We start from the raw sequence: 72,089 nt of genomic DNA, 5'->3' as shown, positions 1-72,089 counted from the left end.
AAATAGTTTAATTTTTTCCTTATTTTTAATAAGCTTTGCATTATACATGGTCTCCTAGGATTGTTCTTGCTGATATATGCTATCAGGGCCAAATACACATCTACATAGTGCTATTTATCTGCCCTCAGTGGATTACTTTGTCCTTTCCCATATTCTCCAACAATCTTCAACAGGCCATATTCAGTGTTCTTTGACACGCCATGTCCAAACAGGGTAGCTTGACACACCGAGTGTCAGAGGTAGCTTTTAGAAAACGAGTCGAACATGGCTACTCATTAAAGGGACATTTTAATCCAGTGCAAATTGGTGTGGCTGTGCAATTAAACATCATGATGATTTAGGGTCATTGAAAGATCACAAATACGTTGGTGATATATGCCACCTGGTGGGTGACGAGGCTAAATCATCCATTAGGATGATGGTGCCCACACCCTGTATTAATGAAGGCCCTAGTTCTAGATTGCCCAAATTTACGGCCTCAGACACAGTCTAGTCCTTGATTTCAGAACGGGAGGAAGAAGCAATTAACTTGCAGGTAATAGGCAATATAATGCATCTAATTAATGAACAGGCTTTATTTTATTGTTAGTCTTACCCTTATTATATTATATCATTAAAGATGCAATTTGAAATATAAATGAATGATGTCGGCATCTGCTCTTGGCATGTATTGCTTAAATACAAAATAAAAAAAGCAGTTGAAGGTTTTTCATCAATGTAATGGTTTGTGTTTGAGCTTGCTTTTAATTAAGGATTACAATTTTGAACAAAGACAAAGTCAAATAACCCCAAAATGTATTTCAAAAAATACACGGGCCGGACTTTTGACTTCTAAATAAATCCCCTGTCCACTGTTCTGCATATTTTCAATTGGAAACCTGTGCTTCCCCCCTCCTCCCTGGTCGAACCACCACAGACCACTCTGTGGTTGATGAGGATAACATCCAATACGTATCCGGTGTATGTGAGAAACAAGGTCTTTCAGAGAACAGCTCTGTAAGTGGTCCTGAACTGGTCCTCTCTTCTTTGTCGTTAGCAAGATGATGGAGTATAAAGGCCTTTCTACTGTTCTCTTCCTTCAGCACTCAGGCTCACCCGCCGAAGTGGCCATACATCTCCCCCTGTCCTCGATCCGGGACTTCCGTCCTAAAGGAAAACCACACGCACTGTGGGAGCCAGCCCACTATCACAATGTAAAAATGCCTTCTGGACTTTGGTTTTATGTAAGCACAGGGCTATATATCAGTTAAGGCTTTCTGCACTCCAACTTTTATAACTACAAACCCAGGGGAGTTGGGTTTGTAGTTATAATATTTTAAAACATTACCTGGTGACCCAAAAGCGTAACCTATAGGGGTCAATTTGAGTCCTTATTTACATCCAATCCCCAATTCTTTAATCTGTGTGTGTTATGTTTTGATTTGAGCAATGATCAATCCATAGCTCCAATATGTAACCCTCTCAACCTGGTCTCACAGGAATCCGTGAAATGACTACGGACGAATAACTCGAAATCCGTGGCCACATCACGGAAACACGCCGATTTCCGTGATGTGGCCACGGAATTCGCTCCAATGCAAGTTAATGACGCTGATGTTCCGTGGCTCACACACGGATCCCCGTTTCAACAAGCGAGTCGACCACGGGGGCTTAACTCAAAACCCGGGGTGGTCTCACTGAAACACTTGAATTGTCCTTGTTGTGTCCACGGAAGTTGCTCCAATGCAAGTAAATGACAATGATATTCCGTGGCACACACACAGATTCCCGTTTCAATCTGTGTGTGTGCCACATTTGACCACAGCGGGGGCTTAACTCAAAATCCTTAGTGGTCTGACGGAATCACTTCAATTGTCCGTGATGTGGCCACGGAATTTGCTCCAATGCAAGTAAATGACACTGTTATTCCGTGTCTCACACACGGATATCGGCGTGTTTCCGTGATGTGGCCACGGATTTCGAGTTAAGCGTCCGACCGTAGTCTTTTCACGGATTCCAGTGAGACCATGTTGAACCCTCTGCATAACTTGTCATCAAACAAAGTTAGTTGTTTTAGGGATGGCTTTCCATTGAAATGTGCACATGGCGCCTTAAACCCATCTGCTACTACCGCCTCTCCCCCAAAGGTGTTTATTTAACCCAGGGGAGACGTAATACTTTCCCGAATGTCACACTCACAATGCAGACGAGTCAAATGGATGGGGCGACAATGAGATGGGAGCAGTCATATGATTGAGGAGGAGGAGGAAAAGGAGGAGCCAGGGAAAGAAGAGGACTGCGGAGCAAACATGAACCTAATGGGTTTGAATGTCATCGTAAATAAGGACGAACATTTTCACGAGGAGTCTTCTTTCCTGCTATGTGATTTGTTTCTCTTGCTTGTTTGTCATCAGCCATGTAGCCATTAAGGGATGGGGATGCGGGGGGAGGGGTTGGGGGGGGGGATTTGGAGAAGAACCTTGAATTGCAGCGGTACATTATATACACAAAAGTACATCTGCATGACTAACGATGTTGACATAGCGCTAATGCTGTTATGCATTTAATATAGCCCAATTCTCTCCAGCCGTCGCTGGAATAACAAGCTTAAGACTACGCCATACTTGCTGCTCCACCAAGGCTTTTGCAGGATCCTCAGAACTACTGCCTTAGCGAGCATGAAATATCTTCTTTTCCCCACTGCTGTGTTCTCGTCATTGTTTCGGAGACCTGATGTCTTGGAAGACGTGCATAGAATGCTCCCTCTGTAACGGTGTATAACAGGGATTGAAGTGCATCTAAGAACTCCCTTTCCCTTATAAGGTAAAGAAAAGGGGCATCTGTATGCTACGTCTTGCGTTAGCTTTCACAGAGAAAAATAACCCATACCTAACATAGGGCTGCCGAGCTCACTGATGCACAGGCCCTTATTGAATAAGACTGGAGCATAATCATTCTGATAGGACCAGTATCCCAAATACACACACACGCGTGCCCCCGCGCCCGCGCCCGCACACGCACACAGACGCACACACGGACACAAAATGCTGCACATGCCTGCAAGCAGACGTCCCGTCCATGACGGATGTGGTGATGTTTCCTGGCATGTTTAATTGAGATAATAACGCGTGCAATGGAAGCCCGGTGCCAGGCACAGAGGCAAGGCAGCAGTCGGAGGGATTAAGGTTCCTCTTCCAGCTGCAAAGGGGATAGTCGAGCTCTCTGTGACAGATACACACAGCGTCTCCACAGCGCAGACAACTCCCTTTTTAGGGGCGACGGGGAAAATGGTCTCTCAGCAGAGTGATAGCCAGTAAATTGTTCATTACGATTCGCTCCCTTTAAACAACTCTCTCAGGCAGGAGGGTGTGTGGGGGGGGGGGGGGGGGGGGGGGGGGTGGAGGAGGGAAGCAACCGGTTGTAGTCTGTCTCTTCTTTAGTAAAGTGCTTACAGATCAATGTCTCGTTGGTGTTTTTGCTAAAGAAGGCAGGAAAAGGAACGAAACTGTTCTATCTTATCTGGGTTTTGGGGGTAGCTCTTGAGTCGCAAGTAAAACGGGTGACTGTGCGAGGAAAAAAAGCAAAGGGAAAAAGTTGCGGCTTGACAGCAGTCAATTAAGAGGCGAGCTCTCAGCGTTTTTCAATTATCTAAGCGCTCTGTGCACTATCTGGAGCAGCCAGCGGGAGTTCCACTCAACTATCAAGCCTGGCTCTGGCTTGCATCTCAGGCGGCTGTGGTGTTGCTTTCTCCACAACATTCCTCCTCTTTCATGGCTCTCTACCCGCTGGTATGTCCATGGGAGCTTTCGCCCGGCGAAGCTCGAGAAGTCTCTCAGTGTGTTCCGTGGGGTGGGGGATGATACTCAAAAAACATCTCACACCAGAGATGAGTGCTGTGGAGTGTGGCTACGGGTGTGGGGGTGTGTGTGTTTGTGGGTGATTTTTTTGAGTCAGGCCTCAAAGGCAGCAAAGCGAAACTGAGAGAGATTTGGTGGGATTTAAGTTTAAATTCCTATCTTCGGGAATGCCATGGAAACCTTGTCGCAGGGCTGTGTGCGATTTGGTGTTTGTCAGTGTGTGCGTCTGTGTGTGCGTGCGCAGTGGCGGGGTCCCTTGTGGACTAAGCTGCAACCAAAGTACTATTCACCCCGGTTCTCTGCCAAAAATAGACTGTCTGTAGACAGATGCTCCCTATATATCAGTAACATAAATGTCTTTATCCAATGATTATTCACAAGTCTTGAGTCAAACGTACACTATTTGCTTGGGATAAAACCACCCAGTTCTACCCCATTGAGAGACATTCCAGTTCTTTGCCCAATTTACTTAAATTTGTCTCCGACAGCCCCCTCAACTTTGCTCCTCCTGCTCTCGCTCTCTCTCTGTCCCTCTACCCCCCCCCCCCCCCCTTTCCTCTTGCCTCCTCTCCTCGCGAGGCTACCCATCACCATTAATTCTCACTTTGGCACAAGAGTATCATACATAAATGTCACAGCACTGCTCATCATTAGCCTGTACGGACACAAATGATAAAAGTACCTCCTTGACCTAGAACCGAAAAAGCAAGAGAGTGGCTGGGATAGAAATAGACAAGGCAGACAGGCAGTCTCAAATCTCCTCCTCCTAATCTAAAAGAGAAGGACATGTTTGTGTAGTTTCTGGGGGATTTGTTTTGTATCCATACACACGCTTTGTTCCCAAATCTACAGCCCACACATACAGTGGGAAGCTTGGCTTGCGGTCTGCTGCTGCGCCTACATTAGACTCGGTGTTGGTTTGTGGTCTGCCTACTATGGGTGCTCTTTGATTTAGCATCCATACGTTGCTATTGCTTCTCCTGGTGCCGCCATTTCTTGGTTGCCTTTCAGCTTGCTGTTCTGTTTAAACGATATGTCTGTTATCATATGGTCTCCCCAACGCTGAATCGGCTGCTATGGCAGTCCAAGCAATCTCTTTCTCCCACAGGTGCTCCCCCCTCCCCCAAACCCAACCCGCCATCGTGTTTCTAGTTTTTCCTTGTCTGATTGAGGGCTTACGGCTAGCAGTTGGAATGTCAGCAAATGGTATTTGAATTTGAAGGCTCAAGGCCATTGGGGTTGCCACTCTTGTGATAAACGACTGTATAATAAACAGTCGACTCACAAGCGCAAAACATACCATCTGCATCAGAGGACTGGATTTGGATGTAAATTAAGGTTTGTAGGGTCTGCGTCATCTGATGCTGCCGGCTACTGTTCAACCAATTATGTTCTCAGTAGATCAGTAGGTGGTATTCATATCTCTACCTTAACCCTCTCTCTCTCGCTCTCTTGCTCGCTCTCACTCTCCCACTCTCTCTCTCTGTCTCTGTCTCTGTCTCTGTCTCTGTCTCCGTCTCTCTGTCTCACACATATTATGTTGGTGGCATTGATGGTGATTCACATTGCCTCCTTTAACATTGGTGGCTTCTGGAAAGGCGACACAGAATGGGTGCATATTGTCTCTGTAAATGTCCTGCACTTAGACAACTAACATCAAGGCAGATGAGTCGCCTTGAAGATATATCAAGAAAAAAGGAAGCATAACAACCACAGCCACTTATGAAAGACGGCTACAAGTCCTTTGAATTGAATTGGTTTCATCAGTAAAGGCTCAGTGAGTAGGAGGGGAAAGTTTGGAAGTTTATCGAGACCAACCGCTGCCAAAATGGCCTCCCGGGTCATTTAGCCACTGTCAACAATTCAGATGGAACCGGTGGCCCATTAAGGAGAACATGACACATAGCCGCTCCAAAGACGCTCAGAATCCGTTTACTGGAGAAGCTAAGGATGGATGAAGGGAATGGTTCAACCAGATGCTCCTTTTATGACTTTAAATATTATATCTATATATTTATAAAGATATATATATATAAATGGATACATCTATATAGATCTATATAGATAGATCTATATATCCTAAATACTGCCTGGGCAATATTAAATATACTTCAAATGCACGGCATATGTAAAAACAATATTAGTATCAATACAGAATATTAATATAGACAAGGGCAACACAGTGACCAAAAACATTCCCCTGCTGCCTGTTAGGTCATTGGAGGCTTATTATTAGGGACATGGGAACCATGCTCTGATTGTGGAAATGTTTGACATGATTTAAGTAATCAGAATCACTCTTTGAAGTTTCGTAGATTAGATTTGGATGCAAAATAACACATGAATTGATGTATATAGGACATAGCTCTTCTTGTGAATGTGCGAATGAGCTAACAAAGAGAAGAAGTAGGTGTTCGTTTCATGTTTGTTTCTTTAATCGAGAGGGAATTGTATTTTCACATTAAGCTGTCTTGCGTTTCTGTTTGATCATCCTTCATGTAAGCATGCATGTGCACATTTCATCGGACCCTCAATACCTAGTCGGCTATTGCGTCAACACCAGGGTCTAGCTCTTGGAAGCAGTAACAGTCGAAGTTACTGATGTTTACTTCAGATACGATCATATATATTATTCAAGATTCATTTCAGCAAATAAGGGGGTTTGTTTGGATTCCACTTATCCCATCCGTCCAATTTTAATGTCAAGCCTTCAAAACGGAAGTGGGGGTTTGGGGAGAAGGGTTGGGGGTGGAAACGCAATTTACTATACACAAGCAACCTGTGGAGTCATTCAAATTACTGAGAATGGCATAAGGATCCCTAAGCTATAATTATATAATTGCACTGAGAAACCATTCAGTAACACAAACATGGTCCCATACAAGTGACTGATGGCATTTTGTCATTTATTTTTTATTCATGTGCTGATTATAGTAGACTATGTCGACACAGTTCTCCATGTCTAATGGCTCTCTCTGGTGAAATGGAAATGAAATATTTAGGCTTATTTCGTTTCTTTAAGAGTTTTGTGTTCTATGCACTTCGAAATCTTTCGAAAGAACACCAAATGTACACAATAGTAATGCATTTTGTAAAGTTTATAGTTTCAACACAGCAATGTTACGAACATGATTTTCAGCCTTTATGTTTCTATGTTCAAGCTGTTGAGGAGTGGCCTTTTCTGTATGTAATATGTACCATTAGTATGCAAGACAGGCCTTCAGCTGCTCTGTGTCTTAGCTGCTGACTTGCAGATAGAGTCGCAGGGGTTCAAAGAGGTCGGGTTCACCAGGGTCTCTCCTCCTGCCCTCATTAGTTAATTAGGGTGCAGGCCCAACGATTTTAGAGGCAACGCCTAATCGATGGCAGAAAATAAAAAAGGGAAAACAAATCTGTGAGAGGTCCAAGAACATTTGATATACTCGGTTGCTCTATCACTCGCTCACTCACTCACCCACTCACTCCTACATTTCTATTTATTATTGCCTGCTTTGCAGCCCTGCTTTTGAAGGTGTCTACATTGTGTTGTACACTATATCGACTTTGGTGAACCCCGATGGGAATCCCTTCATGGATCTCTTAGAGATCCAATGCCTCCGCTTTGGGGAAACACATCACTGAGAAAGTTACCAGTGAAAACCTCCGCTGGGTTTATGGAAGCATTTTGTGAATAGCATCCAAGTCTGCTCACAACTTTTCATTTTTTATTTGTATTGTTTCTGAAACCCCAGGCCTAAGGAATTCCAAGATATTTAACAATGTCTAGGCTAAAGACGGAAGGAAGGCCTTACAGAGATGGGATAAGAAAGGTTGCGAGTTTATCTGAACAAGATGATCCAGTTGGACATCTTGACCCTTACTTTTGCTGGACGGAGATGAAAGCAGCTGAGTTTCCAACAGCAGATAGAACAGCATGTACAAAACACTTCTTAAGCTATTCATGCTGGTCACTGTCAAAGTTAACTGGCTATTAACTCCACTGTGAATCATTTCTGTAGAGGGGAGATTTCCAAACAAAATCGTAGACAGCTTCTACTTTTTTTTTGTTCCTGAAAGAATGTGTTTTATAATGCAACGTTGAAGGATTTATCACCAGGTGGGGGAGGGAATAGTACAAAGCCAACCATGATTAATGGATAAGAAGACACACCTGCTGCATTTAATTTACACTCTGATTAATTGGATAGAACCATTTTTTGTCCTTACTAAACCTTACCTTACTTATACCTTCCCAAGGTAAAACAGACAAAAACAAATACAACACATAGCTTTTGAACCAAAGGCTTGACCTTTTCCAGATCGTTATTTTTTTGGGGAAAAGGTCAAAACGCTTTATAATTTTTTTTAAATTGCTGTTAATTTGACCTTTTACAAAAAAACTTTGTGAAGGAAAGAAAATGGTGGGTGAGACGTGTCGAACAAACTGACTATCCAAAACACATATTCAAATGCATATTCAAAATCCACAAGCATATTAACTGAAAAGACATGCAAAATCCAAAACACAAATGCAGAAGCCTAAGATAATAGAAGCAAACTTCAACTGATCGACAAGAAGTTGGCCGTCTAGTATTGCTGGCAGACTAGTTGCCTACCCATGTGGAGGAGGAAACTTCGGCCCCTTGAAAAGTAAGTTATATGTGGTTTGATAGCTAGCAATGATTACTCTCTATGTGATTGTCTAAAATGAGCAATGTTGTACAATATCTTTATATTTTCCTTTTTATGTGTCCTGCCATCTAACGTAATGCTTTTTGAAGCTTAGGTGGGCAAGAAAAAGCCTCTTCCACATGTGTATGCAAATGGTCCGACCGTTTCATCGTCAACATCCGTTGATGCTCACTTATGTTATTATGTTGTGGAATTTTTCAGTTGTGTTGCGGCTTTTGGTTTAGTTTTTTTCTTTCTTTGAATAGTAGAAATGGATCAAAATATGGACTAAATATGGTTTTCCCCACATTAAAACTCAATACATTTCAACATAATATATTCTCTACAGGCAACTCAAGGATGGCAAACATCTATAATAAAGTCCAGTCCAAGTAAAAATAAACATTAAACAGAGCAACCAGTATATGAAAGATTTTGACGCTTGGTATATAATCCCAAACTGTTTGACCGGGCAATACAAACATAGACACGCACACGCAGACACTCCTGAAGGTAGTTCTTAATAGGATTATATTTGAGACATTTGGTCTGGCTCCTTCGAGATGATATGTCACAACACTGCCTAAGCACTCTTTCCTTGTTGTCGCCAATGCTTTGGTTTACTTTTTCTATCTAGAAAGGCGCTTATTTGAAGTTGTTTAATCCCAGAGCCACTTCCTGTGTTTAAATGTGGTTTCATAAGTGTGATGGATCAAAGCTGTTGTTATGGGCCCCCGGGTCTCTTGGCCGCGTTCTCGCTCCTCACACCCGGTGACTCCCATTGGCAAAAACAGTAGAGCTACTTCCCCATGTGGTCAGGGCTTAAAGGGTGAAAGAAGTGTGTTGCACATTGAAAAATCCAAAACAAACATGCTTTTAAAACTCTTGGCTAGGCCAAGTGTTCAAACTAGCTAATTGTGAAAAGGTAGTGGGTCATTATGGAGTTAAACTCATTCAATTCAATTCAATTCAATTTTATTTGTATAGCCCTTAATCACCATTACAGTCTCAAAGGGCTTAACAGGCCATATATTTATGACAGACTCATCTTAATGTAACTCATCTTAATGTAAACAGCAGCTTCAATAACAGAGCAAAGTCGTTAGCATGGGGGAACATGATGACAAACTAAACCGTGCTAGGAATGAGGCTCGGGTGGTTAACAGCACGCTGACTGCTAGAGCACCAGTAAGCCTCAAGCTTCTTCTTTTTCGGCAGAGCGGCCTTGCTCTGTCTCATTACATTTGAAGCCTCTATTACGCATACTAATTATAATTGTCTTGCTGCTAAAAATATAGACATGTATGCAGAGCATGGGAAGTAACAGAGGCACTAATCTTGAGGGAGTTTGTGAGAGCATCTAGAAACGGCTATTATCGCCTACCAGGGAGACAAAATTACAGCGTTGGTCAATGAGTAGCACAGAGCCCATTCACATGCGATTGTAACCACAGTCCTACAACATCATTTCATTAAGAGGTCACGCTTCAGTACTTCTCATTGTCATGCCTAAGTTCCACTTTCTGGAGCACCTCTTTTTTAATTTTTCCTGATTAAAAAGCAGGCCTTTCAAAGAAAGGCGAAGCAAGAAAGTTTGCAGATTGCTTTGAATACACCATTAGTGGCCAGTTCACTTGTTAATGGAGCTCGGGCCACAAGTGCATCTCAGCCCTGACAAAAAAGGGGGTTGTTTCCAGGAACGTGTTCTTGCCTTCGTTTATGTCAAACGGTCCCTTCTGGAACATGTCTCAGTGGATTGGAGCTGCGCAGAGCCACGGATGGCAGCGGGCCTAATCCTGACAGAGCTATGACGGCAAGCCACTAAAAGACACGGGTTGGCCAACGCTCTTAGTCGCTAACATATCAATGTCGACTTGATTAAGGCTTGACATCCGCCCACTCACCACGTATAGAGTGCGTTCGGAGTGGCGAGTCAACGTGTTATTTTTGGGACGCCAGTCCCAGGGTTAATGATGACTGATGGAGACACTTTGTTGTTGACCTTGTGGATGGGATGACAGGTTCTTTTGAATGGAAGATACTGGCCTAATCATATTTTCCAAAGAACTGTAACATACTTATTTCTGTACTTTTTTCTTTTGGAAATAGGTATGAAGTGGGCTGTAATGAACCCTCTCTATTAGATGAAAGCTTTATTGATAAGTTGTTATGGCGTCGTATCGGATAAGCTTTCTTGCTTTAGTGACTATTATATAAAATGATCAATGCAAGGTAATGCACTGGCGAAGAAATGAAACATTACTCCGTCTGCGGTTTGGATAATACATTAGATCGATGGAACTTGCTTTGAATGGGGACATAAGGTCAAAACTCACAACAATGAGTACCGCATATGAAAATAATAATATCAAATTCACTTTATCATCGTGTTCGTTAATGTTGTGCTAAACATACTTTGACAGCTTGGCACAAGAGATTCATCCTCTCTGCTCTTTTGCGGTAATAATCACTCTCTTAGCATAGCAGCACGCAGACCTGTTTAACCTTAAATACGAGCCATTGAACCACGACAACCTGCTCCCTGCTTCGGTGGATCGGGAGAACAGTTTGAGCTAGCATACAGCATCGCTACAGAAGCTCCTTTAGACGCGCTGTCATTTGTCCTCCTTTCCTCCCCTTCATCCCCCACCATATAATACGAGCTCCCCAGTGTGATGCCAGAGCAGTGACTTTGCCCGCCGCTGTGGGAGCTCCTCGCAGTGTGCTCTGGGTGGGACATGACTCGCATGATAAGGGGACCCCCCCCCACCGACCCCGCTACTGTTGAAATGAAACCAGACTCAGGGGCCGAGGGCTGCCTCGCTGCAATGTGGCGCTAAGCAGCTCATGCTCAATATCCCCCCCCCCCCCCCCCCCCCGAACGAAGCAAAAATAACACCCCCTCCCCAAACATAAAAAAGAACAAGCAGTGTCGAAGTTTGACAGGCTTGCTAAACACAACCAAAGAGTTCTGGCTTGTTTGCCCTAGGACACGCTGGAGACGCTATAACCTATATACCGAGCAGCCGCTTACATAATTGAGGGGGAAAAAAATCTAAGAAACTTGCTGTTTCAAAGCCAAGCGGTTAGAGATACAAAAACATGGATATATGGAAAATGGTGGACTCTATAATCCCCGCCCCTCCCATCACCATTTAAAACCTTCACACACCACCGGAGGGGAGAGGGGGGGGGGGGTCGTTGACGGCACTTGAAGATGAGAAAGAAATGATCGGCACATTAAGAGATCACCGGCTAATGTAAATTGCCACAGGTTGCTTTCCTAACCCCACAAACACACACAACCCCCCGAAAGACAAGCAAACTCGGAATGCATCCAACTTGCACGCACACATTTTGATGATATGCCTGTACGTGGGTTGTAAATCAATCTGCATGGTGGATGTGGGTCATAAGCTCCGGCCGACAAAGCTATCCAGTAGGCTGCAGCAGGCCTCCTGTACAGACCTTTGTGGGTTTTTTCCACTGCATTTGCCATGTGTTCTATTTTAGCACAATGCATACCATCGAGTCAATATGTTCTGGTTTGATGTTAATCTGTATAGTGTTGGTCAGCAAGTCAGAGGCTGGATGAATAAAATGTGCTTCTTTGACACACTGACTATGACGGTTGAGAGGGGCTGGTGGGAACTGCGATGCAGCTGAACAGCTGATGGAAATAATGGCTCTGTGATGCCAGTTTAGCTAGCATCTGACACAGGCAACTGTTTTCCTTGGATGCAGTGGTGTGTGTGTGGGTGTCCAGGGACGCTCTAATTGGCTCTCCAGATGGTTATTTCTTGATGTGATATATATATCGACAGAAGGATATACAGGGAGAAATTGGCCTCACTATGGATTTGGGTGAATGACTGAGACCTTTTTGGTCTGCTGCCTCCAACCTTGGCTCTAAACCCTCAGGTTAATTTCTCAGAATTTCTGTGGATCGACTGTTTAATGTTCTTTATGAAGGCATAACTATCTGCAATGATTCTTTTGCTACTATATATTGACCCGCAGTCCCAACGTCAGTCTTTTGGGCTCATTTTATTCACACATAGAAGTTTGGGTTTCTAAGATCTGATGAATGCAGTTGGGTTGTTCCACAGTTTAGCCCAGTGACATCATTCGGTCTTAATCACAACGTCACTATTTATTGAAATCTTAAACCTGAGTTCCGCAACCTTTTCACTTCACTGCAGGTTTGATTAAAGTTAAAGCCCCCTCAATTTCTACGAGGGGTGATGTTGATTAGCTATGAATGATGAAATGTGTGATGCCACTATCGAGTAGACTTTTAAATAGCTTCTCACAAGCTTTTTAACACCACTCCTGGTTGGAAAATAATACTTTTGAAACCACAACTGCAGTGGCTACAATTTCACCAGAGATGGTGCTGTTGCTACAATCTACGTTAACTTAAGATGTTAAATGCGGGACAATAAATAAGGACTCTCATCAGCCGTGGTTAGGAGGAAAAGGTGTTTAAAATCCCCCTGTGAGAGAGCTTCTTGTAGAACAAGCTCTGTTTGTGTGAGAGAGAGAAGAACAGAGAGAGAGAGAGAGAGAGAGAGAGAGAGAGAGAGAGAGAGAGAGAGAGAGAGAGAGAGAGAGAGAGAGAGAGAGAGAGAGAGAGAGAGAGAGAGAGAGAGAGAGAGAGAGAGAGAGAGAGAGAGAGAGAGAGAGATTAGGGAGGGTGTTATGATGATTGAACACATAAAGGCCCAGATACCTTTATAATCTAAGCTTATTCGTTGGCCAAAGCAAGCTGTTCTTTTCTCATCCCTCTTGTTAACTTATAATCCCCCCCCAAAAAAGAAATCTCCCTGAAAGCCTCTTGTTTGAGAAGCATTCCCCACCCCAATGTGGTCACCTTTTATTTGATGAAGTGCTTTTCCTGAAAAGAAAAAAGGAAACCACGTATATAGGTGGAATCAAAGAGAAAATATTAAACAAGAATCCGATTTTACAATGTGCCAAAAACAGCCATTCCTTGTGGACTATAAAATTGTTCATTCCATTTCAACAAAACACTCACCGAAACATTTCCGCTAATAATCAAATTCAAAATATGAAATTCTGCATGAAATTCTGCAGATGCTGCCTCAAAAACTAATATTGATATTTGACATCAATACATAAAAAACAAACCACAACCTCCTGTTTACAGTAACTATTCAAACGGGAAATGGTCAAAATGAACATCCTGCGTTATAGCCTCAACATATTTCCGTTGCTGACAAAAACGTTAGTGATGATTCATATAGCGATCCAGGTTATTGATTTCCCAACACCTTTTCAAATCCCCATTTACTTCCCTCTTTGTACACCTTTTCGAAGCCCAGGCGGCAGACTTTTGGAAAATCTACCAATACCAAGGCCATCATAGATACAAATCGACGGACCCAGTTCAGTAATTACAGAGGAACAGAACAGAGACGTAGCTTGTTCTCACTCTGCCAAACCTCTTGACCCCTCTGCATTTCCTACCTTCTGGTTACATCTCAGTTCTTTTTTTTTTTTTTTTTGATATGTACACTCCAAGCAAACAGTCCGGAGAGGAGTTATCTTTCCCAAGCAGCCCGATCCCCTCCCTGTTGTTTCTCAGTCTTGCAGATACTATCAGCTAGCTTTTACCCCCTCCTTTTTTCCCCTTCGTTGTTGTTTTAGTCTTTGGTGAAGGAACAGTTCGGTGGGGTGGTATCTGGGATCTGGGCTGAGGTGAAGTAATAGATATGTTGTTTTCCTTGTATCTACCTCCTCGCTAACCAAAGCAAACACGCTCGGGTCGGTTGGGCCCGTGTAAGGCCTGTGGGTTTCTCTGTGATGAGGAAGCCATTCATTCTCATGAAGGTGGCGTGGTCCCCTGTTCCCTGAGCAGGACCCTGTGGTAACACAAGATGGATTGAAGGAGAAGGTCGCCAACATTGTCAAAATAATGTATTGATAGCATATGGAAATCCATGGGCATGGTATACTGAACAATAATATAATAACAGGGATAATAACAGGAAGGATAATAACAAGAAGTATCTCAGTAATAATAATTATAATAATACAATTATAATAATCGCAATGATGCCAATAACAACATTGTTTTTCTCAAAAATCATACTTACATCACATTAATATCTAAAGTCTAATGGCAGAATAGCTTAAATATCTTTCGCTACCCTATCTGTTTTTGACTCATGGTGCTGCTGCAGGCGGGGATCTGTAAGCATTTTGGCTGATACAAACTCCGCCAGCAGGAGTAAACTATAAAGACATGTCTGGCCATTGTAGAGATGCACTTATTAAAATGAGTTTAATGAGTGGAAGATTCTTTCCCGCCGGTAAGGCTCTTCCACTCATGAAGCTCATCACAGAGTCATCAGTAGAATATCTCCATAACTAAACAGGATCCAGGCGCACTTCCGCCGCTTGCAGTTGTGGGTTTCCGGGCCCAGGCTGTGTCGTCATTATGGTGTTTGTTTGAATCCGTGGTTTGATTGGCAACCCTCTGAAAGACGGTATACTCCCGGCCCCCCCTCCTCAGCTGGGGTGGGTGAAGGTGCTCAGGTGTCTCCAATATGAGACCCACTTTCCAGAACCTCTGCAGTGTTCAGAGTAGCTCTGGTTTGAGAGAGATGTCAAAGGAAAAGACAGCCAGTCTTTTTTGTCGGTCTGTGATGTGGAAGTGCATGATGGGAAAGGTCTTTCTAGCAGGGTTGTGAACTTCTTAATGTATTTTCCTATATCTCTAGACTTCAAAGAGATGATGGTGAATATATATTTTTTAATTTTTTTTAGTAGCCTTCCTCATTTGGCTCAGTGTTAAAGTAAACTAAAGCCTCACACTCATTCCCCATCTTATCTTGTTACCGGATGATAAGAAAAGAATATATGAAACACATTTTGGAGATGAAACGTGTCGGATTATGCTTGTGGGCAGAGGGATATGCAGAATGAAACAAGCTCAATAGACAGTACAGTATAGGGTTGTGAAAGAGCTCTCTATGGATGATTCAGAATCGAGGAATTCATGCAAGCATTGTGTAAAAAATACGAATTACAGCTGTATTCCAGGACCCTGAATACATTTTGCCTCCGCTATTTGAATGTCGAAATCAACTGCCAAAGTCACTCAAGGTATTCGGCCAAAATAAACCAGCCAAACTAAATGAGTCTGTAGACACAACAGATTCTGATTGCTTTTGTGGAGAAACACGTGTCCTTAGTGGCGTCCGGCTCGCCGCACGGCTCCAAAACGCTTAAGGCAAACCAGAGATTTTCCTCCGTTTACATTCCCTCTCCCCATTACCATTCTCCGGGTGGCCTGTCTTTTTCCTTTAAAACTCGACTTCGCTGGGTGGGTGGGTGCAAAGTTAACTCAAGGTGCTCACTGCACATACACACACACACACACACACACACACACACACACACACACACACACACACACACACACACACACACACACACACACACACCACACAAGCACTCTTCCCTCTATATTCCATTCCTTCGTGACAAAAACGGTCTGCCTCTGGTGTGATGAAATGCATTGGCTGAGCGTTTATTGGGGAGAGAGGGTTGGAGAAGCATTGTGCCGACTGTATACACCTGGCATGATGCTGCAGTGGAGGGGGCGTGCACCTGTGCAGGAGACAGGAGTATAAAAGAGATCCCCCCACGGCGGGCTTGGTGAGGTTACCTCCGTGCGCGCTGGAGTCGAAAAAACTAATCGAGTTGAGGCTTTATTCAGCATAATGAAGAGCTATAAGAGATGTTATTTAAATATGCGAAAAGCAATGCCAAAAATGGTCTTCTGCCGCGAAGAGGGTTTGTGTATCGAACCGTATGCCGACGCCTTAGACCGTATATGTCTATGCATGATATACTTTTTTTTCTGGTTACTCTTATTGCTCTTACTAATCATTCCCATTGACCTTCACTGTAATGTGAGAGGGATGAGAACAATAATAGTTGTTAAACGCAAAAAAGAAACAATTCAACGGATGTGTTGCTTCCTTTGAACTGTATGCCTCTTGTCTAAAGTGATATGTGATGATATGTTTCTTTTTGTCGTCCTTTGTCTAGCCTCAATTCAGGTGCAGATCACCCCAACGCAAGGAGAGATCAGTGTGGGAGAATCCAAGTTCTTCCTCTGTGAAGGTACGGTACCTAGTTGCAAACATTACCATGTTGTTTCACACAGCACACATCCCAGACCCTAAAGGGATCACACATAGATAGTCTACCTGACAAACATCCTGGCCAAGACAGTGCGCAAACTAGGAGTCAGCCAATAGGATAGGCTAAGAACAAATTAAGCTTGGAAAGAAACTTAGGGCGTCAAATAAAAATAAGATTTGGAAAGAAGCTTGGGGTCTGCTCACATGTCATCTAAAGTTCAAATCGGAGGGCAGGATTTAGGTGAATTCTGGAGGGAATTGTTTTTTACCCCACTCCTCTCTCCCTATGTCTGTTCTCGACAGAAGATTTTAACAGCGCTGACTGAAGTGGATAGATTATTCTCCCTTGTCCGGTATTGGAGAATAGAAGGGTTCTGGCCTGAAATAGAGACGGTCAAGTCAGTGGATGGAGTAGATTGGCATTTACTCAAAGTGCACTGGCCTGGCTGGCTTCTGGCGAGAACTCTGAGCTGCTGTCACTGCTAATATAAGCTCTTTGAGTCTGGCTGCTTTCTACCTCTTTTCACCTTTTTTTTTTTGAAAAGGACAGATCCAAAGTGCTTTTCCCTCAAAGTCAGATTTAAAAGGCGTTGAGAGTCAATGTATGCAACCGCACGTAAAACGTAATGGTGCCCTTGACTAAAAGCATGGTGGATCATTTCAAATTGGGATTTGGGAGATTCAACTTCTTAGCTGACTGGTGTTGTTTATCGATGCAAGGGGGATTGTCAGGGACTTGACAAGTTAAATGAGATGTCTGTTACCCCACGCTTAAAATGCAAACATGCATCATAAACATGCAACACACACACACACACACACACACACACACACACACACACACACACACACTCTTTTGGTCTGCCCTTTTTTTGTGTTTCAGTGATGCAACAGTGGTTTCATTTGTCTCCTTTTTCGATGTGAAAGCTGTTTTGACACCTGAGATATCAGAAAGTTTCAAACTGTTTTCTCCTTCCTCTTCTTTCCGTTTCCACATAAAACCTGCAAATTCATACTGGGCTCTGAATAATCTAATCTCGATCTCCCTGTGTTCTCCATCTGCTGATGTCTCCAGCGTCGCCCTTTACTTTATATTTAATTAATACGCTATAGCATAGAGACAATTATACGCTACAATCATCCGAGGACTGAGTCGGGGAGAAGGTGTTGGACTCCCCGCTGAAGTGTCCTGGAGCCTTCAGCAAGATAGCTCACCTCCACACGTTATTTCATCTTATCTTTCCTTTGTTCTTTTAACACTTTTAACCAAAACAACGGGGGGGGGGGGGGGTTGGTTTATTTCAGTTGTGGGAGATGCCATGGACATCGACTGGTACGCCCCCAGTGGCGAGAAGATCGTCTCCAGCCAGGACGTCTTTGTGAGCCGCACGGATGAGTCCACGTCCACCCTCACCATTTACCACGCCACCGTGGACAGCTCCGGGAACTACAAGTGTGTGGCCAAAAGCGCCGACAAGGAGGCCCAGGCCACTGTCCAAGTGAAAATCTTCCGTGAGTCCCCCTCCCCCCTCCCTCGCCGCTCCCTCTCCCCCATTTAGATCCCTATCCAAAATGTGCCCCAGCTCCCCCATGGGAATAAGTGTCTGGCAGTAAACAACAGGCAGTGTTCTCCTGTATGTACCAAAAATAATTTGTTCGACATGCTTGATATGGATTTTCATAACCATTTGGTTATTAAATATCTACAACATAGAGATGTTGTTTATGCTTGGCTTTTGTTTGACAGCTTGAAAAGTAATGGTAGCAAAGAGGCAAACAATCATTCTCTACATTATTATCCAACATGTCATATATATATATATATATATATATATATATATATAAAGGATATATAAAGAATGAACTGCAACTTTGAAATGTTATTGTACGCAATGCAACATGATTTGAATATGAATTATCTCCCAGGCACTTTAAGCACGCTGCGTGACATTAGAGGACTATGTCTATGAGGAAGCCATGTATCTCAATGCTGACTTTTATACTGACAATTCTGACTCCGTACAGAAAAGATCAGCTTCAAGAATGCTCCAAGCCTGCAAGAGTTCAACGAGGGCGATAACGCTGACATCGTCTGCGATGTGGTCAGCTCCCCTCCAGCCACCATCTTCTGGAAACACAAGGGAGCCAAGATCCACGTGGCCAAAGACGGTGAGAGAAATGAAGTCACAAATAACGAAGAGTATGAACCATCATGTTCATTCATTAGTTGTATACATGTATACTTATAAGAGGGTTTCAATCAAGTCATCTGACGTTCCATGTAATAAACGCAAGCCGCCATCTTCTTGGAACTTACCAAGCAACCGGTTGTTATGTTTCAGTATGGGGAAAAGGCACACAGTTTACAAATAAACTTAAAATACCCATATGGACTCAAGACACATTGAAAAGAACACCATAAACCAAACTCATGATCATGCCTGCAATGTTGTGACAACCTGCTTCCCCTCAACCCGCAATTGAAGTGTCTGTTTGCTCTGTTTTGCTTTTCTGGTTAAATGGTCATTTAACTACATTTATATATTACATATGGGCGCCACTGGGGCCCCTAAGAGTGGCAAAGTGGTTTATTGCAAGCATCTTGTCAGACTGGGAAGGCACTTCTCCGGCAAGGCATCAACTTGACAATCGGCCCTCCTCCATTTCCTTTGTGAATAAAAGGCGCAGTTTGTGTACTGTTAAATTGAGTTAAAACTAAAATATGTGGTGATAGTGTAGTAACGTAGTTACATTTAACAAAGTCAAAATCCAAAACCCAAAGGGCCAAAATGGACGCATGACCTTTTTGTTATTTGCTTTTGGCCACATAGAAGATTGTTGCTTTTATTATTGTCAAGCAGACAATAATAATAGTAAATTTAATTTGAAGGCGCCTTTCTCGGCACTCAAGGACACCTTACAAAGGTACACAAAAGCGATTAAAAAGAAACAACAATATGTGTTCCATGCAGTTAGCTGTATTATTCCAAGTTGAACGGGAGGTCAATTTCAAGTCAGGAATGGTCATTGAAGTTTGTTGTTACTGCGCTCCATTCTCAGAGACAGAATGTGAAGATATCTCTGGATGTATCTGAATACAAAACAATACAACCTTAATTTATACCTCCAGGCAGACACTTTAAAAACAACCCCCTTGTGAACACCGCATGCTCCAGTATTTTCGGCCACAAAAATATGCTGAGGATGTCAGAATATGTCGGGGGGGGGGGGGGGGGGGGGTTAACGCACCAAAACAAAAAAACTGCATGCAAAAAATGTAAATAAATGAAGAGAACTGTCTCGGTGAACAATGCCACATTCATGACATCTCCTAAGGTCATTGTGCTGCAGGGGGGCAAAAATAGATTACACAAGAAGGCAGAGTTCTGCCGCGTCGCTTACAATTAGTGGTTTCTCCTGTGAGAACGTGCATTCCTTGACCGGCGCACCATGTGCAGGCCAGAAGAGCACTATTGCGTTGTGGTGGAGAGAGACAGCCCCCAGCATGGCCGCCCAGGGACACCAAGGGCTTTTATATAGATTTAAATTGTTTTTACGGTCAAAGAGGGGAGAAACAACATCCTTGCTCTCCCCGTCTTGCACAGTCCATCGCCGACGTTGCAAAATGTCCCTTTTGTTGTGAAAGGTCCCATGGGAATTGTTTGGAAACAAAAAAATTCAGTGGAAGATTTTTTGTTTTTCTTGCCGTGTATTTAAAGATGCCTTTAAATGCAGAACATGTTATATATGCAGAGTGTAACCCACGTATGGTTGCTCCTGAAGATTGCTTTTATTCAAATATTCTCGCATAGGAGCACTGTTTTAAACGTCTTGAAAACGTACAGAGGAGACATAGCCGTAGCATGACCCGAGGGTTAGGTGTTTCTCTTTAGTCTCCACGTTTAGCCTGATTTGAGTCAGCTCCGTAGTCGGCGACTGTAATGGCTGTGATGCCGGTCCTCATGTATTTTCAGTGCGCTTCAAGATCATGGAGAACGCCCACCTGCAGATCCGAGGCATCAAGAAGACCGACGAAGGCATGTACACATGTGAGGCGCGTGTGATGGCCAGGGGAGAGATCGACTTTAGGGCCATCAAGGTGGTTATTAATGGTGAGCGCAGCACACACACACATGTATGCACACACGCACGCGCTCATACACACACCCCCCCTCATTCTCTGCTGCTCCCTGTGCCCTCTCAGATCAGAATATGATCAGCATATCTGAATAAAAGAGAATATATATATATATATATATATACTATATTACTCATTCCCAGACTCCACTGAATAATAACTACCCTGTGAAATGAAATCAGTATGCACATAGGCATATATTTTTTATCTCAAAGATTAACTGCCAAAATAAATAAAAGGCTTATTTCACCATTTTACCTTGAGTAAATAAAAGTTTAAAAGTTATCTTTCCCATAATAAATGTCTGAAACAATAATCTCCTTTCCTCCCAGTGCTTCCTACCATCCGTATCCGCCAGGCGGAGGTCAACGCCACGGCCGACATCGGCACCTCCGCCATGTTGGCGTGTGACGCAGATGGTTTCCCCGAACCCACCGTCACCTGGGCTCGGTAAATCAACAACTCTCTTTATGACATATGTTTCCAACCGCTTGCATAACCCCTACGATTTATTCAAGACAGATTGCATTGGCTATATTTACCTAGTGGCCATCTCGATTCTAAGCTAGTTGGTTGGGCTATCGTTTTGAACCAAGATGGATGCTAAGTAAATTTCAAGTTTTGACTTTCTGTGCATTTATATTTGTTGTAGTTGCTCCCAATATTGATGGTACTGTAGATGAAAGTGTCTGCTGAGTGAATATATGCTACACTGAACTGTGCGATATAATCATGATAGTAGATCACTCAGAGTGTTGTGATGGATGGACAGATGGGTAATTGGAACGCTATGTTTACCTCAGTGGCGGTGGTGGGTCAATAGGGGGCGCTAGAGCGCCGCCCCTCCGTGACATATTCGCTTGAATATATCTGCCAACTATTAATAAACTATTATCATTACGAAATAAATCAACAAAAATACATAGCGTTTATCCTCGTTTAATTGTGTGAGATACTTGTCACTGCCAGCAACCATTTAAATGCGTCTGAACGTCAATGATTTGGGCTAGGCTATTTATTGGTAATTCGAAATAAAGCCCTCCTCCAAGTCAGGGGCGCCGGCCATGTTGAAGTAAGCTCGCTAACTTTTTGCTGTCTATCAAGCAGAGACAGCTTTTCATTGGCACAAGAAAATTCGCCCTCGGGTCGCACCAGTGTGCGCCCCAGGCCAATGGTATCGCTTTTCTTCTTTGTTATCACCACGTGATTGGACAATTCAGCCAATCAATCAAATAGGCTACCTCCCTCAGCAGCATTCGCACACCACAACTATGTAGAAACAAGATAGGTCGCTAACTAGCAGAGTTGTAAGCACTTTCCACCCTTTTCAGTGGAGGAATTGGACTCCCCAAGCAATCTTATACTTAAAAGTAAGTTACATATTAATTTAGTCTTTCGGCCTGTAGCATATAAACAAAATGAAGCAACTGTCCCATATTTCTAACTGCATTGAAGTAGACATTGAGACTCACAACAAATGGACGCTATAGGACAGTGATCATGATTTGTCTCAATATCAGAATAACAACAATGGGTCAAATAGCAATGGCTGGTGGAATTGCCATGAAGTAGGTAGTGAAGTTGAAGTTCAACTGATTAGCTGAAGTTGTTTCTCGGAAGCAGAATTTCAGAAACATTGCGTTAAAGAAGAACTCAACTGAAATTTGAAGTTTAGTTGATACAACAGATGTATTGTCTGCCTTCTCATTGGTACAATAACAAAAAATGGCTGAACTTCCTAAAATGGATTAATTTGTACGGTGAAAGTGTTATTTATGTTACTGGGCGCCGCCATGTTGGATTTCAACAATCAGCTACGTCACTGGCATGGTAACCTACTCCTACTCTGTGGCTCTAGCTGCCATAGCTGGTAATGAGTCAGACTCTGAGGCTCGCTGAAATGGCTACGGAAAAGCAAACAACCAGGTATACAGGAGGATCATACTGCATTGCCCCTGGCTGCAGTATTGAATTGTATAGGGCCAAGGCAGCTGGGGTAATCATACATTTCAACAGGCTACCTTTGAATAGGAAACCAGCCCTTAATACATGGCTGGCAGCCTTAAAACTGGCTTACCCTCCGATAGCCCCTGTCATGTAAATCTCCACAAGCTAGCACTCCGACCATAAAGTGTATAAACTATTACTCTCCGACTATATCACAGATCTATTTTTCCAAGCTGCTTAAAACTACGGCGGGTCTGTAAACAGAAGTTCCACAAATGTCCCTTTCTCCTCACCCTGATGTTCGCCGTCTAGCCGATTGCTGATGCAAAGGGAGTTAAACTTGAAGATAGTAGTTTCATAGTAAGATGTATCTGTGCAATATCCATCTGTGCAATATCCATCAACATCCACCAGAAGGTAAACCTCCAATCCACCTAAAGTAAACGTGACACTCGTGAATCCGCCTCGTGAATCTATTCTCATCCGCGGGTGTATCTCCCAAAGTGCATCTAACATGTCTTTCAGGTCCCGTCCACACGGAACCGATTTTTTGGTGAAACCACGTCTTTATTAACCATGTTATTAGGCCGATAATAAACCATGTTCTTTAATAGGTCCATGGTCCCAGGGTGGTTTCAAATAAAACCGGACCTATGCGGTTTCGTGTCAGTATTCGGGTGGACGCCTGAAGCGACGTTAGAGTTGCGTTGACAGTTGCAGTATTTTTTATTATTAGTATTTTGCCCCTTGGTCAATGTAATTACCAACTATACATTAAAAAGTATTTCTACTCAATCTAAAAGGTTAAACAGCTGCTATCTCCTCCTCGACTTCAATGTTTTTATACAGCGGCGCAAAGGCTGGATGCGCGCAGGCTTGATGCGCTCCACTTTTTTTTGTGGAGAACCAGCGCCTTGAATATGGTACTACAGCGTTTGTACAGCTCGATGCGTTTCCGCAATGAGTACGTCTTTATGGAGATATTCCTGAAACACATCATAGGAAAACGGAGGGGGAAAGATCGTTTTTGACTTGTGGTTGCTATTTATGGTACGCTCCAGCGTCTCAGCTCGGACGTCCCTCAGAGAGAGCATGGCCACTTCCAAAACCTCTCTCGCCACACAGCATCCAAAGTCCCCTATGCATGGTTATGCAACCTAATCCCATCATTAGATGGTCAAGGTTGACGGGGACCTCTCGGCAGCAGACCGATTCAACGGCAGTGTCCACGCTCCGGCAGCACCCACACACACATCAGTCTCACACCCACACGAGCCGAAGGTGGAGCTGGAGCCTGAAATGTATCCCTCTCCACCGGGTGGTAGTTGGACACTACAGGCGTGTCCCTCACAGGCTCAAACGCGTAACCAGCCATATTCAAAACACTATTTTCCGCCGTGGAGTGTAGAAGACGTTCGCGTGTCTGTATTAACGACCTAGTCCTACCATGCCAGTGACGTCATCGAAAATGTCGGTGCTCTAATACTAACAGACGCATTTGCTTTTGTTGCTAAAAAAAAGCTATATATTGATTTATTAAGTATTTTTTTTGTCATTTTTTTTATAATGGTCATAACTAACACGTTATCGATGTTGATTATTTCACTTCAGTTCATCTTTAAGTGTTGAATAATTTGAGTATAGCAAAAGGGAATGGGACGAATGACATCTTATTTGGAAAATTCCTTTCTATGGCTACATTTTAGGCTGTGTTTGATAGAAGGCTACAATATATCGAGTAGCAGCAGTCTGCAATAGAAAAACTGTCATTACCAAGACTATTTTGTTACCCACAGTTCTTTGTTTCAGCTTATACATTTGAAAATATTTGTTGAGCTTGGGGGCTGGAAAATAATTCATCATGCTGTGTTAATTATAGTCATGCCCTGGTTATAATGGCCAATGAATTTATACAAAATGAGTATGTTGTGATAGTGTGCTAAATTGTTTTGTCGTAATCATTCATATCCTTAATAAGCTATATCACACTGAGGTTTAATCCAATTTGCCCTGAAGTCAAAACATAGCATCAGTAGTTGTTTTAAAACAACTATTGCAGTCAACATTAAATTAAAGTAAGATACAATTTGTTTGTTTTTATCAACCAGCATTCAAATAAACACAACTACGTAGTTCTCTTTATTTTTCGCTACCTAGATGGCTGGTTAGTGCCAGGGCTCTACTGATCTACCCAAACCCCCAAATTCTGCTGACTAGCACCAAAGTGTGAATGTCACAGCTGTCAGCACAGAGTCAGTGTGGCGATGCTAGATAGAGCACTGGAGGCTAAAGGTCTAGCATTCATTTTAATTTGCGACGGTTGTCTCATCTGCCCTGTCACTTACGTTGTGTCGCAACGTACACTGTAGCATTTCTGCCCCCTCCCGTCCACAAACGACTCAGAGAGTAGGAGGAAGTGGAGCCCGGCCTGATTGCTGGGTTGTTACGCGCAGACAAAGGGCGGTGCTTCTCAGGGCTTAAGGAGTCTTTGAGGACAATTGAAGAGCGCTTTTCATCACACGAGCATCGGCAGCGGTTGAACATGGGTTTAGAAATGTTACGGATAGGGCTAGCTTTCTATGGAGAAAAGCCAGAGAAGCCGAGACGGTGAATAGATAACCCCATAACATTTACACATTTATACGTTATGTAAACCTTGAAGGCAGCTTTTGAATATCTATCTGCCTTTTTTTTTATTCATGTATTAGTCCGTGGCTGCCTTACTTGTAAGATAAAGCAGATGGTTGTGGCGATTTGAGAAACCTATTTGCAGCCCCTCCACCAACACCCCCCACCCCCCTCGCCTCCTACTACAGTCTGTATGCATATATATATATATATATATATATATATACTTGTGCAAAACCTTGGCTGATATTGACATCATTGTGTTTTTCTCCACACACACACACACACACACACACACACACACACACACACACACACACACACACACACACACACATTCTCTCTCTCTCCCTATCTCCAGTAACAATGTTGTCCTTGAAACGGACGAGAAGTACAGCCTGAACGAGGATGGCTCTGAATTGCTAATAAAAGATGTCACCAAAGTGGATGAAGGAGATTACACTTGCATGGCCAAGAACAAGGCTGGGGAGAAGGAGGAGGAAGTCAGCCTGAACGTGTTCGGTAAGAGAATTTCTCTGTGTATGTCTAACTCCCGCTTTTTCAAAAGGTTGAGCCAAAGGTCACGGCGTCGTACGTTCACACTTTCCGAACAAAGCGTATACCATTGGGCAGTATTACAGCCACTTTGTCAAGTAATTCCAGATAGCTTTTTTTTTTTTTTACTAAACCATTTTTTCTCCATTTAGTGGTAAAGCTACTGGAGGGGAAATGGGGCATGAGCACATATTGCACAAAACTGAACAAACCAACACAAAAAAACATACACTATATAATCCCATGCAATGATAAACATTGATGGACAGAGTACAGTACTCAATAACCACAGGAAGAGTCACGCTGCCTTAATACATGCCTAAAATACAAACAGTCTTCCTTAAAGAGAGAGGAAGTTCAGTGAATTATTCAGTGTTCTCTGTATGTAATGGGTTTATTTGTCTCCTTGTCAGTGACCCCCAGGATCACCTACCTGAACAACCAGACGGCCTCTGAGCTGCAGGAGCAGGTGACTCTGACCTGCGAGGCGTCCGGCGAGCCTACACCCGCCATCACCTGGAGCTTTGGCCCGCGGGTCTTCACTGAGCGAGAGCAGGTACTCACCCTTTAAAATCATTCAGCTGCGTGGTTTGGTGCAAGGGATCTCCAAACGGCGTTTTTGTCAAGTGCAGAGAAGAATATAAAAGCGGGTGTAGTTTTGTGAGTTGTAAAAAAGAGAGAGCGAATAAATCGGTGTAAAACGCACCTGCCCTCTCTCTTCCATCCCTCTCTGCTCCGTCCCTCTCTGCCACCTCCCTCCCTCCCTACCTCTGACCCCATGTGTCTCTGCCGTTGAGATGACAAGGCCATGTGAGTGAATGTGATGTGATTGACGGGCAAGATGGATCTCCCGAACCAATCGGGGAAGAGATGCACTGATTCGTCAGAAATGAGCAGGGAGCATGCTTAAATCAAAGTTGTAACACGAAGACGCAGGCGCTCCGTCAACCAGAATAGATGTTCTCACAGAGCATTTCCCGCACTGATATATCATAAGTTATACTGTGTTTGGTTTTAAGTCTTTGATGAGAAACACAAGATAAGATCAGGAGGTTTTTCATTTCTTTTTTAAACCATAGTTATACCAACCTCTCCATAACTTACTTGCTTGTAAGGTTTAATAGCATTGACATCTCAATGGGCTTTCGCCTCACGGACTGTTTCGACAGCTGTTCCTGTATCCTCTGCAGTGTATCTGCTCACATCAGCACAATGCCAACAGGTTATTCCACAATCAATAAATAAAACAAATAAATATTGTGGTTTATTCAGATGAGAACCCGTTGGAAGACTCTCTTCAGGGGGGCAATTCTCTGCGATGAATACAATAAATGGTATTAATCCTTCCAAATCACTACTTTATTTCCAACTGCATTGCTTTTGGAAATTGAGTAATCAAGTCGGACAAACAAGGCCCTTAACGCTCTAACGCTCTCTTTAATGAAGCTATCCATTAAGTTATTCAGTATTTGCGAAACGGATCGGTTCCGCGGCAACGGGCCAGGATCGTCTCAGAGATACCCATGATGTATGGTTAGCAACACCTGCCTTGTGACATCCCCGCGGGGGGATACGGAGGCTGAGGCGCTGCTACGGAACATCTGTGCCCTACCCCGGGGGGGGCTATATTAGGATCTCAGCTGGCCGGTACTCTACTGTACTGTACTGTATGAGCTTTTCTTCCAGGCCGGACCCCGGAGCAGGGGACGATGCACAGGGAATACCAAAATCCTCGGTCAGAGTGTTCACTTTGACGCCAGGTGGGTCGTGACCCGGCGTCCATCGTGACTTGACAAAATCGATGGCGATGTTTAAACATTCAAACGGCGGCCATTTGAATTCAGTTCGTTGTACCCCAGTTAAGTATTTATGAGCACAGCCCCCACAGATAATCCAGCAGACACACCATCATATATAATGTATCTATCGAGCACTCTCCAGTATCCCTGTACACATCCACTTCAAATACTGGGAATACTATGCCTCAACCAATAACGTTCCTGTTCCCTAAATTCGTCTGTGCGTTCACACAGACGTGTGTGTTTGTAGTTATTTGTACCAGGAGGAAGGGATATTATCAGCTATGTATCCCCTGATCAAAAGACAACACGTGCGACCTCCACGTTTTCACTCCTCTCTTGTCTTTTCCAATTATGGGCGCCATTTATCATAAACAGTCATCAGAATCCCACCATGCTGTGCATCTCCCGAGCCTTGTGTGTGTGCGTGTGTGTATGTATGTGTGCGCCTGTGTGTGTGTCTGTGTGTGTGTCTGTGTGTGCCCCTGTGTGCATGTGTGTGCGTGTAAGAGAAGTTGGAAATAAAGAGACGGGTTCAAAAGAGTTAGTTCACAGTCCATTCGCGTCCCTCTCCCTTCTCTGTCACTGTCACTTTTGATTTAGCGGGACGCTGTAATCTCAAAAATCTCTTTTGATCATTGGATAATGGCTGTCCCTAATTTTTATTAGCACCGAGTTGCCCCATCGCACATTATCATTGCTTCTGCTGCCTTCTTTCTTCTTTAGAAAAGTGACTGACTCACACGTTGTCGTCCGTCGTGGGTCCATTTGATTTATCAAAGACGACCATGTCTCATCAACCACAAAACGGAAAGAGGGCCATTCAAACGCATTCATCATCGAGGCACGGTGTCGGAAATGATAAACATATGGGTCCTTTTGAATGTAGCGTCTCCATTTTTATGCTCTGTTTATTCAATTGTATTTATTTATTTATTTTTGAAGTTATTATCAGAAGAGGGCGGCATGCAACAAGGTGCTATAACAAAGTAATTATAACATGGAACATCTTAATGAGAAAACAGGGAATAAAAGATTATTTTAATAACCATAATTGCATAAGTGCATTTTTCTCCATTCTCAGTGGCGGTGGCTGAAAGCATGTGCTCACTGTTACTATAATAGTTTGAACATTTAATTGTTCAGAAGCTTTCATGATTCATTTAGCAAAGAATAGACAAATACAATGTTAAACTAATCTTGTTGAAATGACCCCAGTGTTAGATTTCTTATGATGTTGTTATAAATATAAATATATTATTGTGACTTAATTGAAATCCAATTTATATTGTTTTCGCTTCCATGCATTTGGCCCTGCCTAAATTGGCCTAATTTAGTTGAAATCCAAACAATGTAATAGGTAAACCTGATAAAGCCTCATCTTCTGTTTCAACACAGGCCTTTTCATTTGAGTTCTGTGTTTTTGCCCTGCCTGTTTTGTCATTTCTTTCATGTTCCCCCTGCTGCTGCATGTTATTGTTTATTTTCTGTTTATCATTTCCAGGCTTCTTGGACTCGACCAGACACTTACGAGGTATGGCTACTAGATAGCGTAGCCTAATGCTAGCTAGAAAACCCCATTAAAAACCAACACCTAGAGTTTGTTGTAGAGCAGACCTATTCTAACTCCTGTCCTGGGCAAACCACGTAACAAACTTACCCTCATGTATGTCAATGTGTTTTGTAAACTTTGTGAACTCCCAACAAAATCGGAACAGCAGGCACTTCTATTTGGCTGTGGTCATAGTTGGCGGGATCCTTTGTGCTATTCCCCCTCCTGCCAGGGTCAGGTTATTTCACAGACTGGTCCCCTGGTCTTCATGTCAGCCAGAACAAAGCACCTTTTTCCACGAGAGGTGACCACCGCACCTAAATGTAGTAGGCCGGACGTTTCGAAAGTACTTTTCGACGAGCGAAGCGAACACCTAGCAATGTGTCCGTCAAAAAATGACGTCCCACCTGCGGCTTTTGCCGTTGTGTTTTAAAAGAAACGAACATCAAAAATACAGAACAGCTATGCAGCTTGGATTCAGAGAACTGCTTATGAAAATCCGCCGCTCATTGAAGCTGTTGCATGTTCGATCATATATTCATTGCAGCAATTTGGGGGTTTATTTCCATGAGATGAGCACTGTTTGCATCACACCAGCCTTCGCCCCTTATCACCATGGAGGGGCGGACAGACCACTGTAATTCAACTTCTCACTGGAACTCGGGGCTTTACCACCAATTTCTTCCTTAAAAGGAGAAGTTTATTTAAATAGGGATCAAATATATGGATTGGAGATGCTCATTATAATAAACTGTTTTCATCAAACGGCTGAACTAACTTCACTATCGATATCAGTAATTAAAACATTTCTAGTGTGTTCCCTCCTTGATTGTCTTAGATTCTCCCTGCTTATTAGCATGTATTGTAGCTAGTTACTAGTTGTTAGCAGTATTATACTAGCTGAGCTAGCATGAATCCAACTGCCACGTTATATTTCATCTATACACATTAAGGGATTTGTATTAGAATAGAATGCTTAAAGAGTCATGTTTTCTCTTTTCTCTTGTCGGTAAGGTGAGGAACAGTATGCCTATTTTATTTTATATGTTTGTTTTTTAAAGGGCATTTATTTATTTCTCTGTGTGCATATGTGTGATTCACATTCTTGTTTTTGTTCCCATCAACTCTCTTCAGTCTACTCCTCTATGCATGTCTCTCTTTCAAACATTGTTAATGCAATGCACACTATGCATCCCAACATAATAAAGGAATAAGCAATCTAAGCATAAGGGAATATATTACCGTATGCTAATAAGAAGAATGTAATTTATTTTCCTAACGTCATCTCATTAAAGCAAAACCTTTAAATTAAAAAAACAAGTTTAGACAAAGGTAACATTAAAACGCAATTTTAAAACTGCAGCTCGGGGAATACAGGTTTGACCGGATGAAAACATGCGGTTCCATTGAGAGTGAGAATGGAAAAGAAAACAACAACAACAATAACAACAAAGGGTACCACCCTTAAGGCTGGCCAGGTGGGGGCTTGCGGGACTGGGAGTGATGGCTTTTGTTTTTCGGTCTGTGATTGCAGCTTTGAAGGGAAAGGTTAATTCCCCTGGCAAGTTAATGAAAGGCAATGTCCGAAGGGCAACAGATTTTTCACAACCAAGTTACTATTAGAACAGTTAATGTATAGGACGATAATCATAATTACAAGAGGGCGCAGACCTGTACGTCGGTACATAGACACAATAAATCCCTGCCATACAATGTGTTTATGAGGCATGCGCCCTGGGGTGAACTGAGGGACAGTGTAATGATAACAGAGCATCCATGTGGTGTGTCATCGACGAAACACACACACAAACACACACATACACACACAAACGCACGCATACACCAACACACAGAGGTCCAACCCAGGTGCTCTCGAAGTGCCATCACAATGGAGAAAAATTACTTTGTTGTTGTGGCTATTTGCCAAAATGAAATATATAAAATTGCCATTTAATAGCTTCTACTGCCGCTTAACTGACTTAACAACATTTGCAAGCCAACTCAGGGATTATGTTTTTCGTGGCCGCTCGTCAACCGCTCTGTGAAAGCATTTTTTATTTTTCTAAATAATTTGTTAGCAAATTCCTCCATTCAGCATTCCTACAGGTAGTAAATGGTTGTAAACAAATAATTAGAGCTTTGTGTGTACACGTGTAGTCATTATGGAATTGCCCTGGATTAGCCATGGACCAACCCCCCCCTAAAGCGCACACACACACACACAAATACAAACACACTTATATAAACGCATGCACACATGCAGACATAAACACACACACACACACACACACATACACACATACAAATGCAAACAAACACACACAGACACAGACAAACACACATACACATACACACACACAATACCATGATGACAAACACACACATGCACACACAGCTTGTGGCTGTGTCATTGCAATCACAGAAGATTAATGTCGCCCTTTTAAAATGTTCCCGGACACTCCTCCTCATACCCCTTGGCCCTCGCTCACCATAGCAACAGCTGTATTCCAGTCACATCTGCATCCCCTTGACTGTACCGCTGATCTGTGTAAGAGTAGCTCGTAGGTAGATGTCTTTCTCTTTGCGACCTTCGTGTCAAACTGCAATTTCCCCAAAATGAAGGATTGGGGGTATTTTTAGTAGCTCTGATTTGAGTCAAACCGATGCATTTATTTGCACTATCTGTTTCTTTCTTTTCCGCTGTGTCCTCCCTCAATGTCCTTTATGAAGGACTTGGTAACAACCAAATAGGGTTCCCTTTATTTTTATATTTGTTTCTGCCAATGGCCCAATCTGTAAATTGTTTTCATTAAACAATTGTCCCAAAAGATTATATGTTGGCTAAAAGTGCTGCTCGACCATAGCATTGTGGTAATTTAAATTCACTAATTCGTCACACTTTAAGGATTACATTAAGGATTGTTTGTATAACTCATATGCTCCATTAAGAATGAAGAAAAAAAAAAAAAAAAAATTCATCTGTATAATATTGCGGTTTGCAGGGAAGCTTTGTCGGTAGCAATGTAGCTCATTCTTTCCCCTCTATTGTAAAATGTTGAGGTGCTTCAATTCTGCCTTTCTCTTTGCAGAGCTTGGATGGAAACGTTGTCGTACGGAGCGACGCACGGGTCTCCTCTTTGACCCTAAAGTACGTGCAGTTCAGCGATGCTGGCCAGTACCTCTGTACTGCCCGGAACCCCATAGGCCAGGACAGCAAGAACATGTACCTGGAAGTCCGCTGTAAGTCCGCCTACACACTACACCTAATAATATTCACTGTAAAATAGCTCACATAACTCTTACCGCACACTGTAACAGTGATTTGGGCATCAAGGCCATATTTTCTTTGCCCAGTAATATTGTATGAAGTGAATACAAGTCGTTATGTTTTATTTAACCTTTGCTGGTAAATATATACCTGTTTGCTGCTGTTTCTTTATCTTTTTGATGAACCTCGTTAGAAATGTGTCCTTGCGTCATCTTCTTCTTTGAGCGTCTTCCATTGGACGGTCCTTGGCGTGCTAAATCCCACAACATGAAGGCGTTTAGCCAGACACGTATCCAGAAGGTGTTCGTTCTTTCTCACTCCTGATACGAACTGATACGGTAGTATATTCAGCTGGACGCATCATGTTTCTAGTCAATGCCAATGACGTTAGCCAAGGCCGTTCAACGATTCCCAACAAACCACTAATTACCGAGACTTCATCCATTGTGTGCATTAATAATACATCGTGTTTAGCTTTTTCGTAATCTCTCATACGTTTGAGTGGGAGACCAACAGCACTTGATCTTATTTTGCAATATCACAATCTGTGTTGGTGAGATGCCAGGTCTCACAGAAGCTAATGAACAGCTAATTGGATTACATTCACTGCCCACCCCTCCCCACCCCCCCTCGCCCCCAAAAACGCACACACATACACACAAAACACATCAGCAATTTGTGCCTAAAGCAGATAGGAATCTGAATGGGCCGCTAACAGAACTGTCGGCGTAACAGTTGGCAGGAGTTATCAAGCAGTAATCAGGTAGCTGAGTTGGTGTTGCTTAGCAATCATCGATGGCAGTTTGGGGAAAAGAAGGTGCTTTGTCTTAGCAAGCCCACCAATCCCCTTCTTTCATGGCCATTGCGTCTAGGGAAACCATTTTCCAATCAAATGCCCAGCATGCTCTCATTAGATGTGGTGCGGGCGTGTGTGAATGTATGTATGTGTTTGAATGTATGTTTGTTTGTGCGTGTATGTGGGTGTGTGTTTGTTTGTGTGTGTGTATGGGAGGGTGCATGGGTGTGCATGAGTGATCGCTATATGATTGAGTTGGTTCTGTTGATTAGGATGACAACTAGTAGCATTAAAATCATGTCATGGTCCTCTAAGCAGCCACGCCTGTACAATTATTATTAAATATAAACATTAAGTTGTATATATATTATTATTTTTGGGGGGCTGGGAAACTCATCAGAACATTGCGGTAACGACTTCAACGGGAATCAAACTTTCCAGTCAGAGGTCGCTCGCTGGCTCTGCGTCGTCGATAAGGTCCAGGGCGACTTCGATCTGGGAGGTTTTTAGTGGTGGGCTGGCAGACGGAGAGGCTGACTCAGTCATGTGTCCTGGGAGACGTAAGAAGACGCTACAGAGGGGGCAGGGTCAAAGGTGAAAGGGCCATGTGTCACTCCATATTGTGTGTGTGTGTGTGTGTGTGTGTGTGTGTGTGTGTGTGTGTGTGTGTGTGTGTGTGTGTGTGTGTGTGTGTGTGTGTGTGTGTGTGTGTGTGTGTGTGTGTGTGTGTGTGTGTGTCCGTCAGTTACGTCATCTTGAAGCTTATGCCGTGTGTGTGTGTGTGTGTGTGTGTGTGTGTGTGTGTGTGTGTGTGTGTGTGTGTGTGTGTGTGTGTGTGTGTGTGTGTGTGTGTGTGTGAGCAAGCTGATAATGTGAGCAGAAAAAAGAGGATAGCTAGGCAAAATGAAAATGGAAGTTTCATTAAACCTTGTTATGCCAGGCTATGATGATGATCATCATCTGAATTATTCAAATTGTACATGTTGTTCTTCGTTAAATATTCATGTCAATTGGTCAAAGAGCCTATCTGTAGCCCAGATGTATGATGAATTTATTTTTAAATGGAGAAATTATGGTCTGAAATTGCAACACAAATATTTCCCTCGGTAAAATAACCGCTCATGAAATCATTCATATGATCCCAATATAATCTTCCAAGACCGGAATTGAAAAATAAATGTTACATATAAACATCTATCTCTATCTCGCTGCAGGTATAAATTGGACCATTAGAAAACACTCAAGTGACAATTCATTTTCATTTTTGTATCTGCAGATTTAAAAACAATGCCAGTCTGAATTTCCTAAATGATGCCAATAATAATTTTCTCTGCCCTGTGTTGACCAATCTCTACTCGGTATTAATCCCCGCAACCTTGCATCACGTACCAAGAAAAAAACCCTGTTGCCTGGTTGCTGCCTTATTAGACTCTCCGGTTCAGACTACCATTTGGTCTGGTGTGCTGACCTTCCTCTGCTCCTCCTGCAGACTCTCCTAAGATCCAGGGCCCGGTGACAGTGTACACGTGGGAGGGGAATTCGGCCAACATCAGCTGCGAGGTGCTGGCCCACCCGGGGGCCTCTGTGGTCTGGTTCAGGGACGGCCAGCAGCTGCCCTCCGCCAACACCACCAACATTAAGATCTACAGCACCCCCACCGCCAGCTACCTGGAGGTTTGCCCCCACCCTGTCACATTCCCTTTCATGAGTGCTTTTTTAATTGCCTGACTGCACATCAGATGGAAAGTCATGACGTCCACTGTACGTTCATTATACAGATAAGATATTGCTTTTTACAGGAATCTTCTGTGTATTCCGTGGGTATCTGCCTTTTTATAATTGACTATTAGGATATAAACATGGAGCTGGAAACTAATTAAAATGTCTTCTCTACTCCGATGAATGTGACGTTGAATGAATTAGGATTGGTTAAATACAGCATTTCACTCAGCAGCACAGATGTGGCATACAAATGTATTCATGCTATCGGTGCTGCGATGTCTTTATTAGCATAGTGGCTTCTCAAAATAATGTCACACTTTAAGTGGTGTGTTTTGGAAAGGAGTGAAATATTTGCCTTTGTTTTTCCGTTGGCCCACGTATTTTAATTAGGCAGCACGTAACGTTGCAATACGAATGAATGAAGTAGCTTTTTCCCCCCTCGCTCACACCACACCATTGCCAAAACATGATGATAAATGAAAACCAAACGTGCATGATTAATTCCATTCATACGTGTCGCAAAGGCACGCAGATGCAGCACCATTTAAATGTGCCACACATTTCAGCATGGTGTATAGTAGGTAATCTGCACATAATACAATCATTTTATAAAACAGCCAGCCTTCAACATATCATACGATGATGTACTAAAAATTATGCAAAGTAGCCGAGCGCGCAACAGTGTGAACACTCCAGCACACACTTCAAAGTAGACGGCCCTAAAAAAACTATAATGACAAATTAATTTTATAAAAATGTGTTATTATTTTTCAGCTACTATAGTTCACTTTAGTAATTTATTGACTTCTATTACATACTGGCAAATTGCAATTATACTTTAGCTTCAGGATCTTAACATCATTTTCAGTGAGAAGGACAAGTGGAGGAAAGGTAGAGCAGCTATAAGGGGAATCTGCATCAACCGTGGAGAAACTGCCCTTTCTAACAAGTGTTGGTGACATGCCTCAAATTGCGCTTGTTGTCTATGTTTCGGCGCTGTCTGAAGAGATCTGATTTCAGTGTTTTCTTTCAAAAGGGGCATTTGTTAAGGTGAGTTAGGCCCCTTTCAGGCATAATAGCTGTAGCTGTCTGTACCAAGTGAGGGTGTGATATCCAAAGCTTGGTGACCAGAAAGAACAGAATAGCTGAATAAAACATTAGGAATTGTCGCAGGAATAAAGGATCAGAGATAAAACGATACGCCTTGTCTGTGTGCCTTGCAGATCAACCCCGAATCCCAGAACGACTTCGGAAGCTACAACTGCACAGCGACCAACGTGATTGGCTCAGAGTCAAAAGAGTTCCTTATGATCCAAGCAGGTTTGTAAACCAGAAACTTTTGTCAAGCTTTTTGTCTTATCCTAACCCCATCCAAACTGAATGTTAATCTGCCAGACATTCTAAAGGAATGTAAACCCCAACAATGTTCTCAGTTGAAAAATGGTTTAGTTTGGTCCCACAAAGTGTTAGAACCTTTCTGTGTTATTTTTGGACAAAAGTGTATAAAGTGGTTAAACGGGGGGGGGTAGTTCTCGGTCAATTTAGGAACTCTGCCACTTCAGGCTGAAAACACTTTTACAGAGTGATAGTTTTTTGTTGGCTGTGCACCTTAGCTCGACTGAGTGTGGGATTTGAGTTGACAACGTCTGACAACGCCCCTCGCATTTGCTCCTGTGGATCTCAATGTGTTATTTTTAAGGAAAATCTTTTTGACTGTTACAACATTTCACATCACAACTTTTTAAACGTCTAACTGCAGAACTGCCCCTGTCATATTCACAATCACACCTCATTCATTCACTTTTTTTGTGAGCACTTTGTGCCCTCGTTATTTACAATAACCTCAACCGCCAATTTATTATATTTTTTGAAGAGTATTCAAAAAAATATCAATTCTAGGCTGCAGAATTTAGGCTTCTTAAAGAACTATGGTAGCCTTTGAAAAGATTTCCAACAATTTCCAATAGCAAACGCTAGTTTGGGTGCGAAAACTCATGGGCACAGTACGAAAGGATAACGCAGTTGTGATAAAAACAAAAAAATATACAAGCTTGTAATTTGCGAGGTGCAAAAGCAAGCCTGGCGATAAATACCACAGGCTTAAGACTGAGATTAGATCTGGTGAGGTAATCACATGGGAATCATGTGGAGCCCATGTGTCTGATAGGAGCAGCAGGTAATAAGGTTGGCTTGTTAATGAACACCTCCACCAACCTTATCAAATTCACAGGATTATCTTGGGCGGGGGGGGGAATCACCTCCCCCCCCCCCCCCATGCATCACGCCTCTGAGTCTGCATCACACCTGCATGCCTTATGTATGCACTGCGTCTTCCCTATTTTCTTAATGACTGTTTACATCAAAACTTAGATTTTTCTCATTTGGTAACTTGGCTTTTGGCAATTTCTACGAATGTATCCTGTTTAGCAAACAGCGCTTGCTTCACGCTTTTCCCTCCGTGATAATAGGCAGGGCGTTTTGGAGACATTTGTTTGAGTCATTTGCATATGAATGAGCCCCTGATGTGGTGTTTAGTATTGCTGCCCTAGCCATTGAGTGCATGTGCAAGGCAAAGCAACACGAGCACAACTCAGCAACCAGATCTGTCTCTGCCGCAATCAGAGGCACAAAGCGTCTACATGCACATATGCTGGGTTCAAGATGGCTTGTAAAACCATCACAAATCCAGCTGTACACCTCATAACCTGTGCTAGCTCAGACTAGAGCCATTCCCCTCAATTGAATGTTTTCCCATTAGAGGAATATTTATATATGTCCTGTATCATAAACATCGCAGATACTATTCCACTTCCAGGCTATGACGTGTGCCTGAGTATCTTACCATTTCCCTGAATATACCGCATGAATAAACACTGCTAAAAGAAGCATTTTACTACCACACACTTACCTGTTTTTATGATCCTCCACTTGTAGTTCCTAGACCATGACATTTTAATAGTTTTCCCCCAAATTGTCATAATCTGTGTGTCATGTTAATGGCCTCTCTGTCTAACGATAACGAAGGAGAACGAGCTGCCAAGCTGGTAACATATGGAGCAATGTTCTGAACCCAAGCCCCTTCCTGTGTGGTGCTGCAGAGGTGCCCTCGGCCCCCACGGTGGAGCGGGTGGCTTCCTTCTCCAGCACGGCGATGGTGGAGTTTGAGGAGCCCGACTCCAACGGCGGAGTGTCCATCCTCAGGTACAAGGTGGACTGGCGCCAGCCCGGACAGGATTGGTCCAGCCGGGAGTTTGAGGTTGAGACCGGTGAGTCACATGATCAACTGTGTTTTTTGTTGTTGGTTGATTTTCTTTTTCATTTCATGGTGGTGTGTTGGAGATGCCTGCAGGGAGGGTTTTGATGCGGTCGCTGTTTCTGGCTTGTGTCATTGCAGAGAGAATAATGGTTGTGGGTAATGGTTGGGGAGAGGTAGTGTTTGGTTGTTTTCTTAAAAGACGTTTAGTCTACATTCAATTCAAAGATTTATTTACCACACAGCCAATGCCGGTGGAACTTACGGTATGTCAACTCAAAACCAAAACAACACAACAGAACAGACGAGGACAACATATTACTCAATACATCGACAGACAAGACACGACACAGGAAAAAAAAACAGGGCAATTACAGCAGTTGAGAATATTGCGAGTATTGAGGCATTGCCACATCGTAGGACATTGTAGAATAACTTCCATGGCTGCCTCCGATGTCAGTGCTGCTCAGATTAGTGCTAGCATCTAGCGTCTGGCTGTTTCCTGGAAGCATCCGGGTGATTTGGTAGTCGTGACGGTCACACGGGACAAATCAGCCAATCGTTAATCAGGCTCCTCTGTCATCTCAAGGCCCAGGAGTCGGCCTGTCATGTACTTCTATTCCTCCGGGGAAATGGAGTGTTTATACATGAATCCAAATTTTGCTCTGTTCTATACACAAGTATATATTTTTTATATAATTATATTAAATTGACGTGTTCAAATCCAATTAGCCTAAAATCTGGAGACACGCAGACTTACAAATTGAGACACGCAGATTTCTTTTTTTTTTCTTCCATATCTTCAAAGACATTTTTTCGACAGCTCCTTTTCCCGGCCCCGTCTGCACAAGTGCATCCACTTCTCTCTCTAAACGGAGGCCCATTCTCCCTCCACCTGCATAAATACACACCGGGAGGCCACACAGGACACGGCAGAGGCCAGGAGTGCTGTTTGCCAACCTTAACAAACCGCCAAATTTATATTCTCCGGATCCCACCACCTACATCTTTCTGTTATCTTTTTCCTTCGCGTGTCCGCCGGGAATATTATGATTTTCCATGGCAGCGTGTCCTCGGTTGACCTCGGGTTGTCACACGATTGAATTCGACCCCGACTTCGCTTTGAAAAATCTAATTGTGTTATAGGCGGCCGTTTCCTTAAGGTGTGACAGAAGGTGTTCTTTGGAGCTCACGCTGTATGCATGACATCGCTCCGTTCCGCCAGGTACCAACCAAATCATCCTCACCGGCCTGAAGCCGGAGACTGCCTACGAGGTCAAGATGGCCGCCGTCAATGGCAAGGGAGACGGCGAGAGCAGCCCTTCTACCGCGTTCAAGACGAAGCCAATCCGTAAGTACCCCCCCCCACTCCCTCCCCACTGTGCCTCCTCAGGTCTGCCCGGCAACCCTGACACGTATTTCCAGCCCTCCCCCGCTTAAAGTGCTCCAACCCCCTCCTCCCGTCCCTCTGCATCATCCATCTCCTTCCTGGACCCCCCCCCCCCATCGCGCGGTCCAGATGCTATCAGCGATTCACCAACACCATTTCTGCCACCTTCCCCACCCCCACCCCCACCCCCCACCCCACCTCCACACATCCTCCTCCACCAGCACCACCACATCCAGCACCATCACAGGCCGCTGCAGCACATTCCCTGCCTCAGACCTCTGCCAGAAAGAGAGTGGCTGCTCATTTAATTTATTATGCATCTCCAGTCCACTGCCCGGTCGGGCTCACTGGGCCCACGTCACATATCTGTGCCTGTCTCTTGTTTGTCGTGTGCTGTATTGTGTTTGTGTTTATTTGATCGTTTTGTTTTTTTTCGAAGTGTGTTGTCTGTCGGTCCACGAACCGCTGTGATGCAGGAAGCTCTTGTGGAACAGTATTATGTGTGTGTTTCTCTTCCTCTCCTCTTCATCTCCTTAACATTGCTTTTTTTCAGTGTGTGTGCACAGAAGACCCTCATGTCTGGGGTCTTCCCCCTGCCCGTCCCCCCCCCCTCCTCCCCAACCATTCATTTCTCCGCAGAAACAGTGGCGTAGCGGAGGTTTTGTTTACGGGAGTCATTTTTTGGGGGGAATTGCTATCGCGTGAAGATCCTGAAGATTCACGTTCACTTTGCGTGCGTTTTTGATTATACTTCATGCAAATGAGGGACTACTTTTTCAAGTACGACTCTATGCAATCCTATTTGAGTAATGTATGATATGTGTCCAGTAAGTAGAGACTCATTAGTAATGATAATTGGGAATAATGATCTAATTATATGGCGATTAAACCTCTTAATGTAGATTATGGTATTTTCAACCACAAAGTAAAGCATAATGGAAATCCAATGCATGGGGCTTCATACTAGTTGTATATCCGATTATTGTGCGTGCATGTGTGTGTTTAGTATCCAATGCCATCTTTGACTAGATTTACTTCCTCTTTATGTTGAATATTATTATTCCTTCAAGGCCATTTCAGCCCTGCCATCCTTTTTTTGTATTTCCTTTTTTCATTGCTTTGATGCATTATGCAAGGCACTCCTATGCAAGGATCACATTTGGTATGGTATGGGTCATTTCAAAATATATTTCTGCTATCAGCCCACGTGGCACCAAATGATTATGCGCAGCGATTTTACGACCCCTTTCCCGTCAACTAACCAATCCTATTGGTTCAAAATTTGAAACCACTGCAAATCGGGATGCCTGAAAATATTAATTCTGTGAGGATTTGAATATCTTGGAAGGAAACAGACCAAAAAAAACAACTGAAAAGAGACCTACACGTTACGCGTGGTTGGTGTACTTCCACAAGGAAAGCTGGTTCCCTTGTTGCATAAGCATGAACCCGCATCATTTAGTCAGTCATTGAGTGTCACACCATACCATCTGTGTCTCCTTAGCTCTGCGCTGCTCCAGCAGTATTCCTCTACTTCCCCTTACCCTGGTTTCGCCTGATTTTCCAAATCTCGTAAGAAGGCGACTCTGTCCTAGTGAATGATTGCAGACACCGCAGTCAATAGAATGATTCGGAAAAACAAATAGACTACATGTAATCATTTGACATTTATTTAGTATTATCTGTTTTGGGGTAGGGGGGGAGTTTTATTTTCGCACTCAATACTGGATTGTTGTGGTAATAGATGTCTCAGGCACAGAAGGATCAAATAGACAACAACAGACACAGATAGAATTCTAAGATCAACAAGCGTCACAAAGACCAACTCTTTTGTTTTGTATGATATTAAGATAGAGGACCGAGCCGCCCTCAGCCATTTCATTGTGTTTCTCAACTCATGCTTTGTATTTCCCCTGTTTTTTTATTATGATTTTCCATCTCTCTTTCTTTCTCTCCCTCTCTCTCTCTCCCTCTCTTACACTTTGTTTTGTTTCCTTGGACCATCCAGGGTATACTTTCACAAGTAAGTGTGCCTCTCTTCCCATCTCGCCTTCATTATTTTCTATCGTGTTCCTTTATTTCCGCTGCAGTTACATCGCCGGCAGCGTTCGTTTGAAGTCACCCATTCTCTCAGTGCATAAGAATCTATATAATGATGGCAGGGAAATGTTTCTATAATGGTATCGCATCATTGTGTTTCATTGCTTATAGCTTGAGCGAAAGGAAAGGAAGAAAAAAAAAGACTCCCATTGAAATGCAGTCGTTTTATTCTGACTGCGTTCAAGTAATGAAAACATACTTTATTATTTAATTTTTTTTGACCAGCCATTCGTAACTCTTCTCACTCAACTTTTCTAGACAGCATTCCATTTCATTACACTAATGGGGAATCAGGTTTGTGTGGCAGTATATTAGGTTGGCTCATTTAAATCCCTGTAGCTAGTATTGATCAATGAGGACTAAACCCGCTCCCTCTAGTCTCAGATGCTATGTGTCCCTTTTAAGTTGGTGGTAAGTCTTTTTTTTTTGCAGAAAGTGAACAAAATACTCAAAGAAAGCCGAGAAATGGCTTTGCTTCGAAGTTTAGGAATACAACATTTTCCTAAAATGCAGCGGCATGCTATTTTACACACGTTTATCCATTTAAAAGTATCTTCAAGCGATTGTCTCTTCATTACCTAAGGCTTCTAATGCAGATTAAGTAACACAGACACACACAAACACACACAGCCATGGCTAGGTGGGAAGCCAAGGTGTACAGTAGGGGTTCAGGGAGGATCGTCAAAGCTTGCAGATGAGAGAGCGAGACAGAGCGCGAGAGTGCGCGAGAGAGAGCGAGAGAGCGCGAGAGAGAGAGAGAGAGAGAGAGATCGAAATCATCGGTGCTGTTAGACCGATGCTGTCTGGAGATGGCTAGGGAGAGAAATGGCTGCTCACCCTCTGTCCGCCATCTTTCAGCTCCACCAGAGACCTCAACCCCCTCCATCCCTCCTCCAACCACTCTGCCCCTTAGTGAGTATGCCTATCCAGAAGTATGCGGTGTCTGCAATAACTCCCACAACCCAACTCGCTCTGTCTCTCTCTGTCACTCTGTCTATCTCTCTGTCTCTCTCTACCTCTTTGTCTCTCTCACTCTCTCTCTCTCGCCCTCCCACTCTCTCTCCATCTCCGGCCTGGCCTCCCCAGCTAGCGTAGCCTCTCTCACCATTATCAATGGCCTTGCCACAGAGACGTAATGTAGTGCCGTGGAGCAGCATCACATTTCTGTTGGTTTTCAAGATAATGGGTTTGGAAAAAGACAGAGCAAACTAAAACAACAACAACAACAACAACAACAAAAAACACAGCCGCCACACCACTAGCTTTTTGCTAACATTATGCTATAGGCCCTTAAGAATATCATCCCCCTAACATAAGCCTGGCGGCCCTTCTTTTAATTGATCATTTTGTTTGATATTGACGGGAACACAGTGTGCATGGCTGTAACCGAACCACGATGGCATCAGGTTCACAATAACTCGCCCGATTGTGGTGATTTTCTAATATGGATCGAAAGCATGGGTCCTGTACACTGTTTGCTCTACGTTTGGGTATGGCAACATGTCGGGCCGTTTTGGCTTAAGCGTAACTCCCCTTGATGCATGCCGCTGTGTACGAATATCAATAGAAGATTGAAAAGAAGGGACCCCCAACCGACCCTGCAACCGTAGCATCTCTGTTCTAGCAAGCTTAGTAGTTGTAGTTCTCTCACTCCTTTGTATGTCTTACATTAAACACATAGAGGTGAGGTGATCCGGGTGTTGTTACACTGTCCATAATGCCCACCATTTACTTACAGTCACAGGACAGACAGGATATGCAAGGAAAGGCTTCCATTGATTTTTTTGATCAGCCTTGTCAGAATATAACAATGTCCGATGTGGTAAGGAGGCGCATGGCTTTATCCTAGAATGATTTGGATTTAAGAAGGGGCAAAAAAGTAAACAGTGTGGCCGTTGAACAATTTTCAGAAAGATATTTTCATAAAAAATTGACAACCCATGTTTTAAGTATATATTTTTTAAGTATTTGGTTGGCGGAATGACAATGGGTACTGGGCATAAAGAAGTGAACGAAGCATCTTCATTGAACATTCAATTAGCTAAGCAGCAGCCGCAAGTCCTAGAAAAAAAACCAAGGTTACAGGAAGCCGAATGTGAGACGGGGGAGGCAAAAAATGTAACATTGGTGAATGACTGCCAATTAAAAAGTAATTTAAAGTTTTCCCCATGAATTTGAGGATCCATTTTTAATTAAAGGCAGGTTTATTTTACAGAAAGCAGCTGCATGCAAAAACATTTTACCCAACAAAACAAAAAAGCACCCAACTTACTGTTGGATTTGTTGTGTGGAGTGCATGTGTATGGAGTTATTTGCGATGCGAATGATCCTAGCTAGCTGTCTGCCCTATTGTGTGTTGGTTTGATAAAAATCTAACCGGGAACTGACCTTGTAGCCGTAGCCTTTAGTATTTGGATGCTAATACCATTTGTATGTGCCGTTTAGCAACGTCCTTGTACTGACATAGAGTCGACTCCTGGGCTTGTCTCACTAACATGAGCATTGTCAGTATTTATGCTGACTCATTTTGTGGTTCTTGACACAAAATGTGCATAGAATTTTGAGTGTGATGTTCGTTTGATCTGAATATTTGGTCGGTAAGTAAATGCATTGTTGAAATGTTTTACTTTCATTTGAAATGTATTATGAAGAGTTGGATGCTGCTGTTCCAGAGATGCCACCTAAACCCATTGATTGAAATGTATGAACTGATATGTATATATCTAATACACACATGTTACACCTGTTCATTATCGATTCTAGCTTAATGTTTGGTCTGCTCTACTGTACAAGTATGTGGTGCACCAAGGCCATGCACCTAGCGGTCATACTTGTACTAAAGGAGACGGGGGAGGTTAAATCTTACAAATGATTTGAACCAAAACCTTCACACTGATGTCAGTCGTTTCTTCCCTAATCCTCCATCTGTTCATCCTGTTGTTCCGCAGAGTTGTGTATCATTGCCAACTGTCGCATAATAGGCAGCTGCATCGCCTATTATGCAGACTTCCCTCTGTTGTATATATTCACCCCATGGCTTTTTAAGCATAGCTTGCAAGGTTCACAGTTATAATTTTCAGGAAGATTTTATTAATCTATACTGGTTTGCCCATATGAAGGTATTTTCAGACAACAATTGCTCTCCTTAACAAAACCAGGAATGGGGCAATTTCAATTCAGTTTTGTATTATGATAATGTGAAATGATAAGCGATTGATGCTGGATGTATGGTGCAGTGCCAGACTTTTGTATGTTTGTTTGTAGCATATCAATAACAACAAATAATTAACTGTTTAGAAATTAACTAAACTCAGCGTCTGCAAATGCACCTTACATTCAGCAATTTTATTTTTAAATTTTTTAAGAGATTAATTATATTTATGTACTCTTATGTTTTTTGTGTTCCCGTTAATTTATTTGTCATTTCCGTCATTAACATAATTTTTTCGTTAATTACCCATGTTTACATAATTTCCCATTTGTTTATGTCTTCCATGTGACCCTCCCCGCCCCATCCCTCCCTTACCTTTCAACCAATCATGTGCGTGCGTTTCATATGACTTTGTCATGTGGCCCTTGCATGGTGCTGATGATGTCGTCTTCGCTGATGAACAGAAGGTAAAATCATTTTGCTCAGTTTAAGAACTCAAAACCACCCCCGATCATTTAGCGCCTACTTAGACGTATAACGTTAGACGTGACATTAGCAACATCATTTTATTATTTATCATCGTGTAAAACTTTCATTTGCAGTCTAAATTATAGTCTAGAATTCATTTATTTCCCTTTTTTTGGCCACCTGCACTCATCTAGTCCATCACCTTTGACATTGCCTCCATTTCCCCTCCAGTCATTTCACCACTAGGTGATCTCACTGGACAACACGTCGTCCATCTTACACACACTGAGCTAAAATCCCTCTCTGCTGCCCACCAGTGCCTCTCTATTTGGCCACAGGCTAGTTTGAGTTGGAGGAAACCAAGGTAGCTCAATCTGTCTCAAACATTAGGGATCACCCTTTGAACATCGCACTTGCAGGTTTTTTGGAACGATTGCCACAGCCTGCAGTCTGCATCGCACGCACATCTTATTTCCCTTTTCTCCATGTGTGCTAAACTAACCCTAATGTCCCCTCCTCTTTCCCTTAACCTTTTTTTTAATCCCTTTATAACAAATTAAAAACCTGCACTTCTGAAATGAGTCCTTCACTGCATGTCTGTATCCTAATAGTTTCAGCGGTCTCCTGACTCAGCAGTCCCGTTGGCATGTTTGTTCTGACGCCGTCCTTATGTATGTGCCTCTTATGATGTTCCCATGTTGGGCCGACTGTTTTGATGAGATATTTGACACATGGGTGTCTCATTAGAAACACATCTGGGGAGAGAGTAAGGGTGATTATATTCATGACCGAGATGAAGTTGTAAACAATTATTTCTCATCAGTGTCATACTTTATGCTAATCAATGTAAAACACGGAACAGGAGAGAAATGGAAACTGTGCCACGTTAAAACAGGATGTGGAGCACATTTGTTATCATTACAATGTCTCATTCCAAAAATGTATACATTGGTTTTTGATGCTTGAAATACTTGAACAGTTATTGTTGCATCAGATCACAAAAAAATCATGCATCATAAAAATCATATTAATATCCAAATCATGGCAGAACGAATAACAAAGGTGTGTTCCACATTGTGCATGGTGTTAGGGCTCATTTATTTAACCTCTCTTTCTCTCTCTATTTCGAGCTCTCTCTCACTCTCCCTCTCACACTTAGCCATCTTGGATCCTGCACTTAAGCGATCGCGACAATCATGAAAAAGCCTTCTTGCCATTCTATCATTCTGTCTAAAGTCACAGTCCGTCTGCTGCTCTATATCCCTAACTCTATTCTTTCCAGCTCTGGCATCTGCCATTGCTTACTCCAGGAGAAGGTCCGGATTGCATTTTCAACAGATTGTAACCCTAGCATTGGCCCGCGATCAAAAATGGTCCGAGGTCCCAGTGTCCATTTATATTTCTTCCACTGTTAACGGATTTTGATGATGCAGGGATAATTAAGGAAAATGAACCATTAACAAAAATCATTACGAAGCACCATTAAGTGCTTGAGAAGAATTTATGTTTGCCCAAAAATTAACAAATATGGAAATATGTCTGATTGCCCACTAAAACACAACATTTCACATTTCAGTAGAATTGTAAATCATCCTGTTTGTTGTGTGTTGTTTTGGTTTAACAATACTCCAAGCTACAAAACACCAATCATTCTACTTCCAAAACAGAGTTATACAATGGAAATAATTGCAACATGTTTTTCACCAGATTGCGAGTTTCACATTCTCTCGGTTCACTTTCCACAAACTATAGCTCATATAATATATCTCCATAGACTACAAAACATTAATGGAATGCAGGGGACATACTGTGTTTACAAATGTAAATGGAACAAACAAATGTAGTGAAGAAACGAAGGCAGAAATAATCCAATACTTACCACGCATACGCCTTGATAATTAGATTCTGCATTCATGGTGCGGCCCCTAGACCTGAAAAGCGCATAAATTGGAGAGCATACAAGTGGCATCGGGACACAAATGCTGATGTGTAATCACACCCCTAACATACACACACATACACACACACACACGCATAGCTTCTTGACCTTTCTCCTCTCCCGACTGCATTAACGTTATTAGAAGTAATAGAGTAACACATCCAATCAAGATACGCAGACTCATTATCTGCCGTGGCCTTTCATTATCCCAGAGGGGCCCCAGGGCCCGATTAAACTGACGCTCATTGAGAATAATGCCCTGCCGGCACACATACATCAAACACGTGTAGAAAGCTGAGCGACCACGCCAAGAAAATGTCAACGCTCCAAATTTGGTAACCTTGTCCACCTGAACATAAATTGTCAGTTGGGGGATTTTGAAAAAAAAAAAGAAATAAACAAAAGTTTGAATCGTTACTATAAAATAGTGTGATCGTATCTATGTCAATTTGCTTATAACAGTATATAAAGGCGATCACAAAAAGTATTTAAAGGCAACAGCAAATGACCACACAGTTTAGTTACACTAAATATTATTCTATATATATTCAGTCAATCAGCTTGCGTAAACCAATGGAGATTCTTCTTTTCCTACCAATCACAGGCATCAGATTGGTGGAAAATAAAGAGGTACGGGTCGTTCTTCCTCTGCTTGTCATGATGGACAGAAAGAGCCCTGCCAGATTATTCAACACTAATATTAAAAGTGACGGGTGAAAGATGACTTTCATTATCTCCTATTCCTGCCAATTGATTTAGGAGAAGAGGGGGTGGTGGGGTGGGAGTGGAGGGATGATGAGCGTAACGTATTCTGTTTCTCACGATTACATTTTAGCGTCTACTTTGTGGTTCAAGGGATTAATTTGAGTGGACGCAACCTTTAAAAGTCTTGATGCGTCACGGCGCGATGAAACGCATCCTTGAGTTTCTGACAGATTGTCCTCTGCATCGCGCGTCTTTATTGGAATACCTGTTAGACCGTTTGACGAGGACACAGGAAAAAAACAAGCAATCGGATCAAAACCCATGGATGAATTGACATTGAGGACGACATTGGGTCCCATGGGGAATGTTTAGTGTGAAACCCGCTTTTGGCTAAAGAAGATGTTCCTGTTATGATGTGCCCAGGGGAACCCAGTGCACCCAAGCTGGAGGCCAAGGTGCAGAAGAAGGGTAACGCCCTCAAGGTGAACTGGGTGAAGCAGGATGACGGAGGCACCCCCATCAAGCACTACCTGGTCAGATACAAACCTGTGAGTATCCCAGGGGCAGGGAGAGAGAGGGGGGCCCAAAGTGGGCGGGTTGTTCGTATCGTTGTTGTTCTTTCACTGAGCGTCTGCATTGTTGGACTGCATTGCCTCAGTCATGACGGGCAATCATGTGTCAGAGTTGTGTGTCACTCTCCATCGCGTCACTCTTTAAATGTCTCATACCTGAATATGGTTATGTGTCAGGGATATTGTCGAGTCATCTTTAACTCATTGTATTGCATTCATCAATTGATTGAGAAAATTATTGTGATTTAGATTTGAATGCAAAAGACTATCTTCGTTTCTCTTCAAATGCCCCCTGGCATGTTTTGATGAAAGTATGCATTACAAGACTCTGTTGCTGATCAGGTTCCACGTTAGTTTTCTCCTGCCTCGATGGTGGAGCTAAATGTATGGAACTCATCGTGTCTCTGTATCTTGCTCCCTCTCTCTCTCTCGCTCTCGCTCTTGCTCTCCACCTCTCCCTCCCTCTCTCCCTCCCTCCATCCCTCCCTCCCTCCCTCCCTCCCCCCTCCCTCCCTCCCTCCCTCCCTCCCTCCCTCCCCTCTACCCCACCCCTCCCTTCCCCTGCTCCAGAAGCACGTGTCTGACTGGAGGCCTGAGATCCGCGTGCCCCACGGCAGCGACCACGTGCTGCTGCAGGCGCTGGACTGGAACACTGAGTACGAGGTGTACGTGGTGGCCGAGAACCAGCAGGGCAAGTCCAAGCCCGCCATTGTCTCCTTCAGGACGGCCATGCAGCCCACCGCCATCCCAGGTACGGTCCATTGTTAACCCCCCATCCCCTCCCCCCTCTAAAACTCACCAACCAAATGGCACGCTGAGGCTGTCACGCCCCCACCCCGACACACAGCGTGTCTCCGTCTGGTTGGATCGAGCCCATCCATCCAGTCTGAACACAAGCCTGGTCAAAGCTATTGTATTTCTCTGGGTGGAGGGAGATCGATTTTGGCCGGGCTGGGCTGGTAATGATGGAGGAGTTGTCGGTTCAGTGGTTATGCCTGAACAACCTTTGACCTTTCGAAAGCACAAATTGAAAAAATCCTCCAGAAACACAAAAAAAGCTCAATGATCCAAAAGTCCTCTTAAACGACCATAATCTGGACCATGACTCATATTGACGTCATGGCGTCCTCGGATGCGATTCGCCCCCTTCATCCGCCGAGCTTTGGTGCAGTTCAACTTCCAATTGCCCGGCCTTATCGGGCTTTGTTCTCCGGGCCCTAAACTTATTGGAGAATAGCTTCTCCACTGCACCAGGTGAGCCGAGCCTAAGCGCATATTATCCATCAGATGCACTCCCACATTTCACCCAGTCTGCCTTGGCGCTCCTGCACCCGTGGCAGTCTCTCTGTGCTCCGGCTCTGTTTGGTGTGAACACTTTCAGTGTGTTATCTGGGGCTTTTGTGGGCTGCCTCCCCGCATTCTAATCTATTGTGATCTCTATCTCTCTGTCTGTCTGTCTGTCTGTCTGTCTGTCTGTCTGTCTGTCTGTCTGTCTGTCTGGTGTATTTATTTGTCTGTCTGTCTGTTTGGAGTATATCACTATTTATCTGTCTATCCATCGGATTATCTCTGTGTGTGTCTGTCTCTCTCTCTTTCTATACATGTGTCTATCCATCCGTCTTTCTTCTCAATCTGTGTCCATCTGTCTGTGTGTGTCTGTCTGGCGTGACTCTCTCTCTCTCTCTCTCTCTCTCTCTCTCTCTCTCTCTCTGTCTCTCTGTCTGTCTGCTCTCTGTCTGTTTTTCTGTCTGTCTGTCTATCCCTTTCTATATACTGTATGTGTCCATCCATCCATCTTTCTTCTCAATCTCTGTCCGTCTGTGTGTGTGTGTCTGTCTACCCCCCTCCCCCTCTCTCTCATGTGCCTGGAGTACCAGTGGGGAGGTAGCCCTTTGGGCCTTTTGCATGGCGCGATGCATCACCACATTGATTTGGCTAATGGTTGAGCAGGGACGCTACGCGGGCAGCCTCGGGTGCATGGTGCATCGCAAGGACACCATGTTATGTTGTTCTTTTCATCGGCTCGTTGGGGCTGAACGACAATAGTAGCAACGGGAGGTTTGGATCACAAAAAATAGCACCGAGTCAGGTGCAAATAAGTCACCTGCCTTTTCTTTAGTTTATTCGTGTATTTGTTTGTGTGAGATTGCGTACGTGTATCGTCAAACCGCCTCGGCTGCTGTTACGACCCCGGCTTTATTTTTAACTCCGAGCCATGAGAAATGTTGTCACGGTTGGGTGTGTACTCAGTCGTAGCGCACACGCCCTGTTAAAGTGACAGGGCTCACAGCTAGAAGTGGTTTAACACTTCTGTCTGTTGACTTGGCGCAACATTATAATTTATATTGTAGACGGTAAAGTATTTTCGCAAAAGGTTTGTTTTGGGCTTATGGGGGGGAAAAAACTCAATTTCTGTAAACAACGTGTCGTTTATGTTGTGCATGAGTGATGAGTCCTTTTGAATATGTAGGTAAGCAGACAAGCGCAAAGCTAATGTTTGATTATTTTCCGTAGTAATTTTTACAATTGGGCAGTTTTTTCTGCCCAAGACTCACTAAAAACAATCCTACAAGACAAAAAATACCATGCTGCATGGCAATGAAAGAGGTGCAAATATGAAAACATATCTATTATGATTATGGTTATAAAGCATTGGTGGAAACTATTTCTCTCAAGGACACCCAATATAACCACAATCCAGCCCATCCAAATCTCCCCAAACTACAGTTGATATTCATATTGAACTTTCATTTCGTTTTTAGAGATATTTATTACATCTAATGTTTTGTTTACTTGGGCTAACCAGTTCAGGGATATGACCTTCTGAAATGCCGTTGTTTTTGGTTCTTTTTTGCATGGCTATTTGAGGGCACGCCATGATGTGATCAAAATTCTAAACCAACAACCCCCTGTTCATGGATATCAGGTTCACATCCATGCCATCTGCTCCCTTTCCAATGCTTTGTGGCTGATGACAATGTGACCGTTCGAAATATAATAACGTCATGTTCGTATTTTGCATTCAAAAGTCGGCCCTTCCTCCTGTCATTTTTTTCTGAATAATCATCCTACCTCTTTCTTCCAGTAACTTTCCATGCATGCATGTCATGACCCATCCTTCACACGTGTTTGTGTGTCTGTGTGTGTGTTTTTTTCTACTAACACACACACACAAACATACTGCACTGAGCCTTTACTTGCCTGACTTCAGCCTCTGATGAACTTTCAACCTTTTGTTTCCATGTTCTGACCTGTTTTTCAATCTTCTCTCTTTCTCTCCTTCTGCCCACTGTTTGTCTCTCACCCATGCCCCCCCCCCCCTCCTCCCTCACTCTCCCCTTTTTCCTCCTCTTGTCTTCCTCCCCCTCATGTGGGATCTTATCCCTGACACACACACACACACACACACACACACACACACACACACACACACACACACACACACACACACACACACACACACACACACACACACACACACAAACTTCTTCCTTCTGTGCTTATGACCTTTTTTTATTTCTGCTCTTGATGTGGCACTCTTCTTTTCAATTTCACGAACACACAAAACCCACGGGATCCATTTTCCTCCATTTGATGTGATTTATTTGTGTTATTTCTCTGTACGGTTTCCGTTCTCGCCGGTGACCTCAGCCACCCTGGGCTGCTCGTCCCTGGCCTGCAACGCCGCATCTATCCTGCTCTCCGTGGTCGCTGTCTTGTGGCTCTTATAAACTGTCCCCTGCCACCGACACACACAAACACACGCACACATGAGCACACACACACACACACACACACACACAGACACACAAACATGCACACACCGCCCAAGAGGAGTCTGGAAGAGCCCACCAACCCCCACACACACACCCGCCCCACCATGCACCTCCTCACGACTCACACTTGACCCCCACCACCACCACCACCACCACCACCACCACCACCACCACTTCCAACTCCTCGCCCAATCACGTGATTGGCTCCCCCCTTTTTTCTTCTTTTTTTTGCCTATCTTGACTCCTTGTGCCGCCACACACAAGAACGAAAGAACGAACGAAAGGAAGAGAGCGATAGAATTAAAAAAAAAGTAACGCCACGTTGAAAAGTTGAGAAAAATACAGAGTCATGGCATCTTTCTCGTCATGACCACGGGGGTGGGTGAGCGTCATTCTGGAGTCGTGCTTTGAGTTAGTTTTTTTAATTCCTTATGATGCTTATGATTGTTTTTCATATCTTTAATATTTGCATAGGGAAACATGCAGCACGCAGTTTTTTGGTTTTGGTTTTGTTCACTGTTGTCAATATCACACAACAGAAGTGGTTATGCTGTCAAAGATGCGCTAGCACTGAATGAGAAGACACTGCTGATAAGTTTACACATGAGAAATGCCTTTGATCTTCAGAGATGTGGCCGATTTGCACGATTAAACCCTTACCCCACAATGCCCGCATCCCCCAACGTACAAATGGTGGATAATTGCTAAATATTCCAACACAATGAGTCACAAAGAATGTGTCTCAAAACGACACTCATTTGTTGTGTAATTAAAACGTCCATCACCGTATTTTCCCAGCCCACGTTATCGACGGCAGTACACTGAACAGTGGCAATGAAACTTGCTTGGTGCTAACTGGCATGGTCACTGGTATGCTAGCTCCCTTGGCCCATACTCATCTACATCTAGCCAAATCTTAGTCCCCTAACCCGGGGGTTTGACAACATTGGACAGCGGAACAAACATGGCATCATAAAAAAAGGATCACTTATGAGTAGACAGTGTTTCTGTCGTTGAGACGCTTATTCATCTCAGCCGCAGGACCGAAGACCCACACTCTCTTGACGTTTTAGTAAGACACCTCTCCAAATTTCAAATACAGGTTGTTTGTGTAACAACATACGACTTCCGCTCCGATTTATCGTACGATTGATCGCCGGACCTCATTGGTAACGGTTATTGGCGAGTGATCGTCGACTTTCTGGGGAGCTTCTATTTGGAACTAAGAGGTGACCTACATTAATTCCTCTGCACCGCCATGCATGACGTAAGTGTGAACAATACAGATGCGAGGCGTGACGCTGGTGTATTCACGAAGGCGCGGATCCCCCTCTCTGAAGTTCTAATGGCATTATGAATATGCTAATGTGTGTTGATTAGGTTACGCGGAGTGTGTCCACAAAATGCCGTGCCTAGTCTCTGGACTTTCTGTTAGTTTTTGTTTATGTCAATTTTTTCTATCCACACATTCAGGCTTGAAAATGTTAATGGTCCACAAGGTTAAAATGAGGACATGCTACGCGAGATGAATTAATTGCTGGTTGTGATGATGAAATATATTTTTTTCTTGTTGTGTGTCATAAGATTGAAGTCCATTATTGTAGAGAGAGAGTGGCCCGGGACTGCATTGTCAGTTAAAAGGAGATGGTTGATGATGAGAGAAAAATAAAAGAATCAAACATAATGTTTTGTGACAAAGTGTACATAATCTTTTAAAAGGTATTCTCCGATATTCTCGATATGCACACCCACCCGTTAATTTGATGCTTTACGCTCTCTTTTTACCTGACAACAGAGCAAATCTGGAACTTAATGCTTTAGCTGTACTTCATTTTCAATAACCTGAAATTATAATATTGAGAATTCTTTTTGTAAGTACATCTCTGTATTGCCATGTATTCATTGTAAGTATGAATAAATTGTGTTTCTTTTTTCTTTGAGGAACGACATGTATTTCCGGGAAAAAAGTGTAAACATTTAAATGCTTCTAGAGATCCACCTTCTTTTGATGGATTTTATGAATAACATTCAGCTATGAATATGTAGCTGTATGTTTGTCAAAAGCTTCTTTTCATTTTCTTTCTCCTTTCTTCTTCTTTCCATTATTTTCACTTGCTCTTCCCTATTCTATTCTTCATTTGACTTTGCAAGTTTTGCTATCGATAGCATGTAATATGCTATAAATGTGCCCATGCCATCTTTGATTTTGTTGAGCTGGGGAATAGCCAGGTTGCTGGGTCTCAAGCAGTGAAGGAACAATGTTGTCAATCTTTTGGCTCAAATATCCATGATGCACTGCACCACGAGCGACTTTGATTAGAACTTGTGTACACACAGCCGCACTTGTTGGCTAGTACAACACAAAATAAGGTGTCACCTGATTTTGTGCTGGAGGTATCTTTGGAGACAATATATTATTTATTATCGTTTTTCCCATATAAATGCAATATACAACCTAATCAGGGGACTGATTGACTGGGATGTGGGTGCATATGCATAATGTCCTGGACATCAATGTAGCTCCTATGCAAGCATACCCAATGTCTAGAAAGACACCATTGCAGGCTATTTCCTAATGGAATAGCCATTTAAATCCTGCATTTCCCTCACTACCGGTGTTTTTGTAAAGGAATGAGAAAACTGTGGATATGGTAAAGCCCGGGAGCCAAATGCTTATCAGTGTTGTTTCAATAGGATTTGGTTTCCCTCCATTGTTATTCATACATTTTCATCTTCATTTCTACGACAGACTTCCATCTCTCTAAAACCTCCACCACCTCCTCTGGAATAGCCTCAGTCTAAATCAGGTATCGCTGATTAGGAATCTTTTAATGCCGGACCGAGGTGCAATCCCCTCCTGCCCAGATAAACAATATTTTCTGCGTATCCTTAACAACCAAGAGTGTACTGTGAAGCTAATCAGATTTTTCTTTTTTCAATGTTAGTGCCACGGAACCGAAAATTTTATAAAAAATATATATTAAGTACAATTCACTATGAAAATTTAAATAAAATTAAACGCAGGGCCTTCATTTGGTAATTTCCTTCCATCAAAATTGTGCGAGGAAAGATATTGATAGATTTTAAAATGATTTCAATTCATTTTCTGAAAGTATTTAAAATATGATACACCACTGGAGATTTTAAGTATTGTAAAGATGAAAAATGTGCTTACGGATTTCCCATTCCCCGCCTTGTTTCCAACACATATTCAGGTAACGCCCTATGGCATCCATGCAGAAACATGTCAACAAACAGTTCAAGAATAGCTGTTTTTCAAAAGCGGCACATACGAAACACCTACATATGCAAACATTTCTGCGTTACTACCACCGCCGCCTCGGAGAGATTGCATTCAGTATACCCTGGATGCCTGTTGCTAAATCACAGGCTTAACATTTCAAGATAAGCCTTCCTCCATGAAGACCAGGCGGCGGTCAGAGGCTGCACCCTGCCTGGTGCACAGAGGAGCTCCTTTCAGCACCAGGGCTCTAGGCTGGGCTTGGGCTGTTAAAGCCTGACAAGCCCAAAAAAGAAATATTCTATACTCCATGCTGACACTCAGATACGTGACTGCTCCCCGTTCCGGGGGGCTTGCACACACGCTGCGACAGCCTTCCTTGCCACTGTTGGGGGGCTGGAGGTGGGCTATGGGGTGCTGGGAGGGTGGTGGAGGTGAGAAAAAACATGGCACATGATTTATCACACCTGTTAAAATGTAAATGAAGTGAACGGCAAAAGGAATAAGCAAGGGTGGGCCGCACGGCCACCCTGCGTGTGTGGTCTGCGTATCTCTGCGTATGTGTCTTTCTCTGTCTCGCTCTCTCTCTCTGTCTCTGTCTCTGTCTGTCTCTCTCTCCCTCTCATGCTCTCTCTCTCTTTGTCTCATATTCTCTGGCTGTCTCTGTCTCGCTCTCTCTCTCTGTCTCTGTCTCTCTCTCTCTCTCTCCCTCTCATGCTCTCTCTCTTTGTCTCACACTCTCTGGATATCTCTCTCTCACTCTCTCTCTATCTCTCTCTGTCTCTGTCTCGCTCTCTCTCTCCCCTCCCCCCTCCACCCAGTGTGTATCGGGGGATGGTGCGACGGCTCACAACACTATTTATTTTGCTGTTGCCACACAAAAGACGGCAACTTATTTATTTTCTTCTTCCGCGGCAAGAAGTGCGAGTGCATATTGTTATGACATACCGCAGGCAGAGTGAGGACAGTGGCCCTCCCATGCTTTCCCCTCCCACCACCGGCTCTTAAGTGAAGCAGAGGCGGTGGTAGACCTTAAGGCTGAGCTAAATACACACTCGCTTGGCTGGTGGGTCGGAAGGATTACCTAGTGAACGCTGTGGTTTGGTTCAACCCCCCCCCCTTGGGGTCTGATGCTGAGCACAGAGGCGTTATTGTTGGACATGATTAAACAGCTTTCACCTGAGGAGAAGAAACAACAAAACCTCAAGAGTTAATACTCGCACTCTTCTGTGGATGGGGCATATGGTGCATTTATTCCTTTCATTGTAGGTTGACCTTCGCTGATTCATTTTGTTCAAAAAGCTGAATGATATTTTGGCTGTAAAGTAGCCAACATTTCAGGTTGAGTACACAGTTGGTTCTCACAACAAATAAATAAATACAAATTTGGGATTGCATTAAAACCGAATAGGACCAAAATAATTGGTAGGGATGTTAACATTTATCTAAACATTTACCACATGTAAGGAGAACTAAGGGACTAAGGATAATGATCGTATTAATATCCCCTTATTACACAAAAGCATTGTTTTCGTGGGGCTCTATTGATTTCACTATAACCTCATAACCTGGCAGTGGGCCTATTAATCAATAGCTTTATGTGTATGGTTATGACTCTAATGCGTGTTGCGGCAATTTTCCAATCTTTTCTCAAATGGCTCTCTAAATAGTAGCTTACTTTCTGTAATTTTCTTCTGAATAACCCTGATTTTGAAAGCACTTTCGAGAGGCCCGGCACGTTGAAGGACTGGATGCCTGGAGTATTTTTCGATGTTTGTGGACCAGCGAGGATATAAAGAGCGTAGCCTTGAGTATCGCCCCACAGCCCTTCCGTCTGTTGACCTCACAAGCGATTTCCAAATGAAAGGTAGACTCCATTTTAATTGATTAGCATTAGAGAAAGGGACGGCTAGGGAGAGAGGCTGGAGGAATGTTTTAAATGTGTCTGGTTTTGGTGTGATTCCTTTGGGTTTATGTCCAAGTTTACTAATGATGAAGTAAGTTTCCACACATTCCACGCATACGTTGTAATTAACCGTTTATGTTCATGATATCGTATTTATTTTGCATTTCCTGCCCTCTATTTATTGATTTGAAATGTTGCAGGACAAAAGTTTTGATGTTTGGTAAGTAGCTGGTTGTGATCCTTGAGAGACAATTCAATTAAAATATTTTCCAATGTTTTCCAATCCCATGTTACGGAATTTAACCTTCCGTTCCCAAGGTTTCAATAGAGAACAGGTACCATTACAGAATACAAACAGTTGTCTTTATTACAACCAGGCAACAATGCATTGACTCTTAATAAAACCAAAATCCTAAAGGATAAACATAAACGTTTGACACAACTGTACATACTTACATGTCTTATTTGGTTTCAATTGGGCTGTATTTGGTTTCAATTGGGTGGTTTCAATTGGGCTGTTTGATGATGCCGTTACTGCATCATCAAAACAATGCCTCATGCTCATGTCTGGAATTGGTTGCAAACTTGTATCCTGGGTCAGGTGGAATGGACGATTGTGTTTCCTGTGTTTTTGTCCTCCACTAAATGCCCAAGGGCTGCCATTGGTTTGCATACTTGGATGTAAATTGCACAATGCCTCTCCTGGGCTTCTGATGGTAAATAGTTTTGCCACAGTGCAGTTGTTGGAAATGCATGTGCTGTTTTAATATAGATGAAAAATGTGTTGCCTGCTGCATCGATTCATTTGAATGTCCATGCCAATGTCACTGCCATTTACCATTGAAATTCTCTTCTTAAAGTTATTTGGGCAAGCTTTCCTTTTTAAATGATATGATTGATTGATGTACGGTACTTTTGAAATAGTAAATTGTAATGTAATATAACAAATAATAATCCAACAGATCAATCCCTATACTATAATATATATAGTATTGAGTATGTAGTCAAATGTAAAGTAATACAAGCATGTAATCCAGTGAAACATAGAAGACATAAATCATCATTTCGGCATGCCATTTGTTTTGATTTGAGCATTATGACAATTAGCACACCAGAGGTAATCTGCTAAACTCCTGCGGTTGGTCTATTTATCGACCAATCAATGGGGCGGAAGCAAATCATCTTGGAGAGTTGTATGGCCCGTGAAACACTGAACATAATTGTGCTGTGACTTATCGATTCAGTAATCAGGGCTAATCATTTCCCCTAATTTATTTTCATTTATGTGATAAACAATTTTGTCCACACCCATATTGGAAAACACATTTGAGGCACATTTGATGAAACCTGGATGCACTTCTGGAAGGGTCACACCAAATCCCCTTTGGTAATGGCTTCCACATAGTCAGACACACGTCTGAATAAAAATGGACTGCCTCGGTTGAAACAACAATGTGACATTTCATAATGTACACATGATATAGAATAAATTGCATGTATAAATAATTTATCAAGCCATGCATTTGTCATGAGACCTTCCATACGGCCTGTTGCATGAAATGTGCAACTTTAAAACCATACCCACGCTGAAGGAAATAAATTCCTTCAGGCGATTTACTACTGGCATGCAACATGTTTTTCCCTTCCCCATTGATATTGTGCATCCTCTTAGCTCTTAGCACATCGCTTGTTATTCTGCGATTTGATGCTGTTGGTGTTTAAACATAGTGATTATAAGAATGTGTGCCACTAATGAATTCTTGTATAAGATGCGATGGAAGCAAGCGAAGGCCTCAAGTGTGTGCGTATGAGGGCTGTGTAAGTAAACACGCTGCTGGTGAACATTAGATGATGAAACATCATGATTTGTTTTGTCTCCGTATCTCTCCTCTAGAAAGAACCACACGCTCACTGCCTTGATCGTTAAAATTGCCAAGATTATGTCATTAAAGTCTGACAACTCTCCACTTATTCTCCCCATTTGCCCCCTCTCTCTCTCTCTCTCTCTCTCTCTCTCTCTCTCTCTCTCTCTCTCTCTCTCTCTCTCTCTCTCTCTCTCTCTCTCTCTCTCTCTCTCTCTCTCTCTCTCTCTCTCTCTCTCTCTGCTGTCTCCCTTGGCCCGTCTTGTATCTCAATGTATCTGTCCTTCTCTCATTTCCTCTCTCCATTTGTTATCCCAATGTACCATTTTTTTTTACCACTTCTTTCTCCTCTGTCCCTATCTTGTTCTTCTTCATTCTCTTCCTATTCCCTGTCTCCTCTTGTCCTCCTTTTCCTTCCCCTCTCTCCTCCTCTGAATCCTCCTTCTTTTCCTTATTCCTCCTCTTTCTTCTCCTCCTCCTCCTCCTCCTCCTCCTCTTCCTCTCCTCCCTCCAGAAGTCGGGGGCTCAGGCCTGGGGACGGGCGCCATCGTGGGCATCCTGATGGTGGTCTTCCTTCTGCTGCTGGTGGGCGTGGACGTCACCTGCTACTTCCTCAACAAGTGCGGCCTGCTGATGTGCATCGCCGTCAACTTCTGCGGCAAGACGGGTCCCGGGGCCAAAGGCAAGGACATCGAGGAGGGCAAAGCCGCGTTCACGTGAGTTCACACACACACACACACACACATACACACACACACGCACGCACGCACGCACGCACGCACGCACGCACCCGCACACGCGCAGTTGCGTACTACACACAGACACGCCTATAAGGGGACTGAAGTTCAAGGTGTGGAATTGAATGGGAAACCACTACATGGAAAGGTTTATTGGCTACGTCATAGCACAATTTTCAGGGGAATGAATCATCTGGATATTGTACAGTCTAAAGTTTAACTTGCAGGTATATATATTACAAAATATTGAATATATATTTCAGAGAAGAAAGCCGGTGAGAGACACAGGGAAGCGCGCGAGAGAGATCGAGACACACAGGGGGGCTCGAGGGAGATGTAGAGACACGGATGAGAGAAAGGTAGAGATTGGGAGGCACAGCGAGAGAGAAAGAGAGAGATTGAGAGACACAGTGGAGAGAGACACAGAGAGTATCTGGGCTGTGGCGCCATTGATGGAGGTGGGCTGGCCATCATCAGCTGGCCGCAATTGTATGTTCACACTCATGCTCACACTCATGTTCACCCTCATATTCACACTCGTGTTCGGCTCTGCAAACACAGGAAAGATGAATCCAAGGAGCCCATTGTGGAGGTGAGGACAGAGGAGGCGAACCCCCCCACCCAGGACGGAGGTGCTCCCACAGAGCCCAGTGAGACCACCCCTTTGACAGAGGCTGAGTGAGTACCTCCGCCACAGCCAGCCAGGCCCATTCACCACCCACTTTTACCAGAATAGCGCCATGCGTTTCTATGGATATTGTCGTTTGTGCGAACACACTTATGGTAGAAATAAAGCCTATTGCAAATGCTAGGGGCCCATTGCCTATTTGCGGGCAATTTCCATCTAATGGTTGGGGAAATGTGGTCCTTAGTTCAAATAACTCAACTAAATACTCCTTGGGTCGGTTCAAGGTCTGCTCACCTGAACCTGAAACATGTCAGTAAGCATGCCTTTCTTTGATTTGGCCGTTTTTGCGAGATATATGAATTTGTCGCTAACTATCGACACTTGAACACCAGGGCCTCGGTAACACTCGCTCTTTGTTCCGGCTCCACAAAGAGTCTTTGTGCTCCCGTAACGCACTAACCCCACTCGATGCACAACACTCTAAATTCTTTCTCCTCTCTACTCACTCTCCTTGTCTCTCTCGCTCTCTCCTCGTCTCTCCCCGGGTGATCTCTCTTTTGTGTCCACTCCCCCCCCCCCCCCCCCAACTCACTTATTCCTTATTCCTCTACCACCACCCCAACACCCTCCCACCACCTCCCCCACTCCCTCACATCACCAACCCACTCACCCCCCCCCCCCATCAGGCCCACCAGTCCAGACACCACTTCCCCGGTGGTGAACTCGCTGCCTACCGCTGCCTCTAACTCAACCCCCGGCGCTAGCGAACGCAACACCGCCGCTGCGGTCCAAAGCGCCAAAAGCACCGCCGAAGCGTCCCTTCCGGCTAGCGCGGGGAGCAAAGACAGCGGGCCCGCTCCGGCCGGCGCTACGTCGTCCTCCACGCCCGACGTGGGCCCCCTGGTGGACCTGAGCGAGGGCGCGAGCCTTACGGCGGCTACCGCTGCCTCGGAGCCGGGTGCTAAGGCCGCTGAGCCCAAGGAGTCCACGGGTTCCCCGAGCACTGCTTCCACCGCACAGGCCGAGTATGACCATCTCCATGTCCAGCCACAACCCACAACCCACCCCCCCTAACCCTAACCCTCATCCCCCCCCCCCCCCCCCCCCCCCCCCCTGCAACCTCACCCCATACGCAGACCGGCCTGCTGGGATGCTGCGGCTCTCGAGCACCCGGCTCCCGTCTTGATAACATGCAGTGGTGGAAATTCCAGGGCTAGAAAGTAAAAGTCCTTTTTTGTAGTTTCTATTAAGCTCAACACGACTGAACAATAGCCGGGTTGGGGCTGGAGAACGGGAAGGCTTTTATTGTTTTTCAAACCTGGAATTGACCACCGCTGAGCACTGATCATAAGAAAGTTCATTGTCTCCCCCCCCGCCCCCATCCCCTCCCTCTCAACAATCATCAACAATCACCCAATAGAAATCAAGATGTGTGTGTGAATGGTAGCAGACTTAGCCCACGCGTGGTTGCAATAATGCACTCTAATTAAGGTGGCATGTACTTGACAATTTAGACAATTAACTGTAATCGGAGTACTTAGCTGGACAACTAGCCTAATATTCAGCTAACCTGGCGATAATTAGCATATTATACTGTTAGAAGCATAGTAATTAGTCTGCATTTAAATATACGTCTTCTTGCCACTCTCTTTCCCATAGTCGATTAGCAATTCCAGCCCGCATTGCTCTATTTTCTTTCTTCTTCTCAATTCTTCCCAGCGAGTTCCTTCCACTCTTTTCTTTATCCATATTTTCGCAGTAGAAAAAACAAGGCAGGCAGCAGGTTCCAACTGTTTACGAAACACATTGATCATTGGCTGCTTATCGTTGTTCTCCAAGAGACCAGATGAAATAAAAATTAGATCTAAAGTTGTTTTGCCTTAGCTTTGACAAGCCAATTCTCAGTGTTTTGTTTTAAACACCTGATTGTGCCAGTTGGCCGATACGACCGTGAACAGAACAACACCGCGTGGATCTCTTCGTCTGATCGCCGTTCCCCAACCTCCGCGGCATCGACGCATTTACCTTTTCTGTTGACAACACTGCTGGCTTCTCATCCCCTGACAGCTGACGGCGTTGGTCTTATGAATTATGAGTGACGCAGCTCTGATGGTGGCGGCGGTGCTAAATAACACATGAATCAAACTAGAATCGGTCATGTGGGGACATTTATCTTTCTAACTCTCGGATTTGAAGTGCACTTTCTATCTCTGTGATCCCCGTCCCCCCTTCCTCCCTCTCTCCTCCCTTTCTGCCTCACTCCCTTCCTCACACTAACTCTGCATTTCTCATGTCAGGATTTAACTTATGACATGGCTTCTTGTATTCTCTCGCCAGTTATTCTGCAGGGATGACTGTGATTTTTACAGCCTTCGACTCATTTAAAAATGTAACATTCCTGAGCAGTTTTACTGCTCCAAACTTTCCGAAATAGAAATATCATTCCTGAAATATTAACCAGTAGCTGAATTGCATAACCCTGCCCATGTGATGATGCGTGACAATATACCAATATCAAACTCAGTGCTTGCATGTGATTGTTTTCATGCTCACTGTTCATTGGCTGACAGTAGGAGAAAGAAGTGTCTGTGATTTGTTTTTCTAATGAAACATGAATCACAACCGCTAAATGTCAACACTAGTTCAGGGGCTGCCTCTTGTTGATATCTCTTTCTCAGCCGAGAGCTATGTTTGGCAGAATCCACCGGAGTAAGATGGCTGTTTGATCGGAAGAATGCTGAGGCAGCTCCAAGTTTCATGCTGGATTTAAGAGCGCCGCTCCTCAGAAACAAACTCTCTTTGAGTGTGTTGGTGTGCAGACGTTTTCTCCCAGGGCATATATTTACTGAGACAGTAGGCTAAAAGCAATTTGTTTGACCCACTTGCACACCAACATGCACACTCACATACATACAATCAAACACACTCGCTCACTCACTCACATACTTTCACACACGGTATCTCTTCCACACAAACATACACATATACACACACACACACACACACACACACACACACACACACACACACACACACACACACACACACACACACACACACACACACACACACACACACACACACACACACACACACACACACATATCAACAGTATACTGTATATAAACACATGCACACACTCAGAAAACGCTGCAGCAAAATTAAGTGGGATATTGCTCCTTAGGGAGTTAGGCGGTGGCATCAGTCTTTTACCCACATAGATAAGAAGGCAGAAAGACAGGCAGGCAGATAGACAGGATTTTAGTTAGCAATATGGTGGTTCATTGGCTGATAGGTTGGATTGGAGAACCAGAGTTATTAATGATTATGATTAAAGGTGTAGTATGTACACCCAACACCCCAAACACATTCCCCCCTTCCAACAACTTAGAAGGAGGTAGGGTGGCCTGTACTGGCCTGTGTACCTGTGTTCCTAACCAATTATACAATCATATCAAATATATATATATATATACCGTCATTAAAACATTCTTATGAATATTCTACTACATATCAGTCCTTTCCGCCGGATGCCACTTAATTCGAAACAACGCAACTTTTATTAAAGTTTACGTTAAACAACAAAGCGCTAAATTTAAAAAATGCTTAATACTTCAAAACCGAACTGCTGACAACTTCTTAACCTCGGCTAAGTGATGAGTGTGCAGGAAGCTGCCCTGGTGCTCAACTTCCTGTGCTATCGGAGGGTTTGTGGTGCGGCGCCTCTTGCCAAACTCAGTTGTGCTCAAACATGGCCAGGAGGGATGCGGCTGTAACAGGGCCCTGTTAAAATATTTACACCAGCTCTGCTTTTTGGGTTCTTCCTTCGACTTGCAGTCATTTACGTTTTCTTTGCCGAAATTTATTTGAGGTCTCAGTATTTCTGAAGTTGTGGAAGAAAACCTTATTCCATGTGTGAATTAGGCCATATTATTTGGCCATAAACTGAGCCATTTGAAGTTTGAAATTCATGTGCATCTGTCTCATCGGAGACTGCAGATGCGCTGTCAAAATATCATCTTGTCAGATTAAAATGCGCTCATGGCTCTTAAAGGGGATGGGAGCTGGCACTCTCATTGGTTTATTGCACGTTACTCCCAAACCACACCTACGGGTAATTAGGCTACTTCAAACCAACCCTTTTTAGATATGCGCCGGGCGCAAGAGTCATTTTTTGCGCCGGTAAAATAGCGACATCGCCATAGAACCGCCCACAAAGCTACTTGCGCTTGGCGCTTCTCACTTGAGTTTCAGACCGTTAAAATAGGGCCCTAGGAGTTCCTCTCAAAGTTTGATTTGGACATAACACACAAACACAGACACAAACACACACACGCACACAGACACAAACGGACACATGCACATACACATACACACACATACACCCTTGTCCTCAGCGGGTATTGTGAAGATAATAATTATAAGTGGATATTGATTCCCTGTACTAGCAACAGAAGGGGGTAAGGTAGGTTCCCATTGTCGCAGGCAGCCATGTATTGAAGAATGGTCTGGACAGTTTACAAGCAGGGGGCTAACACAGACTTCCTCTGCTTGCCGAGGCACACCAGAATGTGATGAGATACGCTTTGTCAGATTGAGGAAAATATTTTGTATGATATACCACACATCACTGTTTGCATCATATTTTTAACGACTGTATTTGCGCTCTCTTACACGTGGCATAGCATCACCGGAGTAGACGGGCCAATGGACATTCCGTCAGATTGCAATTAATGCAGCGCTTATGGATGCCAGCCGCCATAAAACCCAGGAGCAATTCCCTTATTTGGTAACCCGTCCAGTTCCCGGCCGTTATTGATAAAGGGGCTTGTTTCCAGACAAAATAAGCTGTATTGATGTCATCAGAGCACCCGAAAAGCATTGGAGCGTTCAATAGACAAACCGTTGTGGATTCAAAAACGTCCTCAGCGGAGTCTTGTGATTGGTTCGCTTCGCCCCCACGTGACCGTGTGTGGTCAGACAGAACGAACCCTGGACGTGCCTCTGCGGGCGTTGTGACTGCTCACAGTCACAACGCAGCCATAGCCGGTAGTGACCGGGACATGTTGCTAGTTCTCGAGCAGGCAATTTGGCCCGCCTGCAGATTTACCAGGTTATCGATCCTTGTTGCCTTTCACAAATTACCCCATGGTGGAACTCTTCCGGCACTTTGAAGGACAATACTGCAAAGTGTGAAAGGGGACTTAAGAAAGCGGATCATGCCGTGAATTGAAAGCGGGTGGTATTTTGTAAAGACACAGTTCCAAATGGTCGTCATTCATCAACAACATGATCCACCAAAAAAACGGTTCCTGCCGAATGACAAGTATGCCTTTTTATCCTTGCGTCCGGCTTGTAATCCCACTTGTCGCAGTGGAGGAATGCCTGGTTCTCACCGTTCCACCCCCCACCTCTCTGGCCATTGTGTCGCTGCTCTTCCTTCTGCATACTGTACCGTACGGCCTGGCCCGTCCCCACTCCACCGTCACATTGTTTGTGTGAAAATAGCTTGGACGTGCGTGCTCTCCCGAGTCCATGTCTGGCCCGGATCGAGAGGCAAGATCCCATTATGTGTGAAATGCATTCAGTTCCACAAGGACCAAAAAATAGAGGGGAGACAAACACTCCATTCATGCATGTGTTTTTAACTCTTTCTCTGTGTCTCTCTCTCTCTGTGTTTCTGTCTCTGTCTCTGTCTTTGTGTCTGTGTTTGTGTGTGTCTGCAAAAACACACATCCACACGCACACTTTTTTCGGATTTGACATTAAGTGGCATGTACCCTCCACAAAAAAAAGAGCTGCAGTATTTGTTATACACAGGGTATGTTTTCGTCTTTCTGCATACACAACTGAGGTAGAATTTTGAAGTGAGGCAAAAAGGCCATATGATTACAGTGCGTGTTAATGTTATTCGTGTTATGTTAAGCCAGGCAACAAAGATCATTTGTATTATTTTGTGTTTTTGTACTATGAGCAGATGTTTCCCTTGAATTTGCTTAGCAGAATAATCTTGCCATTTGTAGGCCCCATCACCTTCCTCTCTAATATCTCTCCCTCCCTCCCTCTCTCTCCCACCCACAGTATTAAAGTGGCGATCGACGACAAGGCTAACGCTAATGATGCTATAACCAAGGAGGCTAACGCCACGGAGACGAAGGAGGTGAAGGAGGTGGACGCCGTGCCCAACTCCACCACCGAGGTGAAGACCGTCCCAAACGAGGCCCCCGTTGCCAACGGCAACGAGAGCAAAGCGTAACTCTTCCGGGACCCTCATCCACCACCAACACCACCACCTTCAACCCCACATTGCCTATACCTTATGACTCCTCCAACAGTGTTTAATGAGAGCGGGGGTGGAGGAAGAGGAGAGGGTGGAGATGGAGGTGGAGCTGGAGGAGGGGGGGCTGGGTAGGCTGGGGTGGGGTTAGGGGGAGGCTGGGTGGTAGGGGTTTGGATTTTGGGGTTTGGGATATGGGCTGGTGGGGTTGGGTTTGCAGGGGCAGTCTGAAAAACCATGCGAGTTCTCTAGAATAAACACAAAAACAACAATAGGGCGAACGTGGGGAAGGCGGATTAAAAAAGTTGACAAAAATGCATGGCAGAAAGAAAGGACGGAGAAGTAAACGATAAAAAAACAGCCTTCCGTTTCCACGGCGGTGGTGCTCTGCACACCTGGGTGCGTTAGATAACGAGACAGTTGACTGCCTTAGCGCCACTTATCGCTCACCTCTGTACCCCCTCGTTGTTTGTCGCCGCGTGTCTCGGGGAAAGAAGAAACCGTCAAATCTTCTAGTCTGCCCGTTTTTCGCTCATCCTTTCATTTTGTTGTTGTATGCTCTACTATATTGGAAAGGGAAAGCCACACCGTTCGGCCATTAGTCAATCGTAGCTTTAGGTCAAACTGGGTAACTGCCTTTTGCCCGATGTGCAGTCTTTTCTATTTAAGTCTCATTCCATAGCCCAATGGCTCCTCGGAGGGCGTCGGCCATTGCTGCAGTATGTGTGTGTCTGTACGATCACGGATTATTTTCTAACCTGTATCACTCTACTGTACAACATCCACTCATCGCTGCCAGGCTTGGCGGTGTTTTAAACTCACGAGATGCTGTTGAACTTGGGTTGAGATGGATTGAACATTGCCACGCCTGATTTAACGTCTGTTTGTTTTGTGATTGTTGTTGAGATTTTAGACAATGTTGAATATAAGAACACATGGTAGTAGAAGGTTTGACTTCTAGTCCTGAAGAGATAGAAGGGAAGGGGTGGCGGGGAAGGGGGGCCAGAAAATATACACACGTTGAAGAATTGTCGAAATAATGTTTATGTATTTCTTTTTTTCTATTTTTTATTTAGCAAATAAATAACACACCACTATTGCTTTTTCCTCCGATTGCACATATGTTCATGCGCAAAAACACACACACACACACACACACACACACACACACACACACACACACACACACACACACACACACACACACACACACACACACACACACGCATACTCACACACACAAATTCTCACACACAGACTCACGCTGATAAATGCACTCACTTGTACACACAGGTATACATGTTTAATATTCACCTATCTTTTCCCACCTGCCACCAAATAGACCTTACTGTTTGCATCAGTTTGCATGTATTCCTTAGAGTTTCCGAGCTCAGGTGTAGATGGCAGAAGCACTATCTATGCTCACACGCTCACTGCCCCCCCAAACTACAGCCTTTCGTTTTAGTTTCCGGGGGCCATTTTGAATTCTTAAAGGTGACATATTAAATCACCAGGTGTGAGTGTGATCAGCCGTTAAAAGCCGTTTTGAAAATGTGCCTCTTCTGACATCACAAGTTGGCATGTCCACCTAGATGTATCACACCTGGTGGTATAATATGTCACCTTTAATAAGACTGACAGGGGATTGGAGGTTTGTTTGTCTTGTTCTGACGTTAATATTTGTATGTATACATTCCAATATATATCCATAATACACACACACACCGATTCAACAAGACAAGTTCTTATTTAAGCCATAGTACGCTGTCGGATATGGATTTAGGAAGAGACAAGAGATAGAGAGAAAACCAACCTGCCATTTTCTTTTTCTTTTGTGTTTGTGTACAGTGTTCCTTATACTTTAGACTGCAAGCTAATAGTGCACTGTGAATGTGTCGATATCCTAGTGTGAATAGAATACGTTGTGTTCTTTGTCTTGGAGTCTAGAAAAAAATTAAATAATGCCTAGTTGGATTCTGAAAAGTTTAGCTTATAGTGAACCAAGCAGAGTTCAGAGTTCCCTGAAGGCTGGGGTTTAGGAAAGCAAAATTTAAATGGAGAAAGACAGTGCCTTTAATTGTGAGGAAAACGGCATTGCATTTCATCTTTCTTATCCTGCGTCAGTTATACACACAGGGATGTTTATACTTCATCTCCAATGTTTTCCATTTCACAATTTCACATTTCACCGTCTTCAGCAGGTTTTTAATGCAAATAAAGCGCAGGTTTGTTGAAATTACAGACAACAATCGCAGCCTTTCCCTCTGGAGATAGCTCCGTGACCCTTTTTCTAATTTATATGAGAACTTCAGCCAGACTTGTTGTTCTTGCTGTTGACTAAATCTTGCTTCTATAGAGCTGAGGATAGGATTGAGCGTTAATATGGATATCCACCACGCTGTAGCGCTTTAGTGACGGTTGAACACACGACTACACGAGTATAGTCCATCACATCAATTTCACATGTATGTGTATAAGACAGCGAAGTGATGACCTGATATGTTGAGCTGATTCTAGGCAAATTGTTACTGTAAATTTGTGTTTTCTTGTTCAATATATTTTCATTGGATTTTGTGATGTGTTGAAAGTTGCCTTTTGCCCAATTAGATTATGACATGAAAAGGCTTTTATTGTCTTGTTTTTTTTTAATAATTAAGCAGCTTCTCAAAAAAGAAAATAGAATGCAGAGTATTCCACCATGAAATTGCAGACTTCATAATAATAAACAAGCTGGAACAAAATTTTGTTTTGAAATTTTGTAAGTGCCATACTTTCTTTCTGCTAGAATTAAAACATTATCATGGATGAAAATAGCAACAATGCAATGTATTTTGAGATTTAGTGGAAAAAATTATGGGCTTGCCAAAGTGCCAAAAAAAAACAACGCTTTGATTTCCAACGAGCATAGGCTGCGTGGTTACGCCCAACCCAAATGACAAAATTGATGCCTACAATTTGACAGTCATTCAGAAAGAGAAATATCATCTCCATTTTTGAACGAATCACTCCCAGACCAATCTTTCGAAGTAGCAATTTAGCCCCTGCTTAGTGCTCAATGTACAGACTGCTGGTTATGTGTAACGTCGATACCCCTACATTTCTCCACCGTCACAGATGTAAATACTGAGTACTAACTGCTGAAGAAATGCTTGTAAAATGTTTGACTTAGCCTCTGCCAGAATTTCCTGTATTCAATAAAGTTAAATGGAAAAAAATTAAAGGTTTTATTTTTAAAAAGACGGCCCACAGAAGCTAAGCGGTAAAAGGAAAATCAAACTGGATAGGCTCTGGAAAATACACTCTGCATTAATCTTAGCTACGTTCAGATTCTAGACTGGTCACATTCATCATTGGTACTCGGTAAATGACAAGCAGAGCATTTTGAATTAGTAGGCTACGGTATATGTGATGAATTGTAAATGTACTCTCACATTAAATGACTAGTTAACATTGACTGTGTTCTTTGAATAGTGATGTCAATGGAGTAAGTAAAACATATAAATAACCATCCAGTTGCCCATAAAATACATCCACTAATGCGAAATGCCTATGCCTTGTTGCATTGAATGACCTTCCTCCACCCTTTAGTATGCACAACCCTGCTGTTCTTAAGGTTCGACACTAGAGTGCGCCATGGTTCTAATTTAGGATTTAAGATAAATTCCTATATAGGAGAACTTCCCAGACAATAGTAATATAATACCAGTTTACCATGCAGAATATAAACGGTAGCCTGAAGTGCTCTACTTGACTTGTCGATCTATTGATTTTGAAAAAGACAAACATAACCCTGTCCTGCCTACGCTCTGTCTGAAGTCGGTCCGACGGTAGTGAAAAGGGTGATGTAATGGTCAGCATTGGTCAGCAGGGGGCAGGCGTGCTTGTTTATCTGTAAAGGGCAGCACAGTTCTATGAACTGAAATTGCCACAGTCATTTCCTAATCTTTTCAAACTTATTCAACCATGTTGTGATTTAGTTATTTTTTCCTAAATGGCTTAGTGTAGTTGTGCAATAGTTGTGCAGTTTATTGTTAACTGAAGAAAAAAACATCAAGAGAGGTCTCTGAATTTCACAAGTTGCTAAGCACACTCTCACACTCACACATCATTAACACAAATGATTTTTTTGCAGGTTTGACTTAAAATTACCCACAAAAAATGTTATTTAAAACAGCCAAATCAGCTATCAGCCTTCTATTTAAAACACTGTTTGCCTAATATTTTGTCAAAGAGACAAGGAACTCAAACTATATCATCAGCATTTTGTTTCCTCCCTTTTTGCCTTTCCATTTTTTTAAATGATCTTGTATGTTACCATTTCAGAAAAGCCTCTCCTTGCCTGACTCATGTCACTCCAGCCGTGAGTGCCTTCTCTCTCAGCATCCAATTCAACCTCTGGCTTCACGCGGACCACCAGATTAGGGTCCTTTTCCGCCCTGGCCCTTCCATCCCCCCACACCCTAACAATGGCCCAGTGTACACCCTGGCCCAGGAAGTGATCTGATTCTCAGATAGAGAAAAGGAGAAGAAAAAAAACTAACATTTGGTTTGGTCCGCAGGCTACCTGTGTAGAGCTTTAACTAAGATATAGAGCTCCAACCTAATGATTTAAGAATGTAATCAAAGGGAAACAACTATTCTATTATTATTCTATTATTTATTTAAGGGTTCCATGTGCCTGCTTGAACTTCTTGCAAAGAGAGGTTATTTCACTATAGTATTGTTCTAAGTTTCTAATTTTTTGAGTTGAACAGATAGGGTTAGGGTTAGGTAGGGGTTGCTAGGGGTTCTTTTTCTAAGAGATTTCCGTTCAGATCACACCTTATTTTTTTATACAGCTTACTTTTTTAAACTCCTCTATGAGGGTTGAGCCTTTCTTTCTTAATAGACAGTCTGTGAACACCCCCCCCCCCACCCCCTAAACCTAAAGTGTAGTCATTGTTTACAATCACACTGAGACAATGACTTCTCACCAGGCAAGATGGCCACAACTGGTTTTAAAAAGCCAAGCACACA

The 72,089-nt window shown here is 43.4% G+C and overlaps 1 protein-coding gene across 13 annotated transcripts; it reads left to right on the top strand.

The window, feature by feature from the left end:
* Positions 1–16,525: 16,525 nt before the first annotated feature.
* ncam1a (neural cell adhesion molecule 1a) lies at positions 16,526–69,814 on the top strand. Of its 13 annotated transcripts, none has more exons than XM_060057016.1 (21): positions 16,526–16,643; positions 17,969–18,175; positions 18,689–18,832; positions 20,638–20,775; positions 21,134–21,251; positions 25,738–25,898; positions 26,345–26,487; positions 29,235–29,264; positions 32,372–32,522; positions 34,836–35,020; positions 36,292–36,388; positions 38,167–38,334; positions 39,547–39,672; positions 41,720–41,734; positions 42,670–42,723; positions 48,498–48,622; positions 49,217–49,397; positions 59,949–60,147; positions 60,730–60,846; positions 61,483–61,821; positions 66,878–69,814. In XM_060057016.1, the coding sequence occupies exons 1-21, from the start codon at positions 16,541–16,543 to the stop codon at positions 67,050–67,052; spliced, it is 2,976 nt and encodes a 991-aa protein (XP_059912999.1). In that variant the 5' UTR covers positions 16,526–16,540; the 3' UTR covers positions 67,053–69,814. The 13 variants fall into 13 exon arrangements, with proteins under 13 accessions (XP_059912999.1, XP_059912998.1, XP_059913002.1 ...); XM_060057015.1 differs by having other exon boundaries at positions 59,946–60,147; XM_060057019.1 differs by lacking the exon at positions 29,235–29,264 and having other exon boundaries at positions 59,946–60,147.
* Positions 69,815–72,089: the final 2,275 nt, after the last annotated feature.

The sequence above is a fragment of the Gadus macrocephalus genome, chromosome 7, assembly GCF_031168955.1.
Source record: "Gadus macrocephalus chromosome 7, ASM3116895v1".
Lineage (NCBI taxonomy): Eukaryota > Metazoa > Chordata > Actinopteri > Gadiformes > Gadidae > Gadus > Gadus macrocephalus.
Note: the sequence above shows the minus strand (reverse complement) of the source record. Positions and strands in the feature narration are given on the sequence as shown.

What these genes read in the sequence shown, in the direction of transcription:
- ncam1a (XM_060057015.1), top strand. Translation starts at nt 16,541, where the DNA reads ATGTTTCTTTTTGTCGTCCTTTGTCTAGCCTCAATTCAGGTGCAGATC. An exon ending in AGTCAGCCTGAACGTGTTCG is followed by an intron (nt 25,899 to 26,344) that starts GTAAGAGAATTT and finishes TCTCCTTGTCAG; the next exon opens with TGACCCCCAGGATCACCTAC. An exon ending in CTCGACCAGACACTTACGAG is followed by an intron (nt 29,265 to 32,371) that starts GTATGGCTACTA and finishes TTCTCTTTGCAG; the next exon opens with AGCTTGGATGGAAACGTTGT.